The sequence below is a fragment of the Bubalus bubalis genome, chromosome 5 (assembly GCF_019923935.1).
Source record: "Bubalus bubalis isolate 160015118507 breed Murrah chromosome 5, NDDB_SH_1, whole genome shotgun sequence".
Taxonomy (NCBI): domain Eukaryota; kingdom Metazoa; phylum Chordata; class Mammalia; order Artiodactyla; family Bovidae; genus Bubalus; species Bubalus bubalis.
Genome location: NC_059161.1, coordinates 120,419,310 through 120,491,398, shown reverse-complemented (window position 1 = coordinate 120,491,398; position 72,089 = coordinate 120,419,310). Strand labels below are relative to the sequence as shown.

The 72,089-nt window shown below is 42.7% G+C and overlaps 1 protein-coding gene and 1 pseudogene across 3 annotated transcripts in view; both read left to right on the top strand.

The window, feature by feature from the left end:
- Positions 1-2,495, top strand: part of PAG18 (pregnancy-associated glycoprotein 1) — a 9,185-nt gene extending 6,690 nt beyond the window's left edge. Inside the window, exons 7-9 of one of the 3 annotated variants that reach the window (XM_025286464.2) lie at positions 186-327; positions 436-513; positions 2,197-2,495. In XM_025286464.2, the coding sequence (XP_025142249.1) occupies positions 186-327; positions 436-513; positions 2,197-2,346 (370 nt within the window). In that variant the 3' untranslated portion in view covers positions 2,347-2,495. Of the gene's footprint in view, positions 1-185; positions 328-414; positions 514-2,196 lie in introns of all 3 variants that reach the window. The other 2 variants (XM_006047332.3, XM_025286465.3) reach the window with 2 other exon arrangements.
- Positions 2,496-37,834: 35,339 nt separating this feature from the next.
- Positions 37,835-70,508, top strand: LOC102393774 (annotated as a pseudogene).
- The last annotated feature ends 1,581 nt before the right edge of the window (positions 70,509-72,089 follow it).

Sequence of the window (72,089 nt, the reverse complement as noted above, 5' to 3'; positions counted from 1 at the left end):
GTCAAGGTACAAAAATCCTGGTGTATTCAAGTACTACATTCAAGGATGTCAAGAAAGGCACTGTGTCGATAGCAAAGGAAAAGAGGGCGAGAAACGAAGGGCTGTTTAGGAGACAGTCGGGAAGCGGACAACTCTGGGGAGGCTCAAAGTGACCTTGATGCCCACTTTCTTCCATTGTTTCTCAGCATCTCCTTTGAAAGAAAGGTTATTGCTTGTTCTGGAGGCTGTGAGGCCCTTGTGGACACCGGGGCACCATTGATTGATGGCCCAAAACCACTGGTCGATAACATACAGAAGCTCATCGGCGCCACTCCACGGGGTTCCAAGGTGAAGGGTCATGCCCCAGGGTCACTCCCAGTCTTAACACACAACAAGGATCACCAGGGCCAACCTCTCACCCTCTCTCTCTAATAGTATTACGTTTCATGTTCTGAGGTCAGTACCCTGCCGTCTATTATCTTCACCATCAACGGCATCAACTACCGACTGCCAGCTCGAGCCTACATCCTCAAGGTGAGAGGACAATACTGAGGGTTGTTTCTCAAACGGGAGCTTGCAGGAACCTTTGGGCTGCTGCTGGGAGGAGGGCGCCCTCTGGAAGCCATGTCAAACCATTGCAGATGCTGCTGAGCACAGTGGCTGGGCCAGTGCCTATCACAAAACCAACCACTTGAGAGTAAATGGCCGTGTGGGACACTGATCTTCCTGAAATAAATGTGGAGAGGCCACACCATATGGCATGGTGGGAGTCAGGGAGAGGGGAACACTAAGGTCCTCAGTCCTCAAAGAGCTTCAATTCAATCTGAACCCTTAGGTGCATGAACATGAAATTCAGCACTAGCAGTCCCTGAAATAGGCCGCGTTACAAGGAGAATATCTGGGGACAGTCCCAGTGTGATGTCCCAGCATAAGTTAACAGGCTCCCTTCCCTTCTCAAAGTTTTCCTCGTTTGGATGAATAAATTACATGGTCAGCCTAGTTCTCAGCCATTTTCCCTTGCTCCGGCCAGGTGCCTCCTTTGTGAGTTGGGATACCCCTCTGTGGGGAGGTTGGATACTAAGGTGAGTACTGGGTGCACAGTGACTGCTCAGCGCCGGCACAGGGTGGAGGCTTCATGTCAGCTCCCTGCGGGAGTTCAAAGCAGACTGATGGGCTCAAAGAAAGCTTTGAGGAAGAGAGGGAATTTCAGGAATTCTAAAAACCACAAACTCATTGAGCCATATGGAGAGTTGCTTGATTCTAGGCAAAACTGCACTGGATTCCATGCAAATGGCATCTCAAGATGATCTGCACTGGGACACTGGGGAATCACTAGGGGTGATGAGGGCTATGGACTGACCAGTGCAGATGGGGAACAAGAGTAGTTAACCCAACGAAGCCTGGAGTGGCCAGAGAGGGTGAGTGTGGGCTGAAGGAAGCTTCGCAGATTTCCTGAGTTAAAGCTTCAAGAAAGTGTTGTAGGCACTGCTCTATTTAAGAGGGATAACCAACAACAAGTTGCTGTGTAGCACAGGGAACTCTGCTCAGTTATATGACAGCTTGGATGTGAGGGGTGTCTTTGGGGCCAGGATACCCGGATACATAAGGTTGAGTCCCTTTACTGTCCACCTGAAACTCAGAATATTGTTAATCAGCTATACTCCAATACAAAATAAAGTTTTTTAAATAAAGTACAGATTGTGGGGACACAGGAGGAGAGCCAGCATTCTCTGCAGAGAAAACGAGCAAGAGTCAGAAGGAAAGAAACAGGGAGTGAGGAGAGCTATGGACACACTTGTTCTTTTTGAAAAAATTATATTGAAATGTGGCTAATCTTCATTGTGGCATTAAGTTCTGCTACACAGCAATGTGACTCAGTTATACACATAAAAATATATATTTTCTTATTCTTTTTCATATGATTTATCACTGAATGTTGAATATAATTTCTTGTGCTCTACAGTAGGACTTTGTTGTTTTTCATTCCTCTGTTTCCCCAACTCCCAGTCCTCTGCTCACCACACCCTTCTTCATGGAAACCTCATGTCTTGGACCTCTTTGATTTTGGATGAACTCTCATATCCCCTGCTGCTGAGAAAACCCCTTGATACTTACCAAAAGAGGGAGATAAAACAAAGAATTGTGCTGGGTCTGGATATTGGGGGGAGTCACTGGTAAGGGCTCATGCTGACTGGTGTATGTCTCTGACTCCCTCAGGATTCTAGAGGCCGCTGCTATACCGCCTTTAAAGAGCACCGATTGAGTCTACCTAAAGAGTTCTGGATCCTGGGTGACGTCTTCCTGAGGCGGTATTTCTCAGTCTTTGATCGAGGAAATGACAGGATTGGCCTGGCAAGGGCAGTATAAATGCTTGGAGTGGTTCAGGAATCAATAAGGCCGCTCCTAACACACACTCACTCACACTTTGGGCACTGCTGCCCAGGATGCTGGTGAACTGTGTTTGGTGGTCTGTACACCCTATTCTCAGTAAAGAATAAAGGGTATCACTCTTAATGGTGCTGAAACAAATGGCTGCCTCTGTTTGTGTCTGGGATTGAAGTATATAGAACCAAGTCTGAATCAAAATTGAGAGGAGCCCACTTCCAATTGACTTCCAGGAAAAGGGAGACTCATTGAAATGATTCTGGGAATCCAGGACACAAGACTCAGAGCAAATACAAAGATCTCTGTGACTGGACCCAATAAATCAGAAGTCATCAGTTCTCTCTTTCTACCCCTCTGCCTTTCCCTTCCCTCTTCTTTGATGGTCTTAGCATGACAAATTTCTTCCTTAAGGCTTCTACACCTAGTGAGGGAGTCCAAACTACCTGCCCTAGGGTTTTATATCCTGAAGGCATCTCCTAGTAAAGAAAGAAGCTCGGAGCCATTAGAGTTCAAGGGTATTTTCTGAATGATGCATCTCAGTTCATATGTACAGCCCTAGACCAGTCATCCTGGCAGGGCCATGGGGTCCTATGATTGGCTTTACATGGTCATCGGAACTGACACAGCAGCACACATGATTGTCAATTTCCTCCAGAACTACATGACTGGAGCTGGGGAGAGACAGCCCCAAGGATAGCGACTGGGGGATGGTCTAGGCCATGGAAGAGTTTGTGATGACCCACCAACTCCACCATCTCCTCATTCAGAGGAATTATAAGGGATAATGAATTAGACTCCCTTCACACATCTTAGATGATCTTATCGCTGGACTTCTCCTCCAGGGGATTTTGGGTGAGGTACTTCATGCAGAGTTGGTTCCTTCTTGTTCCCACACTCCAGTCACAAGCTCTCTGTGACATATGCCTGCTCTGTCCTTACCAGGCCTACTTGGTAAGTGGTGGCCCCAGTGGGTCCCTGAGCCATCTCCCTCCTCCAGGGCCCAGAATGTCCCTTCCTTGGCCTCCAATGCCGCTGGGGAGAATGCAATGCATGTATCTGGGGACCCAGGGCACACAGAGCCTTCAGCCTTTCTGAGCTTCCTCCATGGGTGGAGCTACAAACTGTTTGAGCTGCCATGGTCAGGCACTTTTGCAGTGGAAGCATCTGTTCTTCCCATCTGGAGGGCCTCAGTAGATGCCTCAGCTAAGACAGCAGGGGTCAGAGGTTGATTTCCTTTCAGATTGACTGGTTTGATCTCCTTGTTGTATAAGGGACTCTAAAGAATCTTCTCAAGCACTGCAATTCAAAAGCTCAATTCTTTGGCATTCACCCTTTCGTATGGTCCAGATCTCATATCTGTACATGATTACTGGAAAACCATAGCTGTGACACTACAGATCTCTGTAGCAAAGTGAGTCTCTGCTTTTTAATACACTGTGCAGGTTTTGATAGCCTTTCTTCCTTCCAAGGAGCAAGTGTGTTTTAATTTTGTGGCTGCAGTCAAGATCCATAGTGATTTTGGAGACTAGAAAATAAAATCTGCCCACTGTTTACACTTCTCCCTCATCTGTATGTCATGAAGTGGTGGGACTGGATGCCATGAATGTTGAGTATGTTTTGGTGAATAGTTTTTTGAATGTTGGGTTTTAAGCCAGCTTTTTTCATTTCCTCTTCTTATCAATTGGTCTTTAGTTCTTTGCTTCTGCTATTAGGGTGGCTTCATCTTTATATCTGTAGATGTTGATATTTCTCCAAGAAATCTTGATTCCATCTTGGGATTTATGCAGTCCAGTATATCAAATGATCTTTCCTACATACAAGTTCAATAACCAGAGTGACAATGTATACCTTGTCACGCTCCTTTCCCAATTTTAAATCTTTTAGTTGTTCTATGTCTGATTCTAACTGCCACTTTTTGACCTACATACAGACTTTCAGGAGACAGGTAAGGTGATCTACTACTCCCAGTCTCTTAAGAATTTTCCACAGTTTTTTGTGGTCCATACAGTGAAAGGCTTTACCATAATCAGTGAAGTAGATGTGGATGTTTTTCTGGAATACGCTTGGTTTCCCTATGATCCAATGGATGTTGGCAATTTGATCTCTGGTTCCTCAAACCAGTTTGTACATCTGGAAGTTCTCAGTTCATGTACTGTGAAGCTTAGCTTGAAGGATTTTGAGCATTACCTTGCTAGCAAGTGAGATGAGCACAATTGCATGATAGGTTGAACATTCTTTACAATTGCCTTTCTTTGGCATTGAAATGAAAACTGACTTTTTCCAGCACTGCGACCACTGCTGAGTCTTCCAAATTTGCTGCCATATTGAATGCAGCACTGTTACAGCCTCATTCTTTAGGATGTTTTAAACAGCTCAGCTGTAATTCCATCACCTCCACTAGCTTTGCTTGTAGTGGTGCTTCCTAAGGCCCACTTGACTTTATGCTCTAGTATATCTGGCTTTACATAAGTGACTACAACATCATCTATATCCAGGTTATTATCACCGTTTTTGTATAGTTTTTCTGTGCATTCTTGCTACCTCTTCTTAATCTTATCTGTTTCTGTTAGGTCTTGGACTTTTCTTTCCTTTATTGTGCCCATCTTTGGATGAAGTAGTCCTATGGTATCTCCAATTTTCCTGAAGAGATCTATACTCTTTACAATTTATTATTTTTCTCTAATTCCTGCACTTTTCACTTACAAAGACTTTCTTATCTCTCCTTGCTATTATCTGGAAGTCTGCATTTCATTGAGTATATCTTTCCCTTTCTTGTTTGCTGTTCACTTCTCTTCTATACTCAGATGTTTTCAAGGCCTCCTCAGGCAACCACTTTGCCTTCTCACATTTGTTTTTTTGGGGATTGTTTTGGTCACCACTTCCTATACAATGTTACACTCCATCCATATGTCTTCAGGCTACGAGACCTAATCCCTTGAATCTATTTTTCATCTCCACTGTAAAATCATAAGGGATTTGATTTAGGTCATAGCTTACTGGTTTAGTGCTTTTCCTTACTTTCTTCAATTGAAGCCTGAATATTGCTTGTTTCTGCCTAAACAATAGTGCCAGATGACCACCCACCACTCCCTGTCGGTATGGAAAAAAAACCACAATTTGAGGACTATACAGTAGAAGTGAGAAATAGATTTAAAGGAGTATATCTGATAGAGTGCCTGATGAACTATGGATGGAGGTTCGTGACATTGTACACAAGACAGGAATCAAGACCGTCCCCATGGAAAAGAAATGCAAAACAGCAAAATGGCTGTCTGAGACACCTTACAAATAGCTGTGAAAAGAAGAGAAGTGAAAAGAAAAGAAGAAAAGGAAAGATATAAGCATCTGAATGCAGAGTTCCAAAGAATAGCAAGGAGAGATAAGAAAGCCTTCCTCAGCGATCAATGCAAATAATAGAGGAAAACAACAGAATGGGAAAGACTAGAGATCTCTTCAAGAAAATTAGAGATACCAAGGGAATATTTCATGCAAAGATGGGTTCGATAAAGGACAGAAATGGTATGGACCTAACAGAAGCAGAAGATATTAAGAAGAGATGGCAAGAATACACAGAAAAACTGTACAAAAAAGAGTTTCATGACCCAGATAATCACGATGCTGTGATCACTCACCTAGAGCCAGACATCCTGGAATGTGAAGTCAAGTGGGCCTTAGAATGTATCACTATGAACAAAGCTAGTGTAGGGGATGGAATTCCAGTTTAGCATTTCAAATTCTGAAAGATGATGCTGTGAAAGTGCTGCACTCAATATGCCAGCAAATTTGGAAACTCAGCAGTGGCCACAGGACTGGAAAAGGTCAGTTTTCATTGCAATCCTAAAGATAGATAATGCTAAATATTGCTCAAACTTCCACACAATTGCACTCATCTCACACACTAGTAAAGTTATGCTCAAAATTCTCCAAGCCAGGCTTCAGCAGTACATGAACCATGAATTTCCAGATGATCAAGCTGGCTTTAGAAAAGGCATAGGAACCAGAGATCAAATTGCCAACATCCGCTGGATCATCACAAAAACAAGAGAGTTCCAGACAAACATCTATTTCTGCTTTATTAACTATGCCAAAGCCTTTGACTGTGTGGATCACAATGAACTGTGGAAAATTCTGAAAGAGATGGGAATACCAGACCACCTGACCTGCCTCTTGAGAAACCTGTATGCAGGTCAGGAAGCAACAGTTAGAACTGGACAAGGAACAACAAACTAATTCCAAATAGGAAAAGGAATGCATCAAGGCTGTATATTGTCACCCTGCTAATTTAACTTATATGCAGAGTACATCATGAGAAACGCTAGACTGGAAGAAGCACAAGCTGGAATCAAGATTTCTGGGAGAAATATCAATAACCTCAGATATGCAGATGACACCACCCTTATGGCAGAAAGTGAAGAGGAACTAAAAAGCCTCTTGATGAAAGTGAAAGAGAAGAGTGAAAAAGTTGGCTTAAAGATCAACATTCAGAAAACTAAGACTATGGCATCTGGTCCCATCATTTCATGGGAATTAGATGGGGAAACAGTGTCAGACTTTATTTTTGGGGGCTCTAAAATCACTTCAGAAGGTGATTGCAGCCATGAAATTAAAAGACGTTTACTCTTTGGAAGGAAAGTTATGACCAACCTAGACAGCTATTGAAAAGCAGAGACATTACTTTGCCAACAAAGGTCTGTTTAGTCAAGGCTATGGTTTTTCCAGTAGTCATGTATGGATGTGAGAGTTGGACTGTGAAGAAAGCTGAGAGCCAAAGAACTGATGGTTTTGAACTGTGGTTTTGGAGAAGATTCTTGAGAGTCTCTTGTACTGCAAGGAGATCCAACCAGTCCATCCTAAAGGAGATAAGTCCTGAGTGTTCATCAGAAGGACTGATGTTGAAGCTGAAATTCCAATACTTTCCCCACCTCATGTGATGAGTTGACTCACTGGAAAAGACCCTGATGCTGGGAGGGATTGGGGGTAGGAGGAGAAGGGGATGACAGAGGATGAGATGGCTGGATTCGTTTTCCACCTAGTGCAGAATGTCTACCATGAGGCTGGCCATTCAGCAACTGGTCATCTGGTTTTTGCAGACTTAGCCCACTCCAGATCCCTTCCACATCCATTAGTAAAATCTAGAGAACAAACTCAGTCTAAGGTCTCACTTCTGCAGAAAACAGCTTTTGTTTTTTTAGAAAACAATGTTTGGTAACACATTCAAAATCTTGTGTTCCGTGCCTTGGATTCAAGGACTTGTACCAGAGGATGGGAAGTTTCCCCTTCCACCTAAATCTCTCTGTACTCCCACCACGGCCAGAGGCTTCACTCGATCCTTTGCCCTCACTGGTATTGTTCAGTTGCTAAGTCATGTCTGACACTCTGTGATTACATGTATGGCAGCAAAACAGGTTACCTTTTTCTTCACTATTTTGTGGAGTTTCCTCAACCTCATGTCCATGGAGTTGGTGATGACATCTCATCATCTCATCCTTTTGACACCTCTCCTCCTGCCAACAATTTCCCCCAGCATCAGGGTCTCTTCCAATGAGCTGGCTCTTTACATTAGTTGGCCTAAATGTTTGAGCTTCATCATCAGCATCAGTCTTTGCATTGAATATTGCTCTACCACTTCCAAATCAAAACTCATGTTTCCAATCACCTAACAATATTGAGCATTGATAAAGTTTAATAGAACAGGGATATTGTCCCGTGGGAAATCCCAGCACTGCCGCCCTGCCTTTCTCTTACCATTCTCTCCACCTGGCATAGAATTGCTTCCCTACAGCTTCTCTTGCTTGAAAAGGCCTACCAACCTATCATTGTCAGCTATCCAGGAACCGTTCCTTCCTCCTTCCCCAAAGACTTCTGGCTGCTCCCTGATTGTCCTCTGTACATCAGTTCAGAGGATGTGCTATATCATGGGGTGCAGCACACCAGGCTTCCCTGTCCAACACCAACTTACAGAGCTTGCTCAAACTCATGTTCATCAAGTTGTGAGAGAGTCAGTTCCTAGGCAGGTTGATAAGGAGTCTAGGGGTCCCCAAGGAGAGAGGGGTCTGGAATTCTCAAGGAGGAAGAAAGGACAAACTTTTTATTACTCCACATTCCTTAGGATTATATCACAATAATATATCCTGCCTAAGGACAGTCTCTGGATTAAACCTTCTGTTATCTTAAAATGTAAATTATGGGAGTGGACCTGGTCTTTACAAGGATGTATCCTGCCTGAGGACAGTGTTATCTTAAAATGTAAATTATGGGAGTAGGTCTGATGAGGTCTTTACAACCTCCAGACATTCTTTGGATTATATAACTTCATTGTTAACACTAGCAAGCGGGTACTCTTTCTGCCCCCTTCTGATGCCTATGTCAGAAGCTTTCTCTATCTCCTTTATACTTTAATAAAACTTTATTATACAAAAGCTCTGAGTGATCAAGCCTTGTCTCTGGCCCCGGATTGAATTCTTCTCCTCCGGGAGCCAAGAATCGCAGTGTCTTCACGTGATTCAGCAACAGCCTTTCAGTTGGTGATGCCACCCAACAATTTCATCTTCTTTCTTCCCCTTTACCTCCTGCCTTTAATCTTTCCCAGCATTGGGGACTTTTCTAATAAGTCAGACCTTCCCATCAGGTGGCTAAAGTATTGGAGGTTGAGCTTCAGCATTGGTCCTTCCCATGAATATTCAGGACTTATTTCCTTTAGGGTGGACTGGTTGGATCTCCTTGCAGCCCAAGGGGCTCTCAAGAGTCTTGTCCAACACCACAGTTAAAAAACATCAATGCTTTGGTGCTCAGCTTTCTTTATGGTCCAACTCTCATCCATCACAACTTATGGCAAAACCATAGCTTTGACTATACAGACCTTTGCTGGCAAATCAATGTCTCTGCTTTTTAGTATGCTGTATAGGTTTTTCACAGCTTTATCTTCTAAGGATCAGAGTCTTTTTTTTTTTTTTTTTTTGCACAGCTGCAGTCAATATCTCCAGTGATTTTGGAGCCTAGGAAAATAAAGTTTGTCACTGTTTTCGTTGTTTCCCCATGTATTTGCCATGGGGATGCCATGATCTTCGATTTTGTCATTGGAATACCAGACCATCTTATCTGCCTTCTGAGAAATCTGTATGCAGGTCAAGAAGCAACAGCGAGAACTGAACATGGAACAACAGACTGGTTCCAAATCAGGAAAGGAGTATGTAAAGGCTGTATATTGTCACCCTGATTACTTAACTTATATGCAGAGTACATCATGAGAAATGCCCAACTGGATGAAGCACAAACTGGAATCAAGATTTCCGGGAGAAATATCAATAACCTCAGATATGCAGATGACACCACCCTCATGGCAGAAAGTGAAGAGCAACTAAAGAGCTTCTTGATGAAAGTGAAAGAGGAGAGTGAAACATCTGGCTTAAACTCCCCATTTAGAAAACGAATATCATGGCATTTGGCCCAATCACTTCATGGCAAATAGATGGGGAAACAATGGAAACAGTGAGAGACTTTATTTTGGGGGGCTCCAAAATCACTGCAGATGATGACTGCAGCTATGAAATTAAAAGATGCTTGCTTGTTTGAAGAAAAGCTATGACAAACCTAGACAGCATTTTTAAAAGCAGAGACATTTCTTTGCTAAAAAAGTTCAGCATAATCAAAGCTATGATTTTTCCAGTTGTCATGTATGGAAGTGACAGTTGCACCATAAGGAGTGATGAGCAATGAAGAATTAATGGTTTTGAACTGTGGTGTTGGACAAGACTCTTGAGAGTCCCTTGGACTGCAAGAAGATCCAACTAGTCAATGCTAAAGGAAATCAATCCTGAATATTCATTGGAAGCACTGAATCTGAACCTGAAATTCCCATAATTTGGCCAACTGTTGTAGAGAACAGACTCATTAGGAAAGACTGTGTTGCTGGGAAAGATTGAAGGCAGGAGGAGAAGAGGACAACAGAGGATGAGATGGTTGGATGGCATCACTGACTTGATGGACATGAGTTTGAGCAAGGTTCTGGAGTTGGTGAAGGACAGGGAGGCCTGGCGTGCTGCAGTCCATGGGGTTGCAGAGTCGGACATGACTGAGCGATTGAACTGAATTGAACATACTTTATAGCAAATACTATTTGTAATTGGCATGTTTCTCCAGCAAGACCGGGGCTCCCTAAGGCCCCAACACTTATCACCAATAAAGTCTGCACCCATGCATGGAAGTCAGTGCCTAGCATTCACAAGGCATTGAGTGAGTTCTGATTGCAGAGGGACCTCCATTTTGGTAGACATAGAGGAGCAAAGGACACATTTATCCTCCTGTCTCAAACAACTCAAAAAATAGACAAGATAAATGAAAGAGTAGTTTTTAACATCAAACATCTGGTAGCAGAGAATGGATTCCTGGTGGGGGGTGGGGGGGTGGGGAGCAAGCAAAGTGAGTTCTACAATTGCCCCAACTCTGGAAATAGTTTCCAACACATACATTGAGGGGGTATCTAGGCAGAGAAAACAGTCTCCCCAAGAATAGAGATTTGAGACTCTATATAGTTAAGAGTTCGCAGGAGAAAGCTACACAGATAGAACTGTGGGAAGGTACAGATGATACACCTCCAGTTTTCAGTGGAGAGTTGATTGTACTGGTCAGAATTATAGGGAATAACCCTTGAGCCTCATATTGAGCCAAGTCTAATTGTGTCCTTACTTACCTGAGTGGAAATTATTCATAATTTCCATGACTCCAGTAAGGCCTTGAAGACAAGGTCTTACTGCCTTGCTAGTGGGGAGTTATAAACCTTGTCTAAAGGCTGGTCTAATCTCAGCATAAAAAACTGAAGAGCAAGCCTTCAAAAAGTACAGCTGTTTTCAAGAGAGTAACAGTGTTTGCAAACAATGCCAGGAATAATTTATAATAATTAAAAAATATCCAGCATCCAAAGGGTAAAAATGACCACATTCAACATCCAATTTAAAATTTCCATATAAATTGTGAAAGCATTTTTCCTAGTTTCTTTACAATGTTGTAAAGTAATTTTCCTCTAACTAAGATATATAAATTTAAAAAGAAAAAAATGCCAGATGTGCAAAGAAACAAGAAATTATCCAAAATGAGGGGAAAATCAATCTGTAAAAACATGCTCAATCACTACAAACAAATCTGGATGATATTTGCTGAGTCTTCACATACACCAGTGAAAAATTATTTCCTCCTCTTTTACACTTCGGGCTCTTTTCAACCAACCATGCCTCTTGTGCCACGTCCTGGAATCTTGGTCCTTTGTCACTTGCAGTGATGTCCTAGTTCCATCAGTATATTATAAAGTAATTATCCTCATATTAAGATAAATAAATTTAAAAAGGAAAAAAATTCTGGATGTGCAAAGAAGCAAGAAAATATACATAATGATGGACAAATCAATTAGTAAAAAAAAAACATAGTTAAAATATACATTCCATAGTTAGCAGGGAAGGACATTAAAATGCTTACTACGACAATAATCCTTATATAATGAAGCTGAAGAGTATTGAGTATGTTAAATAGAGACATGGAAAATAGTAATGGAAAGAATGTAGGAAAAATTAATTGTCCATCACAGAACTTTGAAGCAAGTTTAAAAATACTAAAATATATGTAGATGGAATCCAACAGGAGGTTAGACACAGGAGAATAGAGAAAAGAACTTCTTAATTACTGGCTGAAGAATTTCCAGATATGATGAAAGATTTAAACCCATAAACACAGAAGCTCAATTAATTCAAGGACAAGAAGTATGACAACTATACAAAGACACATCATAATTCATTGCTTAAAACTATCAACCAAAGAAATGTAACCAGAAGGAAAAACAGACACAGCAGAACAAAAAATGGGAATGACAGCAGATTAGGCATATGAAACAATGTTAGCCAGAGGACACTGGCACCACATCTTAAAGTGCTGAGAGTAATATAATTGACTCAGAATTCTATACCCAATAAAAATACATACCAAAAACAAGATAAAATACTTTCTCAGATGTGCAACAACTACCAGACTGCATCACCACCAACAGACCAATGTAATAAATGTTTTATAAAAGGTCTGAATTCATAAGGAATTTAAAAGGAAGGGGAAATATGATTATACAGGGGGAAGGAACAGGAGCCCAAATGATCAATATGTAATACATATGAAATGTACATATTAATATGTAATACATATTAAAAGGTAATTATGACGACTTTCCCAGTGGTCCAGTGGTTAAGGATTTGTTTTGCAATGCAGGGGATGCTGGTTTGTTTCTTTGCCAGAGAACTCAAACCCCACATGTCACTGAGCAGCTAGGCCTGCATGTCTCAAATAGAGTTTACACGCTGCAAGTACTGAGCTTGTCCTCCTCAAATAGAGAGTCCCTACCACAAGGAAGATCCTGCATGCCACACTAAGACCCAACACAGCCAAAGAAATGATAAATAAATATATAATTTAATAATTATCATAATTAATAATGATAGACTGGAAAGTTAAAGATGCATACCATGGATCTTAAAACTACTTAAAAAAAGTTACAGTTAACAAAGTGACAAAGTCTATAAAAGGGAATCATAAAAACTACTCAGTGACAAAGAAGTCAGGAATAAAAAGAGACATGGGAAGAAAGAACATGGGACAAACTGAAGATAAAGAGCAAGATGATAGGATTAAACCCAACTAGAGTTAATCCCTCAGATGTGAACCCAGACTGAAGATATACCGCAGGCCCCATATGACAGCAGATCCCCATACACTGCACTCTGCAGCCGAAACAGAGCCTGCCAGGCTCCAGGGCCCCATGTGCCTGGGCACAGAACAGCACCAAAAGTTTATATGGAACAGTAAATTAGAAGACTTCAATCATATGAAGTACATCCTCTGTTTATAAAGAAATGGCATTAGAAATCAATATTCACTGGACAGAAGAACAAGAAGGTGCTAGCATAGTGTGGACCTTCCCTCCTTTACTACTCAAATTCTTTCCAGGAAGGAGCAGATAAATTGACAGGACTTACATCTCTTCAATACTAGATATACTTGACCTGAGACACATGTTCGATTTTCATGGTTCATTCTCCTCTCTTTGCTCAACTGAGCAACAGAGACTGCTCCTCTAAACCACAGCTCAATCACTACAAACAAATCCAGATGATATTTGCCGAGTCTTTCACATAAACCAGTGAAAACTTGTTTCTTCCTAATTTGCACTCCTGGCTCTTTTCAACCAACCATACCTCTTGAGCCATGTCCTAGAATCCTGGTCCTCTGTCACTTGCAGCGATGTTCCCATACACCAGGCCTCAGTTATGCTCAATGGAATTCCTATTCAGAGTGGCCATAATACATGCAAGAATGGAAACAAAAGGCAGCTCCTTATGCTCCTCTCTTGTTCATTCACTACATAGATTCACTGAACACCTGTGTAGCAAGTCTGTTACAAACAAACTTTCAAGTTGAAAACTTTCAAACATGTAAAAGTGCATTTTAATGTGCAATCACATCAGTTAGTTCACAGATCTGACACACATTGTCGTGGGCACATCCCAGACAAGTGGGTGTGCTTTTGTGTACTTTACTGGACAGAACTGTATGGAGTACAATACGTGTTAGTCATTCAGTCGGGCCTGACTCTTTGCGACCCCATGGGCTCCACTGTCCATGAGATTTTTCCAGAAAGGATACTGTAGTGCATTGCTGTTTCATTCTCCAGGGGATGTTCCCAACAAAGGGTTTGACCCTGGGTCACCTGCACTGCAGGCAGATTCTTTACTGACCGAGCTACAAGGGAAGCTGACAGAGTACAATAGTGCAGTATTTTTATTTCAAGCCCACAATATCTGAAAGGAAGCATAAATGCAGTGGTAATATAGATGGTACTACTATTAAAATTGTGCTTAGTTGCTCAGCTGTGTTCAACTTTGGCAACATATGGACTGTAGTCAGTCAGGCTCCTCTTGCCATGGGGATTCTCTAGAGAAGAATAACGGAGTGGGTTGCCATGCCCTATCCAGGTACTGCAAGATGAAAAATGTTTATTTTATTCTTTCTGTTTGTTTTTTTATGTATTATTTGTGTGAAACGTACCATAAAGCTATTAAACTACAGTAACATATAGCCGTTTGTCTTAGTTGGCTGTCTAAGTAACTTTGCTGGACTTATGAAGAAATTGGGATTTTTGAACACCCTTTTGAAATGTAACTTGTTCATACACAGGGGACTTACTGTCCTGCTAAGACCTGTGGATCCAAAAGTAAGCTCATCCCCTCGAGGTCCAAGGAAGTCACATTCTTGGTTGGGATTTTAGAGGAAACGTGAGATCTCCATAATTCTAGCCATATCAGTCATTCAAAAGACTTTGATCAGGAGAAACTAATATTAAAGTAGAAATAGTCATTGTGTTTCTATACACTTCTAGAAAGTATTGCTAACTCCTTAGTACCGGATCTTGTAATGCAGGTGACTGGATGGTGAAGTGATGTGAACAGAAGTAAGGAAGGTGAGACAGGTAGGTCAGAATGTGAGTTAACAAAGACAAGGTATTTAGAAGCTGAAGAATCGAGAGAGATTTGGGACCTGAGTTGGAAAAGCAGTTTTCAAAACAAATTGGGTCCTGTGGTATGTATAATCCTCACTTCAGCCCTTAGAAGATCTCTTCTGACCAGTCTGCCTTTATTTCTGGAGCACAGTTCAGATCCATCCAGCTGTCTCTCGTTGCTGCTCCTTCTTCCTGGCTCCCACACTCTGCCCAGCTGTTCAGCCTAATCAGAAAAGGTTTGTTCTTTAAAGCAGACACTGCTGTCTGCATACAAAATGATCTATTCTCTGCTTCTCTTTCAAGACTGAAAATAGTTTGTTATATAGCCATGAGCCCAGTAGCTACAGGACTGCATTTCTTACCCACCAGTGCTCTTGGTCATGACTAGTGACTGAGATGCAAGCAGACCTGTAAGAGGAATTTCTTGGAAGACTGCTTTCAAGGAGCTGATTTAGCTGAGAGATGAGTCTTTTCCCTTCCCTACCTTCTTCCTAACTGCTCCCTGGATCTTAGCTCTGATGGCTGGAACTCCTGCAGTTGTACTGGACAATCATGTAATCTTGGAGATGGATACCACCCAAGTTCTCACTAGCCCACCTCCTTCTTTGTTTCAGTGGGAGAGAAAAATCAATTTCATCTTGCTAAAGTTATGGTTGTTTTAGTATTTTGCAAAGTGCATCCAAACTAATCTTGGTACTACTATGTGTTTAATATGATATAGTGTTATTATTTTGCTGGATTTAATGAATATATTTATAATTTACATTTCTCTTATTTTTCATTTAATAAATTGATTCACCAACCACAGGTATACCTAAATTGTATAATTGCAAAATTATGATTATAAGCATACTTTTATATAGATTTTGCATTTTTATACTTCTTATCTTCTTTCCTTTCTCATTTTCTCCATATTTGTACAGGCTGGGCCATTTCCACTCTTATAACCTCATCCATATCCATATCTGCAGGCCAAAACAGGCTGAAAGCTGTGTGGGGAGAACCAAAGAAGAACGAATTACAGGGACATGAATGAAAAGTGGTGGCCCTTGTTACTCATCATGAATGTTTTATAGTAGGATCATATTCCCCTGCCCTTCTGTGGACCCACCACCCCCAGGTTTGCCATGACCATGGAAGATACTTCTGCCAGTGGAATTTGAGTAGAGGTGGTATGTCACTTCCAAATGGAAGTATTATTTTCTGTCCCACTAGCTGGAATGCACATGTAATGACAGGGGCTGGAGCAGCCATGTTAGACCAGAGTTAAGTAGCACAGGTGAAAGATGAAACAAGAAAGAAGTGGGTCCCCATTTCTGTGGAGAGACCTGCACTAATATTATATGAAAGAGAATTGAAATGGTGTTGTATTTAAGACAATGTTATTTAAGGCTTGATTGCAGTAGTTGAACCTGTAACCTAACACTCATAATAGAATAACTGATGTTTGTGTTAGCCTTGTCTTGACATTAGAGTCTGGTATAATGAGACAAGATCTACTGACATATACCTACAAGTGAGTCAAGTGACAGCCCTGCACTCTGGAAGCTGTGGTCTAGTGTGGGTTTCAGAAACTCAAGCAAGAACAAAGCAACATGGTGGGAACAGCTTCAAGATGCTGTAGGAACACATGGAAGGGGAACCCAAATCAGTCCTGGTCTCAGGAGGTTGCTTGAAATAGCGACAATCCTCTACTGGTCTCCTTAAAAATAGGCTATGGTGCCAAGTTTCATGTAAAAGTGATGTATTTCAAATTCCTTCCATAGTGATTTCGCTTTTGATCCACTGCTTAAGATATGTGTTTGAGACCTGGTTTGGGAAGATTTCAAATGCCCCAGGGCAACTAAACCGGCGGGCCACAACTACTGAGCCTGAGTGTCCTAGAGCCTGTGATCTGCATCAAGAGAAACACAGGATTGAAAAGCCAGTGTACTGCAATTACAGAGTAGCCCCAGCTCGCTGCAAATAGAGAAGTCCTGAGCAGCAATGAATACCTAGTGCAGCCAAATTTTTTTATTATTATTATTATGGGGAAAATAACAATAACACAAGAATTGTGGGAGACTTTAATATCCCACTCACATCTATGGATAGATCAACTAAACACAAAAATAACAAAGAAACACAAACTTTAAATGATACAATAGCACAATTAGACCTAATTGATATCTATAGGACATTTCACACCAAAACAATGAATTTCACCATTTTTGCAGGTGCACATGAAACCATCTCCAGAATAGATCACATCTTGGGCCATAAATCTAGCTTTGGCAAATTCAAAATAATTGAAATAATTCCAAACATCTTTTCTGGCCACAATGCAGTAAGATTAGACATCAATTACAGGAGAAAAACTATTAAAAATTCCAACATATGGAGGCTGAACAACACGCTGCTGAATAACCAACAATCCACAGAAGAAATAAAAAAGGAAATTAAAATATGCATAGAAACGAATAAAAGTGAAAACACGACAACCCCAAAACTATGGGACACTGTAAAAGCAGCGTTAAGGGGAAGGTTCATAGCAATGCAGGCTTATCTTAAGAAACAAGAAAAAAGTCAAATACATAACCTAACTCTACACCTAAAGCAACTAGAAAAGGAAGAAATGAAGAACCTCAGGGTTAGTAGAAAGAAAGAAACCTTAAAAATTAGGGCATAAATAAATGCAAACAAAAACAAAAACAAACAAACAAACAAAAAAACAAAGACCATAAGAAAAATCAACAAAGCCAAAAGCTTGTTCTTTGAGAGGATAAATAAAATTGACAAACCATTAGTCAGACTCATAAAGAAACAAAGACAGAAGAATCAAATCAACAAAATTAGAAATGAAAATGGAGAGATCACAACAGACAACACAGAAGTACAAAGGATCATAAGAGACTACTCTTAGCAACTATATGCCAATAAAATGGACAACTTGGAAGGAATGGAAAAATTCTTCTAAAAATAACTTTCCAAAACTGAACCAGGAAGAAATATAAAATTTTAACAGACCCATCACAAGCACGGAGATTGAAACTGTAATCAGAAATCTTCCAGCAAACAAAAGCCCAGGACCAGATGGCTTCACAGCTGAATTCTATCAAAAATTTAGGGAAGAGCTAACACTTATCCTACTCAAACTCTCCCGGAAAATTGCAGATGAAGACAAACTACCAAACTCATTCAATGAGGCCACCATCACCATAATACCAAAACCAAACAAATATGCCATATATAGGCCAATATCACTGATGAACATAGATGCAAAAATCCTTAACAAAATTTTTGCAAACAGAATCCAACAACATATTAAAAGATCATGCATCATGACCAAGTGGTCTTTATCCCAGGGATGCAAGGATTCTTCAATATCCACAAATCAATCAACATAATACACCACATTAACCAACGGAAAAAAGAACCATATGATTATTTCAATAGATGCAGAGAAAGCCTTTGACAAAATTCAACATCCATTTATGATAAAACCCTCCAGAAAGCAGGAATAGAAGGAACATACTTCAACATAACAAAAGCTATATATGACAAACCCACAGCAACCATATCCTCAATGGTGAAACATTGAAAGCATTTCCCCTAAAGTCAGGAATAAGACAAGGGTGCCCCCTGTCATCATTACTATTCAACATAGTTTTGGAAGTTTTGGCCACAACAATCAGAGCATAAAAAAAAAAATAAAAGCAATCCAGACTGGAAAAGAAGTAAAACTCTCACTGTTTGCAGATGACTTGATCCTCTACATAGAAAATCCTAAAGACTCCACCAGAAAATTACTAGAGCTAATCAACACATATAGTAAAATTGCAGGGCATAAAACCAACACACAGAAATCCCTTGCATTCCTATACACTAATAATGACAAAATAGAAAAAAAAATTAAGAAAACAATTCAGTTCACCATTGCAATGAAAAGAATAAAATATTTAGGAATATATCTACCTAAAGAAACAAAAGACTTATATATAGAAAACTATAAAGCACTGGTGAAAGAAATCAAAGAGGAAACTAATAGATGGAGAAATATACCGTGTTCATGGATAAGAAAAATCAATATAGTGGAAATGAGTATACTACCTAAAGGAATCTATAGATTCACTGCAATCCCTATCAAGCTACCAGTGGTATTTTTCACAGAACTAGAACAAATAATTTCACGATTTGTATGGAAATACAAAAAACCTCAAATAGCCAAAGCAATCTTGAGAAAGAAGCACGGAACTGGAGGAATCAACCTGCCTGACTTCAGGCTATACTACAAAGCTACAGTCATCAAGACCATATGGTACTGGCACAAAGGCAGAAATATAGATCAGTGAAACAAAATAGAAAACCCAGAGATAAATCTACACATCTATGGACACCTTATCTTTGACAGAGGAGGCAAGAATACACAATGGAGGAAATACAAACTCTTTAACAAGTGTTGCTTGGAAAACTGGTTAACCACTTGTAAAAGATTGAGACTAGAACACATTATAACGCCATACACAAAAATAAACTAAAAATGAATTAAATATCTAAACATAAGACCAGAAACTATAAAACTCCTATAGGAAAACATAGGCAAAACACTCTCCGACATAAATCACAGCAGGATCCTCTATGACCCAACTCCCAGAGTATTGGAAATAAAAGCAAAAATCAACAAATTGGACCTAATTAAACTTAAAAGCTTTTGCACAATGAAGGAAACTATAGGCAAGGTGAAAAGAGAGCCTTCAGAATGGGAGAAAATAATTGCAAATGAAGCATCTCACAAATAATTAATCTTAAAAATACAGAAGCAACTCCTGCAGCTCAATTCCAGAAAAATAAACGACCCAATCAAAAAATGGGCCAAAGAACTAAAACGACATTTCTCCAAAGAAGACATACAGATGGCTAACAAACACATGAAAAGTGGCTCAACATCACTCATTATCAGGGAAATGCAAATCAAAACCACAATGAGGTACCATTTCACGCCAGTCAGAATGGCTGCTATCCAAAAGTCTACAAACAATAAACGCTGGAGAGGGTGTGGAGAAAAGGGAACCCGCTTACACCATTGGTGGGAATGCAAACTAGTATGGCCACTCTGGAGAAGAGTGTGGAGATTTCTTAAAAAACTGCAACTAGAACTGCTGTATGACCCAGCAATCCCACTGCTGGGCATACACACTGAGGAGACCAGAGTTGAAAGAGACACGTGTATCCCAACATTAATTGCAGCCCTTTTTACAATAGCCAGGACATGGAAGCAACCTAGATGTCCGTCAGCAGACAAATAGATGAGAAAGCTGTGGTACATATACACAATGGAGTATTACTCAGCCGTTAAAAAGAATACATTTGAATCAGTTCTAATGAGGTGGGTGAAACTGCAGCCTGTAATACATAGTTAAGTAAGCCAGAAAGAAAAAAAAAACAATACAGTATACTAACAATTTAGAAAGATGGTAACCATAACCCTATATGCAAGACAGCAAAAGAGACACAGATGTATAGAACAGTCTTTTGGACTCTGTGAAAGAGGGCAAGGGTGGGAGAATTTTGGAGAATGGCATTGAAACTTGTGTATTATCATATGTGAAATGGATCACCATTCCAGGTTTGATGAATGAGACAGGGTGCTTGGGGATGGTGCACTGGGATGACCCAGAGGGATGTGATGGGGAGGTGGGTGGGAGGGGGGTTAAGGATGGGGAGCACATGTACACCTGTGGCAGATTCGTGTCAATGTATGGCAAAACCACTACCATATTGTAAAGTAACTAGCCTCCAATTAAAGTAAATCAATTTATATTAAAAATATTCTCATAGAGAAATCAGTGAGGTCTCAGGGGAAGCAGAACATGAAAAAGGATGAACCAATCTGGGTCTGATATCATGCAAGTCATGGAGAAGGAAAGCTACAGCCTATTTTCATAGGGAACTTGGGACATAAGTTGTGCCTCAAACATGCCCCAAACCAAGACTAGGAAGTTGGGATTTCACTCTCCCACAAGCACCTCCCTCTCATCCTTCAACTAACATCGAACTGGTGTCTCAGAGCCTTTGTATTAGATCCTCCAAAGACAAATCAAAGGTGACACTAGAAGCAAAAAGACACCAAAGCTCAGGAAAATGCAACCTCAGATAATGTCTCAATTTCTGCATCCACTCTGCCATCTCCAGCATCATATCTGGAATCCTGAGAGTCTAAAGATCTCTATTAGTCTCTAGACATAAGCATTTTTCAAAATTCAGCTTTTAATTCATATAGGAGTATACTTAATTTGTAGTATTGTATTAATATTAGTTATATGGAAAATTAATTCCCTTATACATACACATGTGTCCATTCTTTCTTAAGTTTTTTTTTTCCCATACAGGTTACTACAGACTATTAAGCATAATTCCTGTGTTGTACACTAGGTCTTTGTTGATTATCTACTAAATAAATTATTATACAGATATTAATCTCAAACTCTCAATTTATCCCTCTCCCATCTTTCCCCTTTAATAACTATAATTATTATTTTGATGGAGGGAAGTGTTTTTAGGCAATTTTTGTATCAGGGTGTGTGCATGTGAGAGTGGAGTGGCCAGGGAAAGTAAGCCTGAGAGTGACTCATTTGAGATGATGGTAAATGTTGAGAAGGACCTGGCCAAGCAAAAGGCTGGAGGAAAGTATTGTAGATATGGTAAGTAGCCCCTGCTAAGGACCAAGGTAACCAAGCTTAATGAATGGCTACCCTTCCACTGCCAATCTTCCTTCCATGCTTGGAACTTGGCCCACAGGTCAACCACCATGACCTCATCCCATGCTTCAGTTGTGAGTTAGCAGCAATAAGCCACGTTAGCCTTCCCAAGAAGGGAGAACCTGGGGCTATCATGAAGCTGAATATGATCTGGACTCAGGGACGTGTCCACAAACTGGTTATCCCCAGGAACATCAGGTGCAAGGGGCACCACCAATGCCTCTCCTATCTCCATGTACTTGTTCTCAGGAGTAGGAATGCCACTGAAATGATAGAACAAAGAAATAAGTAATGGCTCTTGTTTCATCTTTCCCCGGGTGATTCCCATGGCTCTTTGAACACACTGCTCTTTTCCCCAAAATTCTTTCCTCTATTCCTTCTTCAAAGGTGGCTTGTGAATAACATCAGCACCTGACTCTGAAGCCTTGTGGCTGGAACTCAACTCACAATCAGCTGGGACCCAAAGATGCCCAGCCTTGTCCTGTGTTTCTGTCCGTTTTCTCCAACCAGATTCATAAAGCAAAGTCCTGAAAAAACGTAAGTGTGATTGTAACCCTCTCAAGGCCTTTGAAGCTCCAAGGTCTATATTGAGCATCAAAGAGGGAACACATATGTTTCATGCAGGCTAGTCTCAGACTCCAGCCTCACTCAGCGAGGAGTTCCCTGAGGAAACATAAGACACTTATCTAAGTTGCCACAAGGCTGAGAGAGGAACGCTTCTCGCTTGAATGCAGGTGCATGTTATCCAGTCACCCAAGGTCTGTGTTGTGTGAATGAAGAGTGGGAGCTCTGGGGATCTGAGTTGGGAGTGAGTCAGTCACCACCTGCATGACTTCCTCTGGGGGTCACTACAGCTGGGGCTCCCCCACTGTGCCTGGAACCCAGAAGAAACAGCCCTGAATATTGCTTTCCTGCTGCTACATGGAGGCAGGTCTGCTGATAAAATTGGAACCAGACTTGAGGGGCTAAGGGAAAGGACCTTCCACTCTGGTGCTTGCAGACATCTGAGACCTACCCAGCAGTGGATGCAATTGAGCTTTCTCTCATCTTTCCCATCCTGGAAGTCTCCTAGCCTGGGAACCAGTGTTCCTGGGTCCCAAGTCTTCACTAACTTACCTGCAACCTTAAGGTCAGTCATAAACCCCAGGGTTCAGTTTCCCATCTCTTGGATGAGGGAGACTGGACTTGCTCCAGAACGCTTGTTCCAGACTGAGGCTCAGTGCCAATCAGTGGACAAGGGGCTCAGAGGTGGGTGTTGCTGAGGGTGCTGAGGCTGCCTTTGGTGGGCAGGGGGCTGTAACTGTCTGGTGATGTCCATGGTCCTGGGCTCAGGACTGGGAGTGGTAGACCACTTGGCACACAGCTGCTGTGACAGCAAGGACCTTAGAGGCCTTTCCCCCGGGAATATACCATCATTTGGGTTCTGTGGAATGAGATCCAGTAGTTATATGTCAGAAGTTACCAATGGGAAGCTTGTAGATTCCTCAGCAGAACTCAAATTAGGCTAATGAATCATCTCTCCTAAAAAAAACTCTGGGAACAACATATGCCAGGACTCTTAGACAAATTTTGTAGTATTTTAAATACTATTTAAAGTATGTCATCTTTTGGATGACCTGCCATTTGCTCTCTGGCTTGGGATGATACCCACAGTTAGAGTGGAATCAAAGGGCTCCTGGGAGAGGTTGTCCCTCTCCCTGTGACTCATTAGCAGTGAGTACAGCTCTATCCCCTCCACATCTGGAGAAGAAATTAAAGCAGGAAGGACGCGACCTCCAAGTTTAACAGGAAGACTCAGGTAGGTCTGGCCCGCAGGTAGGCACTATTCTTTTCCCAGTGCTTTTGCAAGCTGCCCACCTCTTGGCTATTGGGTTGTGAATTCCTCCTCCCTTCTCTTGCAAATATCCATGCAGTCTCACTTGTGGCTTCCTTTCTACCCAGGCCCTATCCCTCACCTGCAGATGGCAATAATGAAGGGAAAACCAAGGAGGGATCTGCCCAGGTCATTCTTTCTAAAAATGTCTGCATTCCTTCTCCTTCCAGACCCCGTCCTGAATCATCAAGATCTCCAACTAGATGACTCAGTAGCTTAACAGGGGAGTGGAGATGCAGATGGGTTTGGAGGTAAGGTTGTCAGGTATGGGGGGGATGGTTTTCAGATGACAAGAGAAGAGTTGGAGTAAGGAGCATGTGGTCCTCCAAACATTCACTCATCGGGGACCTGCCTGAATCTGCTATCTTGGGCCCCTCAGGGTATAACTAAGACAGAAACTTCATTCTATAAACTTCTTACTACAAAACGATTTCAAACATAACATATATAAGAAAGAAGAGTGTCATGAACCCTATATTTCATCATTAAGCATCAATAACTACAAAACTAACCTCTTAGTCCCACAGGTTGTCATAGACCAGAAACTATGCAACATCAAGATGGTGGACAATTGAGTTCCCGGTGAAGACATTCTTGACTTGCATCAGGTCTTTCTCTTCTTGCTATGTTCTCATTTGTGGTGGGGGAAGGAAAGGAGGAAGAGGGGGAATAAGAGAGGGAAAGGGGGAGAGGATAATCCCATTATGAGGGACCCCATCAAAATCCCATGTCAACTTGTGAACCTCCCAAAGGCCCTACTTCCTAATACCATCACATTGAGAGTCAAGGGTGGACACAATTCAATCCATAGCAGCTATGCAGATCTGTTTTTAAATCAAGACAGACCGTCATTTCATTCTCTCTTTCAATCCTTACTCATTTTTCCTGAAGTGTTTTAGGGACAAGATGTTTCACAAAATATATATAATCAGTATTTGGGGTAAAATGATAGGATGTGAAAAAAAAGCTTGTTTGTTCCCAATAAAATTAACATCTAATATCTAGTCCATGTACAAATTTCCTTGATTCTCAAAAAGCAGATGTCTTTTCACAGTTTACTGAGAGAATGTGGTCATATGTTGCACTTGGTTGTTCTCCTTTAAGACTAAATAACTGTTCCTTTCCCAATTTTAATGTCATTTATTTGTTCAGAAACTGGGTGGAAGCAGGATGGTTTGTCTTACAGAATGTCCCATTATTGGGTTTAGAGCAGGAGTCCACAATACCACTACAGTGGGCCAGGACCAGTACCAGTCCAGTCCTTGGTCTATTAGGAACCAGACCTCCAGAACAGGAGGTGAGCTGCAGGCCAGTGAGTGAGGTTTCATCTGTATTATAGCTGCTCCCCATCACTCTCTCATCACCCCGAGAAGGGACAGTCTAGCTTGTTTTCCTGGAACTCTTTGTAGTTACATAACCTATGCTTAATAGAAACAAAAATAGCATAAATATTGCTGACTGTTTTCCTTTCTCACTGCTCAGAATGTGAGTTGGTGCCCTAGCAATCTATCACAGTGACAAATAAGATGTTGCCTATTAACATTTGGACATATCTTCCAGCTTAAAATTAAATATTAAAAAGTTAGATTGTGGGATCCAGCCCCATCCTTCATGGCAAATAGAAGGAGAAAAGGTGGAAGTAGTGACAGATTTCATCTTAGCCTCTAAAACCACCGTGGATGGTGCCTACAGCCATGAAATCAGAGGACGTTTACTTCATGGCAGGAAAGCTATGAGAAACATAAACAGTGTGTTGAGAAGCAGAAACATCATTCTGCCCAACAAACTGGTAGATGTTTGGCCTTTTCATTTGGATTCCTAAACTTTCTGTCCAGTCCCCATTGGTCTTTGAAGTCCCTCAGCTTTCTGGTCCTTCACGATTCCCAGGATTATTTTGTGCATTTATTTACCCAGTCCTGAAATCAGCCATCTCTTTAAGAATCCATGCATCGTCTGATGGGAAATGTATTTAGAAGCTACATGTTAGACCTCAGGATAGTCACTGTTATCAAGTTGTCGTTGCTTGTAGGCTTTACATTGGTCAGAGTAGGAAGTACACATTTTCCTCAAAAAAATAAAATAAAACAGAATAAATTAGTTGGTACAAACTTACGCTTTCAGTTCAAGATTTAAGACAGCAGGATTAAAACAGGTTTAATTAAACTTCTTCATGTTATGTGTGAACCTCTTTTTCTAGCCACTGAAAGGCTTACTTCAGAACATTAGTTTTAAGTATTGTCTTGCTTTTATCTGTTAACATGCATATGATTCTGTCACAATAAGAGAAGTTATAAGGAACAATAAGTTGTTGAATATAGTTTCAGATTTCTTTCCTGTTTTTCTTTTGATTTTCCTTGGTTTTGTTTTGGATGGGCAGTACTTTTGTTTTTCCTTAGAATATATTCCATTTTGAATGTAGCCATAATTCTGAATTTTAAAGACACTTAAGTAATGTGTTGTTATGGGCAGCTAGTCACCAACTTGATGCAATTAGATTTATCAGTCCCTTTGTTCTCAATTTGTTCAGTTCAGTTCAGTCCTTCAGTTGTGTCGGTCTCTTTGCAATGCGATGAACTGCAACATGCCAGGCTTCCCTATCCATCACCAACTCCAGGAGCTTACTCAAGCTCATGTCCATCGACTTGGTGATGCCATCCAATCATCTCATCCTGTCTTCCCCTTTTCTTTCTGCCTTCAATCTTTCCTAACATGAGGGTCTTTTCCAATGAGTCAGTTCTTCCCATCAGGAGGGCAAAAAATTGGAGTTTCAGCTTCAACATCAGTCCTTCTAGTGATTATTCAGGACTGATTTTTTTTTAGGATGGACTGATTTGATCTCCTTGCAGTCCAAGGGACTCTCAAGAGTCTTCTCCAACACCAGAGTTCAAAGGGCATATGTGTGTGTCATTTGTCAGTGACGTCATATTCCCCGTGTTGGGATTTAACCACCAGAACTGAATTTAAACAACATGCAAAAATGAGGATTAAGACACAGTGCCACATCTAAACACACCTGGCAAAAGGAGAGGCTCCTGTTGTTTTCAAGGGACAGGCATGGATAGATCTCATGCAGAAATAGGCCCTGGGAATCCTGGATGAGTCAATAAACACGATTGTCTTTACTTTGGCTGCCACAGTAGTTTTGTCTTCTTTGATTGGGAAGACATTTCAAAATTGATTTTTGGTATGTTTGGTTTGGCAGACAAAGTTTTTCAGGACATAGACCCTATGGGGAAATTATATCAGAAATATATCCATTTATCTTCAGCAGTTAAATTTTGTTGGTTTGTATGTCCCTGATGATCTGTCTTTATAAGTAGAAATGAAACACACATGTTCAGTATGCATTCAGTCTCTTTGTAAATGAACCAACATGAATTAAATTCTTCTCTTTCCCCACTGCACTCCCAACTCTAGGCGAGAAATAAAAACCTGCAGAGACTGAAGGCTGATTCTAGCACATCGCTGTGGAGATTTCATTCCCTCTGTTTTTTGGGAAAAAAATTAGTTGCTAACATTAAAATCAGTAGATTGTACATAAATATCCAAACTTCCAATTCTTTTGACAACATGGCCAATGGCCTGCTTTCCAGCATGGATGAAGTGGAAGAAAGGCTGCTCCCAGTGGTAAGGCCTGTGTGGCCCAGGGTTCAACATGGCCACCTATTCCTAGCTCCTACTCCTGGGGCCATGAGTTTGTGAGAACTAGACTGCTAGCTCTCTTAAGATAAAGACTACTTTTGTCTTGATCAACTTTGACTTTGAAGCCTTTAACCCAGAGCCTATCATACAGTTCTTCCTTGAACATTTGTTGGATGATATGAAATATCTTGTGGATATCTTCTGGCAGGATGAAAGGAATTGTTGCTCATGACACAGTTCGGGTAACAGTGTAACAAATGCTGAGTCAGGACTGGCTATGGAGTGATCGCTGCTTTCAAAACAGATGCAGGACCATCTGGCAGGACCCTTCCTAGCCTAACTCCCATAGATATTGGCCATCTTACCCACAGGATCCTGTCCCTGGGGAGGCAGTGCCCATGGTGACACATGAGCATTGGATTACCTAACCCAGAGAGTGGCTTGAGGTGTGGACTTGCAGCTCCTCTGCCTATGAGCAGTTCAAGGTTCATTTTGCTGTGAGTGAGAAAAGCGGAAAAAAGCACCTATGTTTATATTCACAGACTGTTCCTGTTACTTTCAGGTAATAATTGGTTTAATCCTGCAACAACCTGACACAGCAGGTGGTCTGATTAACTCATGAGCCATATGAGGAAACTGAGGTGCAGACAGCAAGGGCCTTGCTGAGGTCACACATGTGGTAAATGGTGGAACTGGGTTGGCTTTTCAGGACCGAAGTTGCTGTAGGGTGTTTAGGGACAGGATACTACTGATCTGGGGACCATGGGGGCAGTCAAGGGCTTCAGCTATCCATAGTGGGACAGTGGAGGCCAGAGATGTCAAGGGGCCTGATAAATGAGTTCTCACTCTAGGGGACCTTTGAGAGTCTAATAAAACGTATGGCCTGCCTCCCCAAAGTACTTGAGTAGTTCCCTTCTCTCTCTTTCTCTCACACACACACTCACACAAATACACACTTATCCCCAAAAGTGAATTTCTCAGGCAGTAGTTTCATAGATCCCTGCAAGCAAGATTGTGTTTTCAGCTTCTGTCTTCCTGAACAGATGCAGAATCCACAGTACCTTACAGAGAATTCAGTCCATTCCTGTCATTAGGTCACAGTGATGCCAGAGAAGGCTACCTTGCTCTCGACTCATTTTGTCCACAAGGGGGCACCAATGGGTCCTGGCCTGACTCTTGGTTGCCCCACCTGGACAGAAGCAACAGGCCAGTTTGACTCACTCAGGTGGTGTTTTTCAGAGGGGCAGATGTTTTAAAATTCACAGCCTCTCACAAATGGAATCATCCCAGCTTGGTCTAACCATCTGAGGTCCACAAAAGACACAGCCCAGCCTCAATTCTTCTCTGAGGATTTAATGGCAATGGACCCCAGCCCAGTTCTAGCCCCACTTCATGTATCTGTAAGTGGGAAAACTCTTCTCTTCCATATACTGGGGACCTTGTAAGTACTGACCAGCTGTTCGGTCTAAGCGATATGGAATACGAGTGTGAGGGTGCACCTTTTGATGGTGTCTTGTGCTTGAACTATCCCAACATATCTGTCTTTGGAGCTATCCCCATCTTTGACAACCTGAAGAATCAAGGTGCCATTTCTGAGCCTGTTTTTGCCTTCTACTTGAGCAAGTAAGTCTGAGATGGACAATCCCTGTCTCCAAATTAGCTTTAAGATGCTTTCAGTTGCACAAATATTATAGAACACTTGATAAAGAAGAATCCTGAAAGATAGTCTAACCCAGGATAGATATAGCTCCAGGGCTGTACCTGGCTTCACCACTGGCTTTTATAAATAACCTTTTATTGGAACACAACCGTGCTCCTGGGCTCAAAACCAGTAACTTGGTCTATGTAGTTGAGAGAGGAGGAAGACTAATGGAAGGCAACAGGAAAAAAATTGGAGGAAAAAGCAATACGATTTGCTTATGAATTTGACCAGGAAGGAAAGAGAAGGATGGTGGGTATCTTTTCTTCCTCATTAGCATTCCACTGGGAGTCCAGGACCAGCTGCCCAATTTGCAGTAGCTAGTGAAAAATGAAAGTGTGGGACACAAAGCAAACATGTGGGACACCTTGTTAAAGAAATATTAGGCATTTCAAGACAGGGAGAGCAGAGGTGGGGTCCCTTCTGAGTGTGGGGCCCTGTGGACAGTAGAGGTCACAGGCCAGCAGAGCCAACTCTGGGTGACCGGAACCCACACCCTTAGAATGCCCAGGCTTTGATTTTCCTGAAAAATGACAAGCTGGACAAGGAGAAATCCAATATGCTTCAGCACCGTGTCCTCTAAGTGTTTCTGAGCACTCAGGTCACAGGAGGTAAGGCATCTTCAGAAGATATAGTGGTTGGAGCCCAGCCAGGTGACTCAGCTTCTAACCTCCTCTGTGCCACTCATTAGCCAGTAGCCAACCTTGGTCTGGATCTCAATCGCTTCTAGACTCGATTTCCACATCTGTACAAGGGGACATTAGTAGAGCCTTGATGGGTGGACCAGCACAGCTCTCAGACAGTGCTGCTGTTACTGTCCTCCAAGGATCCCCCCTCTCTTCTCTCTACACTTGCAGGGCGAAAGGCAGTGTGGTGATGTTTGGTGGGGTGGATAAATCCTACTGCCAGGGAGCGCTCAGCTGAGTACCATTGATCCATGTTGGCAAAGGAGTGCACACATGGACTGGTAACCTCTCCCTCTGAGGGTCAGCTCAACTGATGCTCCTGCTACTGTACATGGGCACAGGCAGACACACACAAATGCATTCTCAGACACACAGTCACACAGACATATACACCACCCACAATGACACAGACACACAGAAACATCGAAGCACACAAGCAGACACGTATAAACATAAACAGACACACATAAAAACATGCATAGCTAGTCAGAGACACACAAGCACTCACAGAGACACATACAAACACACATACAAACAAACACTCAAGCAGATAGATATACAAAAAAACAATGAGTTCATAATCTCCAGGCCTTCTGACCAGGGCTCTGAAAGTGAAAGTGATAGTGAAGTCGCTCAGTCGTGTTCGACTCTTAGCGACCCCATGGACTGCAGCCTACCAGGCTCCTCCGTCCATGGGATTTTCCAGGCAAGAGTACTGGAGTGGGGTGCCATTGCCTTCTCCAGTTACTGCATACTAGGTTAATAAAAATTTGGTCATTTCTACTGGCAATATGTGAAACCATTTCTCTGCTATATTTTAAGGCTGTATTAATACATTTAAAATATTTTATCAATGTATTATTTTCAAAAAGTACTCCATGGTTAAACTTGTTTTAAAAACTGTTCTACTGTGTAAAAACAATGACTGCTGTGCCCAATTTTGTTTCACTTGTTGTCATGTTTCTCTAGTTTTTCTTTAAAATTGGAGGAAGTTACAGTTCAGTACACACAGGCAAAGTCATATCCAACTCTTTGTGACCCCATGGACTGTAGCCCACCAGGCTCCTCTGTCCTTGGAATTCTCTAGGCAAGGATACTGGAGTAGGTTGCCATTCCCTTCTCCAGACCAGGGCTCTGACCAGGGTCCTAAAAGGGTCTGGAGAGGTCTGTGCAGCTGGGAGAGAATTGCACCCACTGCCCTGTGAGGCATGGAGCATGGTTAGAGGACTCTACATTGTGGTGAACAGAGGATCAGGGAGAATTTCTCCAGCCTGAACTGAGGCAAAAGATGACCAACTGTCCAGGGCTACTTGAGACATAGGAAGTTCTCAGTACAGATAAATGTCAGTTTAAAAACAGGGAAAATACTGAGCAAATGGGGAGAACTGGTCTCCTAAGGGAGCAATTACTGATCAGTGTAGAGAGATTTGCTGAAGTCTTAAGATGTGAAAGCAACTAATAAAAAAGACACTCCACGTTCATGGGCACACGGTGGGGTAGGGGCTATAACAGAGAATCAGGAAGGTGGGATCCAGGAGTGACCTGAGAACAAGAGGCATAGTTGATAGGATTCTGTGTGATCAGTCAGTTCAGTCAGTCAGTTCAGTCACTCAGTCGTGTCCGACTCTTTGTGACCCCATGAACTGCAGCATGCCAGGCCTCCCTGTCCATCATGAACACCCGGAGTTCACTCGGACTCACGTCCATCGAGTCAGTGATGCCATCCAGCCATCTCATCCTCTGTCGTTCCCTTCTCCTCCTGCCTCCAATCTCTCCCAGCATCAGAGTCTTTTCCAATGAGTCAACTCTTCGCATGAGATGGCCAAAGTATTGGAGTTTCAGCTTCAGCATCATTTCCTCCAAAGAAATCCCAAGGCTGATTTCCTTCAGAATGGACTGGTTGGATCTCACTGAAGCCCAAGGGACTCTCAAGAGTCTTGTCCAACGCCACAGTTCAAAACCATCAGTTCTTTGGCACTTAGTTTTCTTCATAGTCCAAATCTCATATCCATACATGACCACTGGAAAAACCATAGCCTTGACTAGATGGACTTTTGTTGGCAAAGTAATGTCTCTGCTTTTCAATATGCTATCTAGGTTGGTCATAACTTTTCTTCCAAGGAGTATGTGTCTTTTAATTTCATGGCTGCAATCACCATCTGCAGTGATTTTGGAGCCCCCAAAAATAAAGTCTGACACTGTTTCCCCATCTATTTCCCATAAAGTGATGGGACCAGATGCCATGACCTTCTTTTTCTGAATGTTGAGCTTTAAGCCAACTTTTTCACTCTCCTCTTTGACTTTCATCAAGAGACTTTTTAGTTCCTCTTCACTTTCTGCCATAAGGGTGGTGTCATCTGCATATCTGAGGTTATTGATATTTCTCCCAGCAATCTTGATTCCAGCTTGTGCTTCTTCCAGCCCAGCACTTCTCATGATGTACTCTGCATATAAGTTAAATAAGCAGGGTGACAATATACAGCCTTGACATACTCCTTTTCCTATTTGGAACCCGTCTGTTGTTCCATGTCCAGTTCTAACTGTTGCTTCCTGACCTGCATATAGGTTTCTCAAGAGGCAGATCAGGTGGTCTGGTATTCCCATCTCTTTCAGAATTTTCCACAGTTTATTGTGATCCATACAGTCAAAGGCTTTTGCATAATCAATAAAACAGAAATAAATGTTTGTCTGGAACTCTTGCATTTTTGATGATCCTGTGGATGTTGGCAATTTGACCTCTCGTTCCTCTGCCTTTACTAAAACCAGCTTGAACATCTGGAAGTTCATGGTTCACGTATTGCTGAAGCCTGGCTTGGAGAACTTTGAGCATTACTTTACTAGCCTGTGAGATGAGTGCAATTGTGTGGTAGTTTGAGCATTCTTTGGCATTGCCTTTCTTTGGGATTGGAATGAAAACTGACATTTTCCAGTCCTGTGGCCACTGCTGCATTTTCCAAATTTGCTGGCATATTTAGTGCCGTACTTTCACAGCATCATCTTTCAGGATTTGAAATAGCTCAACTGGAATTCCATCACCTCCACTAGCTTTGTTTGTGATACCCTCAGACAAAAGCTGACCCATCCTTTGGAGTTTCTGTGGGCTAGTTATGTATTTCCTGGCCAGATCTCAGGGTCTGAGCTGGTTGTAGGAGCAGTGCTGGCAGATACCCTCTCCCAGAGGAGCCCCTGTCTCCCACCACTATGAGAATCTGCTGCCATCACAAATCTTCATCTTCACTCTGCGATTGACCTGTTATTTGTTCCCAGTCTGATACAGCTCTCTGGATGTTTCTCATTCATTATTTTCACAGTCTTCATTCACTCACTGAACAGACAAGCCTTGGGCATCCACTGTGTGCCAGGCACTTTAAGGAGGCAATGAGGTAAAACTTGCCCTCACATCTAAGAAGGTAGATGCACAGGAAATGAGACACATGCATAGTGAATTGTGACTTTGGTACATGCTAGACATGAGGAAGTGTCTACCAAGACTGTCAAGAAAGGAGACTGATAAACAGTGTGGAAAAGACTTCCCTGAAACCATGACAATTAAGCTGGAATCTGGAAGATGAGAAATTTGCTAGTCAAAGGGGAGGGCGCTCCTTTAGGAAGGAAGACCAGCTTGTGTCAAGGTGCAAAAGAGCCTGGTGTATTCAAGTACTGCATTCAAGAATGTGAAGGAAGGTGCCGTGTTGGGAGCAAAGGAAAAGACGACAAGAGACAAAGGGCTGTTTAGAAGACAGTCGGGAAGGGGGCATCTCTGGGGAGACTCAGAGTGACCTTGATGCCTGCTTAGTCACACTGTCTCTCAGCATCTCCATGAAAAGAAAGGTTATTGCTTGTTCTGGCGGCTGCGAGGCCCTTGTGGATACCGGAACATCACTGATCCTTGACCCAAGAAGACTGGTCAATAACATCCAGAAGCTCATTGGTGCCACACCACAGGGGTCTGAGGTAAAGGGTCATGCCCCAGGGTCACTTCCAGTCTCCACACACAAGAAGGATCTCCAGGGCCAACCTCTCTCCCTCTCTCTCTAACAGTCTATGTTTCATGTTTTGTGGTCAATATGCTGTCCTCTATTATCTTCATCATCAATGGTATCAACTACCCAGTCCCAGCTCAAACCTACATCCTCAAGGTGAATGGAGAACCTTGACGGGTGGTTCTCAAATAGGAACTTGCAGGAACCCTTGGGCTGTTGCTGGGAGGAGGGTGTTCTCTGCAGGCCATCTTGCACTATTGCAGATGTTGCTGAGCCCTGGGGCTGGCCAGAGACTCCCACAAAACAAACCACCTGAGAGTAAATGGTCGTCTGGGACACCGATCATCCTGAAATAAATGTGGAGACACCACGCCATGCTGGCATAGTGGGAGTCACGAGGAGAGGGGAACACTAAGGTCCTCAGTCCTCAAAGAGCTTCAGTTCAATCTGAACCCTCAGATGGATGAACACTGAAAGTCAGCTCTAGCAGTCCTTGGAATAAGTCATGTGACAAGGAGAATGGCTGGGGATAGTCCCAGTGTGCTGTCCCACCATAAGGATTAACAGTCTCCCTTCCCTTCTTGCAGTTTTCCTGGTTTGGATGATAAATTACATGGTCACCCTAGTTCTCAGACGCATCTTCCCCTAGCTCTGGCCGGGTCCCCACTTTGTGAGTCAGGCTACCCGACCCCTCTGTGGGGAGGCTGGATGCTAATGTGAATAAAGGGTGCACAGTGACTGCCCAGCCCTGGCACAGGGTGGAGGCTTCATGTCAGCTCCCTGAGGGAGTTCAGAGCTGGCTGATGGGCTCAAAGAAGACTTTGAGGAATGGAGGGAATTTCAGGAATTCTAAAACTGTAAACTCATGAAGCTATATGGAGTGTTGCTTGGTTCTAGGCAAAACTGCACTGGATTCTATGGAAATGGCATCCCAAAGTGCCCTGCATTGGGGCACTGGGGACTTACTCGGGGTGATGAGGGCTATGGATTGACCAGTGGGGAAGGGGAGCCAGAGTACGTTACCCACCCAAGCCTGGAGTGGCCAAAGAGGGTGAGTGCCAGCTGAAGGAAGCTTCCCAGAGTTCCTGAGTTAAGTCTTCAAGAACGTGTTGTGGGTGCTGCTCTATTTAAGATGGATAACCAACAACGAGTTACTGTGTAGCATGGGAAACTCTGCTTAATTATATGACAACCTGGATGGGAGGGTTATTTTTGGGACCAGGATACCCAGATACATACGGTTGAGTCCATTTACTGTCCACCCGAAACTCAGAATATTGTTAATCTGCTATACTTCAATACAAAATAAAGTTTTAAAATAAAGTACAGATTGTGGAGATGCAGGAGGAGAACCAGCATTCTCTGCTGAGAAAACAAGGAGCAGGAGTCAGAAGGAAAGAAACAGGGAGAGAGGAGAACTATGGACTCTCTTTTTCTTTTCTAAAAATTTTATTCAAGTGTGGCTAATCTTCAGTGTTGCATTAAGTTCTGATGAACAGCAATGTGACTAAGTTATACATATACAGAAATATGTATTCTTTTTCTTATTCTTTTTCATATGGTTTATGACTGGATAGTTAATATGTTTCCTTATACTCTTCAGTAGGACTTTGTTGTTTATCATTCCTCAGTATCCCCAACTCCCAGTCTTCCCCTCCCCCACACCCTTCCTCATGGCAACCTCATGTCTTGTCCCTTTTTGGTTGTGGATGAACTCTCATATCCCCTGCTAATGAGAAAATCCCTTGATACTCACCAAAAGAGGGAAATAAAACCAAGAATTGTTTTTGATGGGAAATGTATTTAGAAGCTACACGTTAGACCTCACAATAGTCACTGTTATCAAGTTGTCATTGCTTGTAGGCTTTACATTGGTCAGAGTAGGAAGGACACATTTTCCTTAAAAAATAAAATAAAAAGGAATGTAATTAGTTGGTACAAACTTATGCTTTCAGTTCAAGATTTAAGACAGCAGGGTTTTAATTAAAGTTCTTTATGTTATGAGTGAATCTGTTTTTCTAGCCACTGAAAGGCTTACTTCAGAACATTAGTTTTAATTATTGTGTTGCTTTTACCTGTTAACATATATATGATTCTGTCACAATAACAGAAGCAATATGAGGAACAATAAGTTGTTGAATATAGTTTGAGATTTCTTTCCTGTATTTCTTTTGATTTTCTTTGGTTTTGTTTTGTATGGGCAGTATTTTTGTTTTTTCTTAGAAGATATTCCACTCTGAATGTAGTCATAATTCTGAATTTTAAAGCCACTTAAGTAATGTGTTGTTACGGGCAACTAGTCACCCACTGACGCAATTAGATTTATCAGTCTGTTCTCAATTTTTTCAGTTCAGTTCAGTACTTCAGTCATGTGGGCCTCTTTGCAACGCCATGGACTGCAGCACGCCAGGCTTCCCTATCCATCACCAACTCCTGGAGATTACTCAAGTTCATGTCCATCGACTTGGTGATGCCATCCAAACATCGCATCCTGTCTTCCCCTTCTCTTTCTGCCTTCAATCTTTCCTAACATGAGGGTCTTTTCCAATGAGTCAATTCTTCCCATTAGGTGGATAAATAATTGGAGTTTCAGCTTCAGCATCAATTTTTCCAGTGAATATTCAGGACTGATTTTTTTAAGGATGGACTGGTTTAATCTCCTTGCAGTCCAAGGGACTCTCAAGAGTCTTCTCCAACACCTTAGTTCAAAGGGCATATATGTGTGTCATTTGTCAGTGACATCATATTCCCCCTGTTCAGATTTAACCAACAAAACTAAATTTAAACAGTGTGCAAAAATGAGTGTTAAGACACAGTGCCCCATTTACACACATCTGGTGATTAGGAGAGGCTCCTGTTGTATTCAAGGGACAGTCATTAATAGATCTCATGCAGGAATAGGCCCTGGGAGTCCTGGATGAGTCTTTAAATATGATTGTCTTTACTTGGCTGCCACAGTTATTTTGTCTTCTCTGATTGGGAAGACATTTCAAAATTCATTTTTTGTTTGTATGTTTGGTTTGGCAGACAAAATTTTTCACAGCATAGACCCTATGAGGAAATTATATCAGAAATATATCCATTTATCTTCAGCAGATAAATTCATTGGTTTGTATGTCCCCAGTGATATTTCTTTATAAATAGAAAGGAAACACACATGTTCAGTATGCATTAAGTCTCTTTGTAAATCAACCAACATGAATTAAATTCCTCTCTGTCCCCACTGCACTCCCAACTCTAGGCAAGAAATAAAAACCTGCAGGGACTGAAGGGTGATTCTAGCACATTGCTGTGGAGATTTAATTTCTACTGTGTGGTTTTTTTTTTTTTTTTTTTTTTTTGGAAAAAAAAATTAGTTGCTAACATTAAAATCAGTATATTGTACATAAATATGAAACTTTTGATTCTCTTGAAAGTATGGCCAACTGGCCTACTTTCCAGCATTATTGAAGTGTAGGAAAGGGTGCTCCCAGTGCTGTGCTGGGAGGGTCCTGTGCTGCTCAGGGTCCAACATGGCAACCTAGTCCTAGTATCATTTGTCTTGCCTCCTGGGGCCATGAGTTTGTGAGAACTAGACTACTAGCTATCTTAAGATAAAGTCTACTTTTGTCTTGATCAACTTTGACTTTGACGCCTTTAACCCAGAACCCAGAACACACTACTTCCTTGTACTTTTTTTGGATGATATAAAATACCTTGTGGATGCATATGACATTTCTTCCAGTACTGAAAGGATACAATTGAAGTACTTCTCTGCCCTAAATCTTTGATGCAGACTGGCATCATAGGTGCCCCTGATATCTGCCGTTAGACCCACTACCTAAAGCCAGTTGTATGTCCCTGGGCTGTCTCTGAAGTCTTCACTTTGCCATTTGACAATTTATCCTCCTAGAAGTCTCCTCTCCAATGAAGACAGCAATGCCTATCTCATGAAGTGGCTAGGAAGATGACATGAAACCACGCGTGTCGAGCATGGCCCCTAGTATCCATTTTCAGGATGTTCTTAGCAGTTTTTTTCTCTAAGAATACAAAGTTCTCCATCTTATTAGATGTCCATACAGATCAGTTTGATTTTCGAGCCAATCTTCAAGGAAGAGATTACAGTTCAATTCTCTGTATTCTGAGAAGCTTCAAAGTGCACTCGCCAAGGACACTGATGAAAGTAAAGATTTTACCGAGACCTTTGTAGTTTTTTTAGACCTATTATTGGCCTAAAGGGCTAAACTAGGGCATGTCAGAGCATATATAACTAGGGGATCCCAGTCACCACTACATGCTAAGAACCTGAACTTTCCTGAGTACTTGGAGCCAGGAAAGAAGCATGAAGTGGCTTGTGCTCCTCGGGCTGGTGGCCTTCTCAGATTGCAGAGTTATGTAAGTATGGAGACTGTAAGCCACATCATCTTCCTTTCTGTGATTTTTTTTTATATCTGATTATTCTATTCATCCAGTTTAGATGGGAATGGAATATTTCCCTGACAATCTTAAAGTTCAACCCTTACTTATTGATAAGTACTTTGCTATAGGAACTGTGGGTCCCAAGGGACTTGGTGTAGATTTGCATAGCTGCACAACTCTTGGGGTCCAGTCATGTCATGACCTATTGAAATTGGAACTCCTTGCAATTGCTCAGTGCACAGTCAATGCAGATGTAGGTGTGGTCCTGTGGAATAACACTTTTCTACATTTTATTTAGCATGTTCTCTTTGTTCCCTCTCTACTTCAGTGTGTATATGTCTATGTCTGCATCTCTGTATCATTATCATTTATCTCTCCATTCTTTTGGAAGTCTCTCTGAGTGTATTTCTCTCTGTGTTGTTTTCTTTTAATTTTTCATTTGACTCATCCTTCCTTCTAGAGCCTCTACATTTCCCTAACTTGTTCCCTATCTCCTGGCTTCTTTCTTCAACTATCTCTTCTCTTTCAACTTGGATAAAGATTGGGAGAGCTACTTATACACTGTTTTATATCTGACAAGCAGTGTGACCACAGCCAATTCACAAGCCTCTTGCATTTCAAATTTCTCCCTGGTAAAAGAGGACAGGAATCCCCTTCTACCTCCTTCCCTGAACTTTTATGAGAAGGATACAGTGGGATGGTAAAGCAATGCTAGTGGCTGTCATGCTGAGACTTCCTATTTACCAGGCATCTTATATCCATCACTTCACTATCCCCAAGATATCCTATTTGGAGGGTTTGAATCGTTACATTCCACCATTTTACTGAGGGGAGACTGAGACCCCACAGGGTCATATGGCTTACCCAACATTACAGAACCGAATCTTTTTTCAAACCTATGTCTTTGCCATGGTATATGCATAAAATTCTGATAATAAGGTGACTCATAAAATTGATTGGAAAATACACAGTGCCATTGCGATGACAGTTATACTTAACAGTGACAGCTAATTGTAGTATCTTCTTTGCTTTCTTTGTCAAATGCTCCATGAAAGAATACCTCTAACAAAAGTGAAGACCATGAGATAAACCCTTAGTGAAAAAAACATGCTGAACAATTTCCTCAAGGAACATGCTTACAGATTGTTCCAGATTTCTTCTCGTGGCTCAAATATAACTATTCACCCCCTGAGCAACATCATGGATGTCAGGTTTTTGGAGGATGGTGCTCCAAAGTGCCTCCTGGTGCTCTAGCCTAGCACTGGGGTCATCTGGAGGTGACAGGTGGGATGTTGGGGCTCGGGTTCCTGCAGGAGGCAGAAACCCTGGGTAACAGAGGCCCCACCTAGAGGAGAAGGCACTATCATCCTCAACTTTTGGTCTTGGTGACTGGGCCCAGAAATTACCAAGTGGCAGGTAAACGTCCATTTCTGTGTCAAAGATGTGTCATTAGTTTGATGGAGTTTGTTCCTTCTGAGGAGAAGGCAATGGCAACCCACCTCAGTCCTCTTGCCTGGAAAAACACAAGGATGGAGGAGCCTGGTAGGCTGCAGTCCATGGGGTCGCTAAGAGTTGGACACACTGAGTGACTTCACTTTCAGTTTTCACTTTTCTGAATTGGAGAAGGAAATTGCAACCCACTCCAGTGTTCTTGCCTGGAGAATCCCAGGGACGGTGGAGCCTGGTGGGCTCCTGTCTATGGGGTTGCAGAGAATCAGACATGACTGAAGTGACTTAGCAGCAGCAGCAGCAGCAGCAGCAGATACTTCTGAACTAAGGGAGTCACTCAGTTACAGATGAAGAGTGAACCATCTCTGATCAAAAGGTAGAACTAATTGCAAAGCAACTGTGAATCCCCAGGCAGAGGAATTCAGTTTCCACACATGCAAGAACCACAGCAGTAAAAAGTACCTGAACCTGTATTCCGTGTAAGGCCATAAGAATCTAACACAGTGCTTACAGTTTTTAGATTAGAAATGGCTTATTTTGTCTTCAAGAATGCCCATGCCAGCCTGAATGATAGGCAAAGAATAAATACATGTCAAATGAAAGGGTTATCTGTTTGGTGTTGATTGGATGCAATCTGAGTTCGGAGGGAGTGGCTGGGGTTGATCAAGAAGGACCTCCTGGAGAAAGGGCTGCTAAGGCTGGGTTTGAAGAGACTACAGAGCTTCTCAAATGAAGGCACCAGGACTTCCCTGGGTGTCCAGCAGTTTTGGAGGCCCAGTGTTTATGCCTCTGGGCTTCCCATGCAGGAGGTATCACTTCAACACCTGGTCATAGAGTCAGTATCCTGCATACAATGTAACATAGGAAAAAACAATATCAAATGCAAGCACCTCTGTGATCAAAGGTTGTGAGCTGCATGGTGGTTAGAAAGTGATCTCAAGAGATATGTGACACCCAGAGGGAGGCAGCAGTGTGGGAACAGAGGGCAGCCAGTTCTGTACTAACCACTCCCTCCTTCTCCCTGTAATTGTTCTATGTGGGTAACATCATCACTGGAACACCCCCTCAGGAATTCCAGGTTATCTTTGACACAGCCTCACCTGTCTTGTAGGTTCTCTCCCTCTTTTTCCCCAGTCCAGCCTGTTGTGAGTACAGACACTCCATACCCGGACCATCTTTCACTTGCCCTGCCGCCGTTTCCACCCTTGGCACCTGATGACACTCATCTCTTGTGTCTACAGCTACACAAGTTAGGTTCAGACATTACAAGTCTTCCACCTTCCAGCCTACCCAAAAGACCTTCAGCATCGCCTATGGGTCTTGGGAGCATGAAGGGATTTCTTGCTTATGACACATTTGGGTAATGTGTAAACAGAAGCTGAGTCAGGACTGGCTATGGAGTGACCACTGCTTGCAAAACAGATGCAGGACCATCTGGCAGGACCCTTTCTAGGCTAACTCCCATAGATATTGGCCATCTTACCCACAGGATCCTGTCCCTGGGGAGGCAGTGCCCGTGGTGACACATGAGCAAACGAATTAGCTAACCCAGGGAGTGCGTTGAGGTGTGGACTTGCAGCTGCTATGCCCACGAGCAGTTCAAGGTTCATTTTGCTGGGAGCGAGAAGATGAGAAAAAAGCACTCACTTTTATATTCACAGACGGTTCTAGGCACTTTCAGGTAATAATTGGTTTAATCCTGCAACAACCACACACAGCAGGTGGTCTGATTAGCTCATTTGACATATGAGGAAACAGGTGCAGACAGCAAGGGCCTTGCCAAGGTCACGCATATGGTAAGTGATGGAGCTGGGCTGGCTTTTCAGGACTGCAGTCGGTGTGGGGTGTTTGGGACAGGATAAAACTGATCTGGGGACTCTGGGGGCAATCAAGGGCTTCAAGTATTCAGAGTGGGAAATTGGAGGCCAGAGATATCAGGGGGCCTGATAAATGAGTTCTCACTCTAGGGGACCTTTGAGAGTCTAATAAAACCTATGGCCTGCCTCCCCAAAGTACCTGAGTATCTCCCCTCTCTCTTTTTCTCTCTTATACACACTCACAGAAATACACATGTATCCCCAAAAGTGAATTTCCCAGGCAATAATTTCATACAACCCTGCAAGCAAGATTGTGTTTTCAGGTTCTGTCTACCCGGAAAGTTGCAGAATCCACAGTCCCTTACAGAGAATGAAGCCCATTCCTATCATTACATCATGTCAAAGAGAAGGCTATCTTGTTCTCGATTGTTTTGTTCACAAGGGTGCACCAATGGGTCCTGGCCTGACTCTTGGTTGCCCCACCTGGACAGAAGCCACAAGGCCAATTTGACTCACTCAGGTGGTGCTTTTCAGAGGGGCAGATGTTTTAAAATTCACAGCCTCTCACAAATGGAATCCTCCCAGCTTGGTCTAACCATCTGAGGTCCACCAAAGACAGCCCAGGCTCAATTCTTCTTTGAGGATCTAACGGCAATGCACCCCAGCCCAGTCCTAGTCCCACTTCACGTATCTGTAAGTGGGAACACTCTTCTCTACCACAGATTGGGGACCTTGTAAGCACTGACCAGCTGTTCGGTCTAAACATGATGGAATACGGGTTTGAGGGTATACCTTTTGATGGTGTCTTGGGCTTGAACTACCCCAACATATCCTTCACTGGAGCTATCCCCATCTTTGACAACCTGAAGAATCAAGGCGCCATTTCTGAGCCTGTTTTTGCCTTCTACTTGAGCAAGTAAGTCTGAGATGGACAATCCCTTTCTCCAAATTAGCTGTAAGATGCTTTCAGTTGCACGAAAATGATAGAACACTTGATAAAAAAGTATCCTGAGAGATAATCTAACCCAGGATAACTAGGGACTTACATTGCATCACCACTGGTTTTTATAAATAATGCTTTAAGGGAACACATCCCTGCTCCTGGGCTCAAGACAGGTAACTTGGTCTAGGGGGTGAGTGAGGAGGAAGACTAATGGAAGGCAACAGGAAACAAGTTGGAATTAAAAGCAATACAATTTGCTTATGAATTTGATCAGGAAGGAAAGAGAAGGATGGTGGATATGTTTCCTTCCTCATTAGCATTCCACTGGGAGCCTAGGATCAGCTAATCAATTTTCAGGAGCCAGTGAAAAATAAAAGTGTGGGACACAAAACAAAATGTTGGATCCCTTGTTCAAGAAATATTAGTCATTTTAAGATAGGGAGAGCAGAGTTGGGGTCCCTTCTAGTGTGAGTCCCTTTGGACAGTAGAGGTCACAGGCCAGCAGAGCCAACTTTGGGTGACCTGAACCCACATCCTTAGCACTCCCAGGCTTTGATTTTCCTGAAAAATGACAAGCTGGACAAGGGGAAAGCAAAAACTCTTCAGCACCCTATCATCTGAGGGTTTCTGAGCACACAGGTTGCAGGAGGTCCTGGGCCTCTTCAGAAGACATAGTGGGTGGAGCCCAGCCACGTGACTCAGCTTCTAACCTCCTCTGTGCCACTCATTAGCCAGTTACTGACCTCAGTCTGGGTCTCAATCGCTCCTAGCCTTGATGTCTGCATCTGTAAATGGAGACCTTATTAGGGCCTTGATGGGTAGACAAGCACAAACACAAGCTCTCCAACAGTGCTCTTGTTACTGTCCTCCAAAGATCTCCCCCTCTTTTCTCTCTAAAGATGCAGGGGAAGGGCAGTGTGATCATGTTTGGCGGGGTGGACAAAGCCTACTAGCAGGGAACACTCAACTGGGTACCATTGATCCAAGCGGGAGACTGGTGTGTACACATGGACCGGTAAGCCTCTCCCTCTGAGGATCAGCCCAAGTGATGCTCCACATCTGTACATGGACACAGGCAGACACAAATGGATTCTCATTTGTGTGAGACAGACATATACACCACCCACAACGACAGAGACAGACAGACAGACACATGAAAACACACTAGCAGACACATATAAACATGCATAGCTAGTCAGAGACACAAATGCACAATTAGAGACACATACAAACACATATACAAACAAACATATAAACACATAGGCAAACAACCCATGGGTTTATAAATCTCAGGCCTTCTGACCAGGGTCCTAAAAGGGTCTGGAGAGGTCTGTGCAGCTGGAAGAGGGTTGCACCCACTGCCCTGTGAGGCATGGAGCATGGTTAGAGGACTCTACAGTGTGGAAAACAGAGGATCAGGAGAATTACACTGGCCTGAACACAGTTATAAGATGACCAACTGTCCTGGGCTACCTGGGACCAAGGAAGTTCTCAGTACAGATAAATGTCAGTTTAAAAACAGGGAAGTCCTGAGCAAATGGGGAAAGCTGGTCTCCTTAGGGAGCAGTTACCCAGCAGTGGAGAGAGGTTGGCTGCAGTCTTATGACTTGAAAGCAACTAATAAAAAAGACACCCCACGTACTTGGGCAGACAGTGGTGCAGGGGCTATAACAGAGAAACAGGAAGGTGGGATCCAGGCGTGACGAGAAGACAAGGGGCATAATTGATAGGATTCTGTGTGATACCCTCAGACAAAAGCTGACCTGTCCTTTGGATTTCCTGTGGGCTAGTCATATATTTCATGGCCAGGGTCTCAGGGCCTAAGCTGCTTGTAGGAAGAGTGCTGGGAGACACCCTCTCCCAGAGGAACCCCTCTCTCCCACCATTATGAGAATCTGCTGTCCCCACGAATCTCCATCTTTACTCTGTGGTTAACCCATTATTTGTTACCCACCAAATACAGCTCTCTGGATGTTTCTCATTCATTATTTTCAGTCTTCATTCACTCACTAAAAAGACAAGCATTGAGCATCCACTGTGTGCCAGGCACTTTAGGGAGGCAATGCACAAGGGAGGCATCACATCTAAGAAGGCAGATGCACAAGAAATGACACACACACATAGTGAATTGTGACTTTGGTACATGCTAGACATGAGAAACGGAGAAGGCAATGCCACCTCTACTCCAGTACTATTACCTAGAGAATCCCAGGGACGGGAGAGCCTGGTGGGCTGCCGTCTATGGGGTCACACATAGTCAGACACGACTGAAGTGACTTAGCAGCAGCAGCAGCAGCAGACATGAGAAAGGGTCTACAGTAAGTGACCAAGACAGGAGACTGATAAACACCAAGGGAAAGATTTCCCTGAATCAAGGACAATTACGTTGGAATCTGGAAGATGAGAAGAAATTTGCTAGTCAAAAGGGAGGGGACTCTTCTAGGAAGGCAGACCAGCTTGTGTCAAGATACAAAAGATCATCGTGTATTCAAGTACTGCATTCAGGATGTCAAGGAAGGTCGAGAGCAAAGAAAAGAGTCAGCCCAAAAGATGTAGGGATGATTAGCGGACAGTCGGGAAGGGGGAAGCTCTGGGGAGATTCAGAGTGACCTTGATGCCCGCTTTGTCACACTGTCTCTCAGCATCTCCATGAAAAGAAAGGTTATTGCTTGTTCTGGCGGCTGCAAGGCCCTTATGGACTCTATGACATCACTGATCCTTGGGCCAAGAAGACTGGTCAATAACATCCAGAAGCTCATCAGCACCACACCATGGGGTACCGAGGTGAAGGATCATGCCCCAGGGTCACTCCCAGTCTCCACACACAAGAAGGATCTCCAGGGCCAACCTCTCTCCCTCTCTGTCTAACAGCACTACGATTCATGTTTTGCGGTCAGTACCCTGCCCTTTATTATCTTCACTATCAATAGCATCAAATACCCAGTGCCAACTCGAGCCTACATCCATGAGGTGAGGGGATAACCCTGAGGGGTGGTTCTCAAATAGGATCTTGCAGGAACCCTTAGGCTGCTGCTGGGAGGAGGGCGCCCTGTGCAGGCCATCTCACACTATTACAGATGCTGCTGAGCCCTGTTGTTGGGCCAGAGCCTGCCACAAAACCAACCACTTGAGAGTAAAGGGCCATCTGGGACACTGATTAACCTGAAAAAAATGTGGAGATGCCACACCATGCTGGCATGGTGGGAGACACAAGGAGAGGGGAACACTATGGTCCTCAGTCCTCAAAGAGCTTCAGTTCAATCTGAAACCTCAGATGCATGAACATGAGTCAGCTCTAGCGGTCACTGAATAGGCCACGTGACAAGGAGAATGACTGGGGACACTCCCAGTGTGCTTTCCCACCAAAGGGATTAACAATCTCCCTTCCCTTCTCGCAGTTTTCCTGGTTTGGATGATAAATTACATGGTCACCCTAGTTCTCGGATGCATCTTCCCCTAGCTCTGGCCAGGTGCCCCCTTTGTGAGTTGGGATACCCGACCCCTTTGTGGGGAGGCTGGTTGCTAATGTGAATAAAGGGTGCACAGTGACTGCTCAGCCCCGGTACAGGGTGGAGGCTTCATGTCAGCTCCCTAGGGGAGTTCAGAGTTGGCTGATGGGCTGAAAGAAGGCTTTGAGGAAGGGAGGGAATTTCAGGAATTCTAAAACTGTAAACTCATGGAGCCATGTGAAGGGTTGCTCGGTTCTAGGCAAAACTGCTCTGGATTCCATGCAAATGGCATCCCAAGGTACTCTGCATTGGGGCACTGGGTAATTACTCGGGGTGTTGAGGGCTATGGACTGACTGGTGGGGATTGGGAACCAGAGTACCTTACCCACCCAAGCCTGGAGTGGCCAAAGAGGGAGAGTGTGGGCCGAAGGAGGCTTCCCAGAGTTCCTAAGTCTCCAAGAACGTGTTGTGGGCACTGCTCTATTTAAGATGGATAACCAACTACGAGTTACTTTGTAGCACAGGGAACTCTGCTCAGTTATATGACAACCTGGATGGGAGGGTATATTTGGGATCAGGATACCCTGATACATACAGTTGAGGCCCTTTACTGTCCACCTGAAACTCAGAATATTGTTAATCAGCTATGCTCCAATACAAAATAAAGTTTTTAAATAAAGTATGGATTGTGGGATCGCAGGAGGAGAACCAGCATTCTCTGCACAGAAAACAAGGAGCAGGAGCCAGAAGGAAAGAAACAGGAAGTGAGAACTATGAACACTCTTGTTCTTTTCTAAAAATTTCATTGAAGTGTGGCTGATCTTCAGTGTTGCTTTAAGTTCTTCTGCACAGCAATGTGACTCAGTTATACACATAAAAACTATACAGTCATTTAAGAATGTATATTCTTTTTCATGAGGTTTATCACTGGATACTGAATATAGTTCCTTACGCTCTACAGTAGGACTTTTTTTTTTTTTTTTATCATTTTGCTGTATCCCCAACTCTCAGTCCTCCCCTCCCCAACTCCCTTCCTCATGGCAACAGCATGCCTTGTCCCATTTTGGATGAACTCTCACATCCCCTGCTGCTCATAAATCCCCTTGATACTTGCCAAAAGAGGGAAATAAAACCAAGAATTGTGCTGGGTCTGAATATTAGTGGGAGTCGCAGGTAAGAGCTCAGGATGACTGGTGTGTGTCTCTGGTTCCCCCAGGATTCTAGAGTCCACTGCTATCCTACCTTTAAGGAGAACACAGTGAGTGTATCTACAGACCTGGATCCTGGGTGACATCTTTCTGAGGCAGTACTTCTTGGTTTATGATCGAGGAAATGACAGGATTGGCCTGGCACAGGCAGTGTAAATGCTTGGTGTGGCTCAGGAATCAGTAAGGCCGCTCTGAGCAAACGCTCACTCACACTTAGGGCACTCTTACCCAGGATGCTGGTGAACTATATTTGGTGGGCTGCAAACCCTATTCTCATGAAAGAATAAAGGGTTTCACTCTCAACGGTGCTGAAACAAATGGGTGTCTCTGTTTGAGTCTGGGAGGTGTACAATGATCGGGAAGGACCTAGAACCAAGTCTGAATCACAGTTGAGAGGAGCCCACCTCCAACTGGCTTCAAGGAAAGGGGGAACTCATTGAAATGATTCTGGGAATCCAGGACACAAGAATCAGAGCAAATATAAAGATCTCAGTGACTGGACCCAAGAAATCAGAAGTCATCAGTTCTCTCTTTCTCTCCCTCGGTCTTTCCCTTCCCTCTTCTTTGATGGTCTTAGCCTGACAACTTTTGTCCTTAAGGCTTCTACACCTAGTGAGGGAGTCCAAGCTACCTGCCCTAGGGTTTTATATCCTGAAGGTATATCCTAGTAAGGAAAGAAGCTCGGAGCCATTAGAGTTCAAGGGTGTTCTCTGAATGACCCAACTCATTTCACATGTACAGCCCTAGATCAGCCATCCTGGCAGGGCCATAGGGTCCTATGATTGGCTTTACATGGTCATTGACCCCGACCCAGCAGCACACATGATTGTCAGTTTCCTCCAGAACTACATGACTGAAGCTGGGGAGAGGCAGCCCCAAGGATAGCGACTGGCAGATGGTCTAGGCCATGGAAGAGTTTGTGATGACCCACCAACTCCTCCACCTCCTCATTCAGAGGAATTATAAGGGGTAATGAAATAGACTCTATTCATCCCATCTCAGATGATCTTATTGCTTGGCTTCTCCTCCAGGGGATTTTGGGTGAGGTACTTCATGCAGAGCTGGTTCCCTTTTGTTCCCACACCCCAGTCACCAGCTCTCTGCCACATAGCCTGCCCATCCTTTCCAGTCTTACTTGGTAAGTGGTGGCCCCAGTGGATCTCTGAGCCATCCCCCTACTCCAGGGCCCAGAATGCTTCTTCCTTGGCCTCCAATGCAGCTGGGGAGAATGCAACACCTGTATCGGGAGACCCAGGGTACACTGAGACTTCAGCCTTTCTGAGCTTCCTCCAGGGGTGGAGCTACAAACTATTTGCTTGGGGCTGCCATGGTTAGGCACCTTTGCAGTGGAAGCATCCGTTCTTTCCACTTGGAGACTCTCAGTAGATGCCTAAGCTAAGACAGCAGGGGTCAGATGTTGATTTCCTTTCAGGTTGACTGGTTTGATCTCCTTGTTGTATAAGGGACTCTGAAGAATCTTCTCAAGCACCACAGTTCAAAAGCTGAATTCTTTGGCATTCACCGTTTCTTATGGTCCAGATATCACATCTGTACCTGATTACTGAAAAAAACGTAGCTTTGACACTACAGAACTCTGTAGCAAAGTGAGTCTCTGCTTTTTGATACACTGTGCAGGTTTTTCATAACCTTTCTTCCTTCCAAGGAGCAAGTGTGTTTTAATTTTGTGGCTGCAGTCAAGGTCCATAGTGATTTTGAAGCCCAAGAAAATAAAATCTGCCACTGTTTCCACTTCTCCCTCATCTGTGTGATGTGAAGTGGTGAGACTGGATACCATGAATGTTGAGTGTCTTTTTGTGAATAGTTTTTTGAATGTTGAGTTTTAAGCCAGCTTTTTTTCATCTCCTCTCCTTATCAATTGGTCTTTAGTTTTTGCTTTCTGCTATTTGTGTCATGTCATCTTTATATCTGTGGATGTTGATATTTTCCCAGCAATCTTGATTCCATCTTGGGACTTATGCAGTCCAGCATATCAAATCATCTTTTCTACATACAAATTCAATACCCAGAGTGACAATGTATACCTTGTCATGCTCCTTTCCCAATTTTAAATCATTTAGTCATTCCGTGTCTGATTCTAACTGCCACTTTTTGACCTACATACAGAGTTTCCAGAGACAGGTAAGGTGATCTGCTATTCCCATTCTCTTAAGAATTTCCCACAGTTTGTTGTGGACAAACATTGAAAGGCTTTAGCATAGTCATTGAAGCAGATGTATAAGTTTTTCTGGAATTCCCTTGCTTTTTCTATGGTCCAATGGATGCTGACAATTTGATCTCTGGTTCCTCAAACCAGTTTGTACATCTGGAAGTTCTCAGTTCATGTATTGTGAAGCTTAGCTTGAAGGATTTTGAGCATTACCTTGCTAGCAAGTGAGATGAGCACAAAGGCATGATAGGTTGAACATTCTTTGGAATTGCCTTTTTTTTGGATTGGAATGAAAATGGACCTTTTCCAGCACTGTGGCCACTGCTGAGTTTTCCAAATTTGCTGACATATTGAATGCAGCACTGTTACAGTCTCATTCTTTAGGATGTTTAAAGCAGCTCAGCTGGAATTCCCTCACCTGCACTAACTTTGCTTGTAGTGATGCTTCCTAAGGACCACTTGACTTCATGCTCTAGTATATCTGGCTTCACATGAGTGACCCCAACATCATCTTTATCTGGGTCATTATGACCATTTTGTATATGTCTTCTGTGCATTCTTGCTATCTCTTCTTAATCACATCTGCTTCTGCTAGGTCTTTGACTTTTTTGTCCTTTATTGTTCCTATCTTTGCATGAAGTATTCCTATGGTGTCTCCAATTTTCATGAAGAGATCTATATTCTTTTGCAATTTATTATTATCCTCTAATTCTTGCACTTTTCACTTACAAAGACTTTCTTATCTCTCCTTGCTATTTTCTGGAAGTCTGCATTTCACTGGGTAATCTTTCCCTTTCTTGTTTGCTGTTCAGTTCTCTTATATTCTCAGCTGTTTTGAAGGCCTCCCCAGGCAACCACTTTGCCTTCTCACAGTTGTTTTTCTTGGGGATGGTTTTGGTCACCCCTTCCCGTACAATGTTACAAACCTCTATCCATAGTTCTTCAGGCTACCAGACCTAATCCCTTGAATCTATTTTTCATCTCCACTGTATAATCATCAGCAATTTGATTTAGGTCATAGCTTAATGGTCTAGTGCTTTTCCTTATTTTCTTCAACTGAAGCCTGAATATTGCTTGCTTCTGCTAAGCAATAGTGCCAGATTACCACCCACCACTCCCAGTGGGCATGGAGCAAAAAACACAATTTGAGGACTATACAGTGGAAGTGAGAAATAGATTTAAGGGACTAGATCTGATAGACAGAGTGCCTGATGAACTATGGAATGAGGTTCATGACATTGTACAGGAGACAGGGATCAGGACCATGCCCATGGAAAAGAAATGCAAAAAACAAAATGGCTGTCTGAGGAGACCTTACAAATAGCTGTGAAAAGAAGAGAAGCAAAAACAAAGGAGAAAAGGAAAGATAGGCATCTGAATGCAGAGTTCCGAAGAACAGCAAGGAGATATAAGAAAGCCTTCCTCAGTGATCAATGCAAATAATGAGAGGGTAACAGGCAGGAAGGCCAGGGGTCTCCAAATGGAGGAAATAGCCTGCAAGTGTCAGACATTTTTATCTCTCTTAAGCGGCAGGAGGAAACAAACTAGCAATATTTTTTTCCTTCTCTATACAAATTTAAAGAGAGGTTTCTCTTAAAATACTGTGTTGCCATAATGACACCTGGTTTCCCCTGAAGTTAGCTATTCTTGAGCCTAGAGATAACCAATGCCTTTTTCTTATGGAAATGTTTGTCTTAAGCTATGCTAATGTATTACGCCTTTACCCCAAACTCAGTCTCCAAGTCGGTTCCGCCTCTGGGCCCAAAACCTACTTGACAAACCAGTATGTTATACTCAGATATTGTTCCCCTAATCTATGTAAATGAAACTATTTGTATGGTGGTCTGCCCTTCTTTAAGATTCAAGTTAATTATTTTATGGCCCAAGATAAACCATTTGGTGCCAAGATTATCCCAAAATGCATCTTATGGGCGAGGGGCCTGGTGCTATTCTGAATTATAAGACATTCCTTTCTTTCATTAACAGACTGCTAGTGACTATATAACATCCAGCTGAAGACTAGTAGGGGGGTACTCTTTCTGCCCCCTTCTGATGCCTATGTCAGAAGCTTTCTCTATCTCCTTTATACTTTAATAAAACTTTATTACACAAAAGCTCTGAGCGATCAAGCCTCGTCTCTGGCCCCGGATTGAATTCTTCTCCTCCGGGGGCCAAGAATCCCGGTGTATTCACGTGATTCAACAACAACCTTTCAATAATAGAGGAAAACAACAGAATGGGAAAGACTAGAGATTTCTTCAAGAAAATTAGAGATGCCAAGGGAACATTTCATGCAAAGATGGGCTTGATAAAGGACAGAAATGGCATGGCCCTAACAGAAGCAGAGGATATTAAGAAGAGGTGGCAAGAATATACAGAAGAACTGTACAAAAAAGCTTCATGACCCAGATAATCATGATGGTGTGATCACTCACCTAGAACCAGACATCCTGGAATGTGAAGTCAAATGGGCCTTAGAAAGTATCACTATGAACAAAGCTAGTGGAGGTGATGGAATTCCAGTTTAGCATTTCAAATCCTGAAAGATGATGCTGTGAAAGTGCTGCACTCAATATGCCAGCAAATTTCGAAACTCAGCAGTGGCCACAGCACTGGAAAAGTTCAGTTTTCATTCCAATCCCAGAGAAAGTTAATGACAAAGAATGCTCAAACTACTGCACAATTGCACTCATCTCACATGTTAGTAAGGTAATGCTCAAAATTCTCCAAGCCAGACTTCAGCAGTACATGAACAGTGACCTTCCAGATGTTCAAGCTGGTTTTAGAAAAGACAGAGGAACCAGAGATCAAATTGAAAACATCCGCTGGGGGGAGGGGGGGAATCAAGTTTATCTCGCTAAAGTTATGGTTGTTTTAGTTTTTTGCAATGTGCATCCAAACTAATCCTGATAATACTATGTGTTTAATGTGATATAGCCTTAATATTTTGTTGGATTTAGTGAATTTATTTATATTTTGCATTTCTCTTATTTTTTATTTTATAAATTGATTCATCAACCACAGGTATACCTAAATTGTATAACTTCAAAATCATGATTATAAGCATACTTTCCTATAGATTTTGCATTTTTATACTTTCTAATCTTCTTTCCTTTCTTATTTTCTCCATATTTGTACAGTCTGGGCCATTTCCTCTCTTATAACCACATCCATATCCATATCTGCAGACAAAAATAGGCTGAAAGCTGTGTGGGGAGAACCAAAGAAGAACGAATTACAGGGACATGAATGAAGGGTGGTGGCCCTTATTACTTATCATGAATGTTCTGTAGTAGGATCACATTACCCTGCTCTTCTGTGGACCCACCACCCCCAGGTTTACCATGACGATGGGAAATAGTTCAGCCAGTGGAATTTGAGTAGAGGTGATATGTCACTTCCAAATGGAAGTATTATTTTCTGTCCCACTAGCTGGAATGCACATGTAATGAAAGGGGCTGGAACAGCCATATTAGACCAGAGGTAAGTAGTACAGGTAGAAGATGTGACAAGAAAGAAGTGGGTCCCCATTTCTGTGGAGAGACCTACACTAATATTATATGAAAGAGAATTGAAATGGTATTGTATTTAAGACAATGTTATTTAAGGCTTGATTACAGTCATTGAACTTGTAACCTAACACTCATAATAGAATAACTGATGTTTGTGTTAGCCTTGTCTTTACATTAGAGTCTGGTATAATGAGACAAGATCTAATGACGTATACTTACAAGTGAGTCGAGTGACAACCCTGCCCTCTGGAATCTGTGGGCTAGTGTGGGTTTCAGAAACTCAAGCAAGAACAAAGTGACATGGCGGGGACAGCTTCAAGATCCTGTAGGAACACTTGGGAGGACAACCTAAATCAGTCCTGGTCTCAGAAGGTTGCTTGAAGTAGTGGACAATCCTCTATTGGTCTCCTTAAAAATAGGCCATGGTGCCAAGCTTCATGTAAAAGTTATGTATTTCAAATTCCTTCCAGACTGTTTTCCCTTTTGATCCAGTGCTTAAGATATGCGTTTGAGACCTGGCTTGGGAAGATTTCAAATGCCCCAGGGCAACTAAGGGCCACAACTACTGAGCCTGAGTGCCCTAGAGCCTGTGATCTGCATCAAGAGAAACACAGGATTGAAAAGCTAGCGTACTGCAATTACAGAGTAGCCCCAACTTGCTGCCAATAGAGAAGTCCTGAGCAGCAATGAAGACCTACTGCAGCCAAAATTAAAAAAATAAAAAATGGGGAAATTAACAATAAACCAAGAATTGTGGGAGAGTTTAATATCCCACTTACACCTATGGATATATCAACTAAACAGGGAAATAACAAGGAAACACAAACTTTAAATGATACAATAGACCAGTTAGACCTAATTGATATCTAAAGGACATTTCACCCCAAAACAATGAATTTCACCTTTTTCAGAGGTGCACATGGAACCTTCTTCAGGATAGACCACATCCTGGGCCATAAATCTAGCCTTGGCAAATTCAAAATAATTGAAATAATTCCAAGCATCTTTTCTGGCCACAATGCAGTAAGATTAGATGTCAATTACAGGAGAAAAACTATTAAAAATTCCAACATATGGAGGCTGAACAACACACTGCTGAATAACCAGCAATCCACAGAAGAAATGAAAAAGGAAATTAAAATATGCATAGAAACGAATAAAAGTGAAAACACAACAACCCCAAAACTATGGGACATTGTAAAAGCAGTGTTAAGGGGAAGGTTCATAGCAATACAGGCTTACCTCAAGAAACAAGAAAAAATTCAAATAAATAACCTAATTCTACACCTAAAGCAACTAGAAAAGGAAGAAATGAAGAACCCCAGGGTTAGTAGAAGGAAAGAAAACTTAAAAATTAGGGCATAAATAAATGCAAAAAAACAAAGGAGACAATAAGAAAATCATCACAGCCAAAAGCTGATTCTTTGCAAGGATAAATAAAATTGACAAACCATTAGCCAGAGTCATCAAGAAACAAAGGGAGAAAAATCAAATCAACAAAATTAGAAATGAAAATGAGAGATCACAAAAGGCAACACAGAAATACAAAGGATCATAAGAGACTACTCTCAGCATCTATATGCCAATAAAATGGACAACTTGGAAGAAATGGAAAAATTCTTAGAAAAATAAACTTTCCGAAACTGAACCAGGAAGAAATAGAAAATCTTAACAGACCCATCACAAGCACGGAAATTGAAACTGTAATCAGAAATCTTCCAGCAAACAAATGCCCAGGACCAGACGGCTTCACAGCTGAATTCTACCAAAAATTTAGAGAAGAGCTAACACCTATCCCACTCAAGCTCTTCCAGAAAATTGCAGATGATGACAAACTGCCAAACTCATTCTATGAGGCCATCATCACCTAATACCAAATCCAGACAAAATGCCACATATAGGCCAATATCTCTGAGGAACATAGATGCAAAAAACCCTTAACAAAATTCTAGCGAACAGAATCCAACAACATATTAAAAAGATCATACATCATGACCAAGTGGGCTTTATCTGAGGGATGGAAGGATTCTTCAATATCCACAAATCAGTTAACATAATACACCACATTAATAAATTGAAAGATAAGAACTATATGATTATCTCAATAGATGCAGAGAAAGCCTTTGACAAAATTCAACATCCATTTATGATGAAACCCTCCAGAAAGCAGGAATAGAAGGAACATACGTCAACATAATAAAAGCTATATATGACAAACCCACAGCAAACATTATCCTCAATGGTGAAACATTGAAAGCATTTTCCCTGAAGTCAGGAATAAGTCAAGGGTTCCCACTCTCATTATTACTATTCCACATAGTTTTGTAAGTTTTGGCCACATCAATCAGAGCAGAAAAAGAAATAAAAGGAATCCAGACTGGAAAAGAAGAAGTAAAACTCTCACTGTTTGCAGATGACATGATCATCTACATAGAAAACCCTAAAGACTCTACCAGAAAATTACTAGAGGTAATCAATGCATATAGTAAAGATGCAGGATATAAAATCAACACACAGAAATCCCTTTTATTCCTATACACTAATAGTGAGAAAATAAATTAAGGAAACAATTCCATTCACCATTGCAATGGAAAGAATAAAATACATAGGAATATATCTACCAAAAGAAACAAAATACTTATATATAGAAAACGATAAAACACAGGTGAAAGAAATCAAAGAGGGCACTAATAGATGGAGAAATATACCATGTTCATGCATCGGAAGAATCAATATAGTGAAAATGAGTATACTACTGAAAGCAATCTATAGATTCAATGCAATCTCTATCAAGCTACAGTGGTATTTTTCACAGAGCTAGAACAAATAATTTCACAATTTGTATGGAAATACAAAAAACCTCGAGTAGCCAAAGCAACCTTGCAAAAGAAGAATGGAACTGGAGCAATAAACCTGCCTGACTTCAGGCTTTACTGCAAAGCCACAGTCATCAAGACAGTATGGTAGTGTCACAAAGACAGAAATATAGATCAGTGAAACAAAATAGAAGGCCCAGAGATAAATCAATGCACCTATGGACACCTTTTCTTTGACAAAAGGGGAAGAATACACAACGGAGGAAAGACAAACTCTTTAACAAGTGTTCCTGGGAAAACTGGACAACCACTTGTAAAAGAATGAGACTAGAATGCTTTCTAACACCATACACAAAAATCAACTCAAAATGGATTAAAGACCTAAACATACAACCAGAAACTATAAAACTCCTAAAGGAAAACATAGGCAAAAGACTCTGAGACATAAATCACAGCAGGATCCTCTATGACCCAACTCCCAGAGTATTGGAAATAAAGGAAAAAGAAATAAATGGGACCTTATTAAGCTTCAAAGCTTTTGCACAATGAAGGGAATCTAAGCAAGGTGAAAAGACAACATTCACATTGGGAGAAAATAATAGCAAAAGAAGCAACTGACAAAGAATTAATCTCAAAAATATACAAGCAACTCCTGCAGCTCAATTCCAGAAAAATAAGCAACCCCATCAAAATGTGGGCCAAAGAACTAAACAGACATTTCTCCAAAGAAGACATACAGATGGCTAACAAACACATGAAAAGACGCTCAACATCACTCATTATCAGAGAAATGCAAATCAAAACCACAATTATGTACCATTTCACACCAGTCAGAATGGTTGCTATCCAAAAGTCTACAAACAATAAATGCTGGAGAGGGTGTGGAAAAAAGGGAACCCTCTTACACTGTTGGTGGGAGTGCACAATAGCACAGCCACTCTGGAGACCAGTGTGGAGATTCCTTAAAAAACTGGAACTAGAACTGCCATGTAACCCAGCAATCCCACTGCTGGGCATACACACTGAGGAAACCAGAATTGAAAGAGACACATGTATCCCAATGTTCAACACAGCACTGTCTATAATAGCCAGGACATGGAAGTAACCTAGATGTCCATCAGCAGATGAATGGATAAGAAAGCTTTGGTACATATACACAATGGAATATTACTCAGCCATTAAAAAAGAATACATTTGAATCAGTTCTAATGAGATGGGTGAAACTACAGCCTATTTTACAGAGTGAAGTAAGCCAGAAAGAAAAACACCAATAGAGTATACCTACACATATATATGGAATTTAGAAAGATGGTAACGATAATCCTATATGCAAGACAGCAAAAGAGACACAGATGTATAGAAGTCTTTTGGTCTCTGTGGGAGAGGGCGAGGGTGGGATGATCTGGGAGAATGGCATTGAAACATGTATATTATCATATGTGAAATGGATTGCCAGTCCACGTTTGATGAATGAGACAGGGTGCTTGGGGATGGTGTACTGGGATGACCCAGAGGGATGTGATGGGGAGGTGGGTGGGAGGGTGGTTAAGTATGGGGAACACAAGTACATCTGTGGCAATTCATGTCAATGTATGGCAAAACCACTACCATATTTTAAAGTAACTAGCCTCCAATTAAAGTAAATCAATTTATATTAAAAAATATTCTCATAGAGAAATCAGTGAGGTCTCAGGGGAAGCAGGACATGAAAAAGGATGAACCAATCTGGGTCTGATATCATGCAAGTCGTGGAGAGGGAAGATACAACCTGTTTTCATAGGGAACTTGGGACATAAGTTATGCCTCAAACGTGCCCCAACCCAAGACTAGGGAGCTGGGATTTCACTCTCCCACTAGCACCTCCCTCTCATCCTTCAACTAAAACCAAACTGGTGCCTCGGAACCTTTATATTAGATCCTCCAAGACAAATCAAAGGTGACACTAGAAGCAAAAAGACACCAAAGCTCAGGAAAGTTCAACCTCAGATAATATCTCTATTTCTGCACCCACTCTGCCATCTCCAGCATCATATCTGGAATCCTGAGAGTCTAAAGAACTCCATGAGTCTCTAGACATAAGCATTTTTCAAAATTCAGCTTTAATTTATTTTATTTTATTTTTAAACTTTACATAATTGTATTAGTTTTGCCAAATATCAAAATGAATCCACCACAGGTATACATGTGTTCCCCATCCCGAACCCTCCTCCCTCCTCCCTTATACACAATGGAGTATTACTCAGCCATTAAAAAGAATACATTTGAATCAGTTCTAATGAGGTGGATGAAACTGGAGCCTATTATACAGAGTGAAGTAAGCCAGAAAGAAAAACACCAATACAGTATACTAATGCATATATATGGAATTTAGAAAGATGGTAACAATAACCCTGTGTACGAGACAGCAAAATTCAGCTTTTAATTTAATAGAAGTATAGTTAATTTACAGTCTTGTATTAATATTAGTTGTATGGGAAATTATTTCCTTTATACATACATATGTATCCATTTGTTTTTAGGTTCTTTTCCCATACAGGTTATTAAGACTATTGAGAAGAATTCCTGTACTGTAGAGTAGGTCTTTGTTGATAATCTATTAAATAAAGTAGTATACAGATATTAATCTCAAACTCTCAATTTATCCCTCTCCCACATTTTAACATTGGTAACTATAATTTATTGTTTTGATGGAGGGAAGTATCCATAGGCACTTTTTCGATCTGGGTCTGTGCTTGTGAGAGTGCAGTGGCCAGGGAAAGCAAGCCTGAGAGAGACTCATTTGAGATGATGGTAAATGTTAAGAAGGACTGGCCAAACAAAAAGCTGGCAGAAAAAAAAACTGTAGATGTGGGAAGTAGTCCCTGCTAAGGACCAAGGTAACCAAGCTTAATAAATGGCTACCCTTCCACTGCCAATCTTCCTTCTATGCTTGGAACTTGGCCTACAGGTGAACCACTATGACCTCATCCCATGCTTCAGTTGTGAGTTAGCAGTAATGAGGCATGTCAGCCTTCCCAAGAAGGGAGAACCTGGGGCTATCATGTGGCTGAATACGCTCTGGACTCAGGGATGTGTCCACAAACTGGTTTTCACCAGGACCATCAGGTGCTAGGGGCACCACCAATGCCTCTGACTATCTCCATGTACTTGTTCTCAGGAGTAGAAATGCCAAGGAACTGATAGAGCAAAGAAACAAGTAATGACTCTTGTTTCATCTTGCCCCGTGTGAATCCCATGGCCCTTTGACCACACTGCTCTCTGCCCAAAAACTCTTTCCTCTATTCCTTCTTCAAAGGTGGCTTGTGAATAACATCAGCACCTGACTCTGAAGCGGGTGGCTGGAATTCAACTCACAATCCACTGGGACCCAGAGATGTCCAGACTTGTCCTGTGTTTCTGTCCGTTTTCTCCAACCAGATTCATAAAGCAAAGTCCTGAAAAAATATTAGTGTGATAGTAACCCTTTTAAGACCTTTGAAGCTCCAAGGTCTGTTTTGAGCATCAAAGAGGGAACACATCGGTTTCATCCAGGCTAGTCTCAGACCCCAGCCTCACTCAGTGAGGGCTTTCCTAAGGAAACATAAGACACTTATCTAAGTTACCAGAAGGCTGAGAAAGGAATGCTTCTCGCTTGAATGCAGGTGCATGTTATCCAGTCACCCAAGGTCTGTGTTGTGTGAATGAGGAGCGGGAGCTTTTTGGATTCTGAGTTGGGAGTGAGTCAGTCACCACCTGCAGGACTGCCTCCTGGGGTCACTACAGCTGGGGGCCCCCAATGTGCCTGGAACCCAGAAGAAACAGCCCTGAATATTGCTTTCCTGCTGCTACATGGAGGCAGGTCTGCTGATAAAATTGGAACCAGACTTGAGGGGCAAAGGGAAAGGAGCTTCCACTCTGGTGTTTGAAGACATCTTAGAGCTATCCAGCAGTGGATGCAATTGAGCTTTCTCTCATCTTTCCCTTCCCGGAAGTCTCATAGTTTGGGAACAAGAGTTCCTGGGTCCCTGGGCTGAGATCAGGTAGTTATAAGTCAGAAGTTACCAATGGGGTAGCTTGTAGATTCCTCAGCAGAACCCAAATTAGGCTAATGAATCATCTCTCCTAAAAAATTTTGGGAACAAGATATGCCAGGACTCTTAGACAAATTTTGTAGTATTTTAAATACTATTTAAAGTAGATATTCTTTTGGATGACCTGCCATTTACTCTCTGGATTGGGATGATACCCACAGTTAGAGTGGAATCAAAGGGCTCCTGGGGGAGGCTGTCAATCTCCCTGTGACTCATTAGCAGTGAGTACAGCTCTATCCCCTCCATATCTGGAGCAGAAATTAAACCAGGAAGGACACAACCTCCAAGTTTAACAGGAAGACTCAGGTAGGTCTGGCCCTTAGGTAGGCACTATTCTTTTCCCAGTGCTTCTTCCTTCCCTCCTGGGTCCTGTGCAGCTGCCCACCTCCTGGTTATTGGGTTGTGAATTCCTCCTCCCTTCTCTAGCAAATATCCTTGCAGTATCACTTGTGGCTTCCTCTCTACCCAGGCCCTATCCCTCACCTGAAGATGACACTAAAGAAGAGAAAACCAAGGAGGGGTCTGCCCAGATCATTCTTTCTTAAGATGTCTGCATTACTTCTCCTTCCAGACCCTGTCCTGATGAATCAAGATCTCCAACTAGATGACTCAGTAGCTTAGCAGGGGAGTGGAGATGCAGATAGGGTTGGAGGTAAGGTGGTCAGGTATGGGGGTGGGGGATGATTTTCAGATGACAAGAGAAGAGTAGGGGTAAGGAGCATGTGGTCCTCCAAACACTCACTCATTGCTGACCTGCCTGAATCTGCTATTTTGGGCCCCTCAGGGTATCACTAAGATAGAAACTTCATTCTATAAACTTCTTACTAACAAACAATTTCAAACATAACAAATATAAGAAAGAAGAGTGTCATGAACCCTATATTTCATCATTTGGCATCAATAACTACAAAACTAACCTCTTAGTCCTACAGGTTGTCATAGACTGGAGACTATGCAACATCAATATTGTGGACAATTGAGTTCCCAGTGAAGACATTCTTGACTTGCATCAGGTCTTTTTCTTCTTGCTATGTTCTCATTTGTGGTGGGGGAAGGGAAGGAGGAAGAGAGAGAATAAGAAAGGAAAAGAGGGAGAGGATAATCCCAACATGAGGGACCACCATCAAAACCCCATGCCAACTTGCATACCTCCCAAAGGCCCTACTTCTTAATACCATCACAGTGGGAGTCAAGGGTGGACACAATTCAATCCATAGCAGCTATGCTGTTCTGTTTTTAAATCAAGACAGACCCTCATTTCATTCTCTCTTTTACTCCTTGTTCATTTTTCCTGAAGTGTTTTAGGGACAAGATGAACATTTCACAAAATATACATAATGAGTATTTGGGGTAAAATGATAGGATGTGAAAAAAATGCTCATTTGTTCCCAATAAAATTAACACCTAATATCCAGTCCATGTACAAATTTCCCTGATTTTCAAAAAGCAGTTTTCACCGTTTATTGAAAGAATGTGTTCATATGTTGCACTTGGTTGTTCTCCTTTAAGACTAAATAACTGTTCCTCTTCCAATTTTAATGCCATTTGTTTTTTCAGAAACAGGGAGGAAGCAGGGTGGTTTGTCTTGCAGAATGTCCCACTGTTGGGTTTAGAGCAGGAGTCCACAATACCAGCACAGTGGGTCATGACCAGTACCATTTCTTGGTCTATTAGGAACCAGACCTCCACAGAGGGAGGTGAGCTGCAGGCCAGTGAGTGAGGCTTCATCTGTATTATAGCTGCTCTATATCATTCTCTCGTCACCCCCAGAGGGGTCAGTCTAGCTTGTTTTCCTGGAACTCTTTGTAGTTACATAACCTATGCTTAATAGAAACAAAAATAGCATAAATATTGATGATTTTTTCCTTTCTCAGTGCTCAGAATGGTGAGTTGGTGCCCTAGTAATCTATCACAGTGACAAATTAGATGTTGCCCATTACCATCTGTACACATTTGGCCAGCTTAAAATTAAATATTAGAAAACTAAGATCATGGGATATAGCCCCACCCTTCATGGCAAATAGGAGGAGAAAAGGTGGAAGCAGTGACATATTTCTTCATCTTAGCCTCTAAAACCACTGTGGATGGTGACTGCAGCCATGAAATCAGAAGGCATTTTCTTCTTGGCAGGAAAGCTATGAGAAACATAAACCGTGTGTTGAGAAGCAGAAACATCATTTTGCCCAACAAACTGGTTGATGTTTGGCCTTTTCATTTGGATTCCTAAACTTTCTGTCCAGTCCCCATTGGTCTTTGACGTCCCTTAGCTTTCTGATCTTTCATGATTCCCAATATTATTTTGCACATTTCTTTACCCAGTCCTGAAATCAGCCATCTCTTTAAGAATCCATGCATCGTCTGGATGGGAAATGTATTTAGAAGCTACATGTTAGACCTCAGGATAGTCACTGTTATCAAGTTGTCATTGCTTGTAGGCTTTATAGTGGTCAAAGTAGGAAGTATACATTTTCCTTAAAAAAATAAAATAAAATGAGTATATTTAGTTGGTATAAACCTATGCTTTCAGTTCAAGATTTAAGACAGCAGGGTTTGAATTAAACTTCTTTATGTTTTGTGTGAACTTGTTTTTCTAGCCACTGAAAGGCTTACTTCAGAACATTAATTTTAAGTATTGTCTTGCTTTTACCTATTAACATGCATATGATTCTGTCATAATAACAGAAGTTATGAGGAACAATAAGTTGTTGAATATAGTTTCAGATTTCTTTCCTGTTTTTCTTTGATTTTCTTTGGTTTTCTTTTGGATGGGCAGGATTTTTGTTTTTTCCTTAGAAGATATTCCACTCTGAATGTAGTCATAATTCTGAATTTTAAAGCCACTTAAGTAATGTGTTATTATGGGCAGCTAGTCACCAACTTGATGCAATTAGATTTATCAGTCTCTTTGTTCTCAATTTGTTCAGCTCAGTTCAGTCCTTTCAGTCGTGTCTGTCTTTTTGCAACGCCATGGACTGCAGCATGCCAGGCTTCCCTATCAATCACCAACTCCCGGAGTTTACTCAAGCTCATGTCCATCGACTTGGTGATGCCATCCAACCATCTCATTGTGTCTTCTTCTCTTCTTGCCTTCTATCTTTCATAATATCAGGGTCTTCTCCAATGAGTCTGTTCTTCCTGTCAGGTGCACAAATAATTGGAGCTTCAGCTTCAGCATCAGTTTTTCCAGTGAATATTCAGGACTGATTTTTCTTTAGGATGGACTGGTTTGATCTACTTGCTATCCAAGGGACTCTCAAGAGTCTTCTCCAACACCAGAGTTCAAAGGGCATATGTGTGTGTCATTTGTCAGTGACGTCATATTCCCCCTGTTGGGATTTAACCACCAGAACTGAATTTAAACAACATGCAAAAATGAGGATTAAGTCACAGGGCCCGATCTACACACACCGTGCAACAGGAGAGGCTCCTATTGTATTCAAGGGACAGTCATGGATAGATCTCATGCAGGAATAGGCCCTGGGAATCCTGGACGAGTCTTTAAATACGATTGTCTTTACTTGGCTGCCACAATTGTTTTGTCTTCTTTGATTGGGAAGACATTTCAAAATTATTTTTTTGTATGATTGGTTTGGCAGATAAAATTTTTCATGACATAGATCCTATGGGGAAATTATATCAGAAATATATCCATTTATCTTCAGCAGTTAAATTTGTTGGTTTGTGTGTCCCTGATGATCTTTCTTTATAAATAGAAAGGAAACACACATGTTCAGGATGCATTCAGTCTCTTTGTAAATGAACCAACATGAATTAAATTTCTCTCTTTCCCCACCGCACTCCCAAATCTAGGCGAGAAATAAAAACCTGCAGAGACTGAAGGCTGATTCAAGCACATTGCTGTGGAGATTTCATTCCCACTGTTTTTTTTTGGGAAAAAATTAGTTGCTAACATTAAAATCAGTAGATTGCACATAAATATCCAAACTTCTGATTCTCTTGAAAACATGGCCAACTGGCCTGCTTTCCAGCGCGGGTGAAGTGGAGGAAAGGCTGCTCCGACAGGTAAGGCCTGTGCTGCCCAGATTCCGACAAGGCCACCTAGTCCTAGTATCATATCTCCTGCCTCCTGGGGCCATGGGTTTGTGAGAACTTGACTTCTAGCTCTCTTAAGATAAAGTCTACTTTTGTCTTGATCAACTTTGGCTTTGAAGCCTTTAACCCAGAGCCTAGCACACAGTTCTTCCTTGTACAGTTGTTGGATGATATAAAATATCTTGTGGATATCTTCTGGCAGGATGAAAGGAATTGTTGCTCATGACACAGTTCGGGTAACAGTGTAACAAATGCTGAGTCAGGACTGGCTATGGAGTGACCTCTGCTTGCAAAACAGATGAAAGACCATCTGGCAGGACCCTTCCTAGCCTAACTCCCATAGATATTGGCCATCTTACCCACAGGATCCTGTCCCTGGGGAGGCAGTGCCTATGGTGACACATGAGCATTGGATTACCTAACCCAGAGAGTGGCTTGAGGTGTGGACTTGCAGCTCCTTTGCCCATGAGCAGTTCAAGGTTCATTTTGCTGTGAGTGAGAAAAGCGGAAAAAGCACCCACCTTTATAGTCACAGACTGTTCCTGGCACTTTCAGGTAATAATTGGTTTAATCCTGCAACAACCCGACATAGCAGGTGGTCTGATTAGCTCATGAGACATATGAGGAAACTGAGGTGCAGACAGCAAGGGCCTTGCTGAGGTCACACATGTGGTAAACGGTGGAGCTGGGTTGGCTTTTCAGGGCTGAAGTTGCTGTAGGGTGTTTAGGGACAGGATACTACTGATCTGGGCACCCTGGGGGCAGTCAAGGGCTTCAAGTATCCATAGTGGGACAGTGGAGGCCAGAGATATCAAGGGGCCTGATAAATGAGTTTTCACTCTAGGGTGCCTTTGAGAATCTAATAAAAGGTATGGCCTGCCTCCCCAAAGTACTTGAGTAGCTCCCTCTCTCTCTTTCTCTCTCATACACACTCAGACAAATACACACATATCCCCAAAAGTGAATTTCCCAGGCTGTAGTTTCATAGATCCCTGCAAGCAAGACTGTGTTTTTGGCTTCTGTCTTCCTGGACAGATGCAGAATCCACAGTACCTTACAGAGAATTCAGTCCATTCCTGTTATTAGGTCATAGTGATGCCAGAGAAGGCTACCTTGCTCTCGACTCATTTTGTCCACAAGGGGGCACCAATGGGTCCTTACCTGACACTTCGTTGCTCCACCTGGACAGAAGCCACAGGCTAACAGGCTCACTCCAGTGGTGTTTTTCAGAGGGGCAGATGTTTTAAAATTCACAGGCTCTTACAAAGGGAACCCAAATTCCCCTCCCAGGTTGGTCTAACCATCTGAGGTCCACCAAAGACACAGCCCAGCCTCATTTCTTCTCTGAGGATTTAATGGCAATGCACCCCAGACCAGTTCTAGCCCCACTTCATGTATCTGTAAGCGGGAACACTCTTCTCTCCCAAGATCGGGGACCTTGTAAGTACTGACCAGCTGTTCGGTCTAAGCATTGTGGCATACGGATGTGAGGGTGCACCTTTTGATGGCATCTTGGGCTTGAATTATCCCAACATATCTGTCTTTGGAGCTATCCCCATCTTTGACAACCTGAAGAATCAAGGTGCCATTTCTGAGCCTGTTTTTGCCTTCTACTTGAGCAAGTAAGTCTGAGATGGACAATCCCTTTCTCCAAATTAGCTTTAAGATGCTTTCAGTTGCACAAAAATTATAGAACACTTGATAAAGAAGTATCCTGAGAGATAATCTAACCCCGGTTAAATCTAGCCCCTCGGCTGTACCTGGTACACCACCAGCTTTTATAAATAACGTTTTATTGGAATACAACCCTACTCCTGGGCTAAAAACCGGGAAGTTGGTCTAGGAGTTTGAGTGAGGAGGAAGATTAATGGAAGGCAATAGGAAACAAGTTGGAGGAAAAAGCAATACGATTTCCTTATGAATTTGTTCAGGAAGGAAGGAGAAGGATGGTGGATATCTTTCCTTCCTCATTAGCATTCCACTGGGAACCGAGGACCAGCTACCCAATTTGCGGGAGCCAGTGACAAATGACAGTGTGGGACACAAAACAAACATGTGGGACCCCTTGTTCAAGAAATATTAGGCATTTCAAGACAGGGAGAACAGATGTGTGGTCCATTCTGAGTGTAGGGCCCTTTGAACAGTAGAGATCACAGGCCAGCGGAGCCAACTCTGGGTGACCTGAACCCACTTCCTTAGCACTCCCAGGCTTTGATTTTCCTGAAAAATGACAAGCTGGACAAGGAGAAAACAATTATGCTTCAGCACCGTGTCCTCTGAGTGTGTCGAGCACTCAGGTCACAGGAGGTAGGGCACCTTCAGAAGATATAGAGGGTGGAGCCTAGCCACGTACCTCAGCTTCTAACCTCCTCTGTGCCGCCCATTAGCCAGTAGCCGACCGAGGTCTGGATCTCAATCACTCCTAGACTCGGTTTCTGCATCTGTACATGGGGACCTTATTAGGGCCTTGATGGGGGGACCAGCACAGCTCTCAGACAGTGCTGTTGTTACTGTCCTCCAAGGATCCCCCCCTTTCTTCTCCCTACACATGCAGGGTGAAAGGCAGTGTGGTGATGTTTGGTGGGGTGGATAAATCCTACTGCCAGGGAGCGCTCAACTGGGTACCATTGATCCGCGCCAGAGACTGGAGTTACACATGGCCAGGTAAGCCTCTCCCTCTGAGGGTCAGCCCAAATAATGCTCCAGGTACTGTACACGGACATAGGCAGACACACACAAATACATTCTCAAACACACAGTCAAACAGACATGTACATCACCCACAATGACACAGACAGACACACAGACACTTGGAAATACACAAGCAGATACATATAAACCTACACAGAGATACATAAAAACATGCATATCTAGTCAGAGACACACAAGCACTCACAGAGACACATATAAACACACATACAAACACATATACAAACAAACACACAAGCAGATAGATATACAAACAACCAATGGGTTCATAATCCACAGGCCTTCTGACCAGGGCTCTGACCAGGGTCCTAAAAGGGTCCAGAGAGGTCTGTGCAGCTGGAAGAGGATTGTACCCACTGCCCTGTAAGGCATGGAGCATGGTTAGAGGACTCTACAGTGTGGTGAACAGAGGATCAGGGAAAATTTCTCCAGCCTGAACAGAGGTATAAGATGACCAACTGTTCGGGGCTACCTCAGACATAGGAAGTTCTCAGTACAGATAAATGTCAGGTTAAAAATGGAAAATCCTGAGCAAATGGGGAGAACTGGTCTCCTAAGGGAGCAATTACTGATCAGTGTAGAGAGATTTGCTGAAGTCATAAGATGTGAAAGCAACTAATAAAAAAGACACCCTACATTCATGGGCACACAGTGGGGCAGGGGCTATAACAGAGAATCAGGAAGCTGGGATCCAGGAATGACCTGAGAACAAGAGGCATAATTGATAGGATTCTGTGTGATACCCTCAGAAAAAAGCTGACCTGTCCTTTGGAGTTTCTGTGGGCTAGTCATGTATTTCCTGGCCAGGGTCTCAGGGTCTGAGCTGGTTGTAGGAGCAGTGCAGGCAGACACCCTCTCCCAGAGGAGCCCGTCTATCCCACCACTATGAGAATCTGCTACCCTCGCAAACCTCCATCTTCAGTCTGCAATTGACCCATTATTTGTTCCCCACATGGTACAGCTCTCTGGATGTTTCTCATTCATTATTTGCACTGTCTTCATTCACTCACTGAACAGAGAAGCCTTGGGCATACATGGTGTGCCAAGCACTTTAGGGAGGTAATGAGAATAAAACTCGCCCTCCCATCTAAGAAGGCAGATGCACAGGAAATGAGACACACATATAGTGAATTGTGACTTTGGTACATGCTAGACATGAGGAAGTGTCTACAAAGAGACTGTCAAGAAAGGAGACTGATAAACTCCGGGGGAAAGACTTCCCTGAAACCATGACAATTAAGCTGGAATCTAGAAGATGAGAAGAAATTTGCTAGTTAAAGGGGAGGAGGCTCCTCTAGGAAGGAAGACCAGCTTGTGTCAAGGTGCAAAAGAGCCTGGTGTAATCAAGTACCACATTCAAGAATGTGAAGGAAGGTGCCATGTCGGGAGCAAAGGATAAGATGGCAAGAGACAAAGGGCTGTTTAGAAGACAGTCGGGAAGGAGGCAGCTCTGGGGAGACTCAGAGTGGCCTTGATGACCCCTTTATCACACTGTCTCTCAGCATCTCCATGAAAAGAAAGATTATTGCTTGTTCTGGCAGCCGGGAGGCACTTGTGGATACTGGGATATCACTGATCCTTGGCCCAAGAAGACTGGTCAATAACATCCAGAAGCTCATCAGCGTCATGCCATGGGGTTCCGAGTTGAAGGGTCATGCCCCAGGGTCATTCCCAGTCTCCACACACAAGAAGGATCTCCAGGGCCAACTTCTCTCCCTCTCTGTATAACAGCACTACGTTTCATGTTTTGTGGTCAGTACCCTGCCCTCTATTATCTTCACCATCAATGGCATCAACTACCCAGTCCCAGCTCAAGCCTACATCCTCAATTTGAGGGGAGAACCCTGAAGGGTGGTTCTCAAATAGGATCTTGCAGGAACCCTTGGGCTGCTGGGAGGAGGGCGCCCTCTTCAGGCCATCTCACACTATTATAGATGCTGCTGAGCCCAGGGGCTGGCCAGAGCCTCCCACAAGACAAACCACTTAAGAGTAAAGGGCAGTCTGGGACACTGATCATCCTGAAATAAATGTGGAGACACCACACCATGCTCGCATGGTGGGAGTCACAAGGAGAGGGGAACACTCAGGTCCTCAATGTTCAAAAAGCTTCAGTTCAATCTGAACTCTCAGATGGATGAACACAGAAAGTCAGCTCTAGTGGTCCTTGAAATAAGTCATGTGACAAGGAGAATGACTGGGGACACTCCCAGTGTGCCCTCCCACCATAGGGATTAACAGTCTCCCTTTCCTTCTCGCAGTTTTCCTGCTTTGGATGATAAATTACATGGTCACCCTAGTTCTCGGATGCATCTTCTCCTAGCTCTGGCCGGGTGCCCCCTTTGTGAGTTGGGATACCCGACCCCTTTGTGGGGAGGCTGGTTGCTAACGTGAATAAAGGGTGCACAGTGACTGCTCAGCCCCGGTACAGGGTGGAGGCTTCATGTCAGCTCCCTAGGGGAGTTCAGAGCTGACTGATGGGCTGAAAGAAGGCTTTGGGGAAGGGAGGGAATTTCAGGAATTCTAAAACTGTAAACTCATGGAGCCATGTGGAGGGTTGCTCAGTTCTAGGCAAAACTGCATTGGATTCCATGCAAATGGCACCCCAGGGTCCTCTGCATTGGGGCACTGGGTGAATTACTCGGGGTGATGAGGGCTACGGACAGATGGTGGGGATGGGGAACCAGAGTACATTACCCACCCAAGCCTGGGTGGCCAAAGAGGGTGAGTGTGGGCTGAAGGAGGCTTCCCAGAGTTCCTGAGTTAAGTATCCAAGAACGTGTTGTGGGCACTGCTCTATTTAAGATGAATAACCAACAATGAGTTACTGTGTAGCACTGGGAATTCTGCTTAATTATATGACAACCTGGATGGGAGGGGTATTTTTGGGACCAGGATACATGGATATATATGATTAAGTCCATTTACTGTCCACCTGAAACTCAGAATATTGTTAATCAATATGCTCCAATACAAAATAAGTTTTTAAATAAAGTATGGATTGTGGGGACACAGGAGGAGAACCAGCATTCTCTGCAGAGAAAACAAAGAACAGGAGTCAGAAGGAAAGAAATAGAGAGGAGAACTACAGACACTGTTTTTCTTTTGTAAAATTTTATTCAGTTCAGTTCAGTTCAGTCGCTCAGTCGTGTCTGACTCTTGTGACCCCATGAGTTGCAGCATGCCAGGCCTCCTTGTCCATCACCATCTCCCGGAGTTCACTTAAACTCATGTCCATCGAGTTGGTGATGCCATCCAACCATCTCATCCTCTGTCGTCCCCTCTTCCTCCTGCCCCCAATCCCTCCCAACATCAGAGTCTTTTCCAATGAGTCAACTCTTCGCATGAGGTGGCCAAAGTACTGGAGTTTCAGCTTTAGCATCAGTCCTTCCAGAGAACACCCAGGGCTGATCTCCTTTAGAATGGACTTGTTGGATCTCCTTGCTGTCCAAGGGACTCTCAAGAGTCTTCTCCAACACCACAGTTCAAAAGCATCAATACTTCAGCGCTCAGCTTTCTTCACAGTCAAACTCTTACATCCATACATGACCACTGGAAAAACCATAGCCTTGACTAGACGGACCTTTGTTGGTAAAATAATGTCTCTGCTTTTGAATATGCTATCTAGATTGGTCATAACTTTCCTTTCAAGGAGTAAGCGTCTTTTAGTTTCAAGCCTGAAGTCACCATCTGCAGTGATTTTGGAGCCCCCCAAAAATAAAGTCTGACACTGTTTCCACTGTTTCCCCATCTATTTCCCATGAACTGATGGGACCAGATGCCATGATCTTCATTTTTTGAATGTTGAGCTTTAAGCCAACATTTTCACTCTCCTCTTTCACTTTCATCAAGAGGCTTTTTAGTTCCTCTTCACTTTCTGCCATTGAAGTGTGTCTAATCTTCAGTGTTGCATTAAGTTCTGCTGCACAGCAATGTGACTCAGTCAGTTATACACATACAGAAATACATATTCTTTTTCTTATTATTTTTCATGTGGTTTATGACTGGATATTTAATATATTTCCTTATGCTCGACAGTAGGACTTTGTTCTTTATCATTCCTCCGTATCCCCAACTCCCAGTCCTCCCCTCCAACACACCCTTCCTCATGGGAACCTCATGTCTCGGCCCTTTTTGGTTGTGGATGAATTCTCATATCCCCTGCTAATGCGAAAATCCCTTGATACTTACCAAAAGAGGGACATAAAACCAAGAATTGTGCTGGGTCTGGATATTTGTGGAAGTCGCAGGTAAAGGCTCAGGCTGACTGGTGTGTGTCTCTGACTCCTCCAGGATTCTAGAGGCCACTGCTATACCACCATTAAAGAGAACACAGAGAGGACATCTAGAGAGACCTGGATCCTGGGTGACATCTTCCTGAGGTTGTATTTCTCAGTCTTTGACTGAGGAAATGACAGGATTGACCTGGAACAGGCAGTATAAATGCTTGGAGTCGTTCAGGAATGAGTAAGGCCACTCCGAGCAAACACTAAATCACACTTAGGGTACTCCTGCCCTGGATGCTGATGAACTGTATTTGGTGGTCTGCACACCCTATTCTCATTAAAGAATAAAAAGAGTTTCACTCATAATGGTGCTGAAACAAACAGGTGCCTCTGTTTGTGTCTGGGAGGTGTACAATGATTGGGAAGGATAGAGAACAAAATCTGAATCATAGTTGAGAGGAACCCACCTCCAACTGGGTTCAATAAAAAGGGAGACTCATTGAAATGATTCTGGGAATCCAGGATACAAGACTCAGAGCAAATGCAAAGGTCTATGTGACTGGACCCAAGAAATCAGAAGTCATCAGTTCTCTATTTCACACCCTTGCTCTTCCCCTTCTCTCTTCTCTGATGGTCTTAGTATGACAACTTTCTTCCTTAAGACTTCTACACCTACTGAGGGAGTCCAAGCTACCTGCCCTAGGGTTTTATATCCTGAAGGCATCTCCAATAAGGACAGAAAAGATTGAAGTCATCAGAGTTCAAGGGTGTTCTCTGGATGACCCACCTCAGATCACATGTACAGTCCTAGATCAGCCATCCTGGCAGGGCCATGGGGTCCTATGATTGACTTTACATGGTCTTGTGGCCCTGACCCAGCAGCACACATGATTGTCAATTTCTTCCAGAACTACATGACTGAAGCTGGGGAGAGGCAGCCCCAAAGATAGCAACTGGGAGATAGTCTAGGCCATGGAAGAGTTTGTGATTACCCACCAACTCCACCACCTCCTCATTCAGAGAAATTATAAGGGGTAATGAAATAGACTCTCTTCATCCCATCTCAGATGAACTTATCACTGGGTTTCTCCTCCAGGGGAGTTTGGATTAGGTACTTCATGGAGAGCTGGTTCCCTTTTGTCCCACACCCAGTCACCAGGTCTCTGCCACATATGCCTGCTCTGTCATTTCCAGTCCTACTTGGTAAGCGGTGACCCCAGTGGATCCCTGAGCCATCCCCCTCCTCCAGGGCCCAGATGCCCCTTCCTTGGCCTCCAGTGCTACTGGGGAGAATGCAACCATATTATCGGGAGACCCAGGGTACACAGAGCCTTCAGCATTTCTGAGCTTCTCCATGGGTGAGGCTACAAACTGTTTGCTTGGAGCTGCAACCCACTCCAGTGTTCTTGCCTGGAGAATCCCAGGGATGGGGGAGCCTTGTGGGCTGCCATCTATGGGGTCGCACAGAGTCGGACACAACTGAAGCGACTTAGCAGCAGCAGCAGCCGCCATGGTTAGGTACTTTTGCAGTGGAAGCATCCGTTCTGTCCACCTGGAGGCCTTCAGTTGATGCCTCAGCTGAGACATCAGGGGTCAGAGGTTGATTTCCTTTCAGATTGCCTGGTATGATCTCCTTGCTGTATAAGGGACTCTCAAGAATCTTCTCAAGTACCACACAGTTCAAAAGCTCAATTCTTTGGCATTCACCGTTTCTTATGGTCCAGATCACACATCTGTACCTGATTACTGGAAAAAAACCATA